We start from the raw sequence: 71,146 nt of genomic DNA, 5'->3' as shown, positions 1-71,146 counted from the left end.
CAGGTCCTCTTCAGGCAGCTAATCTCGAGACCCCAGGCTTTATCGCATCCCAGGAGGGGGTAAGCCTTCTTCGTGAGGGGGCTTACTTTCGGAGGGTGCTCCCGGTGTGGAGACCCTAATTTCGGGAGGGATCCTCCAGGAGTGGGGGGGATCCCAGGCTGCGCAGCTCGGGGGGGTGGTGGTTAGCCTCATCCCCCTGCGGATTACTCTCCTCGGGGTGCTCTTTTGTTCTTTTTCGTTTTGTAAACTTTAAGTTTCGGGCAGTTGTCTTTTGGGTGGAAGTGTCCACAGGGGTTTTAGACACTGCGATTTTATTTTTCGGTGCGGACCCCCCGGGTTTGGGTTTCAGGTTTTGCCCGGTTTTAGGGGAGTGACCTCCGCGTTCGTTTTCTGTTAAGTTTGCTTTTGTCTGGGTGTCATCGAGTGGGCAGCAGGCAAGGGGGATTTGTTAGGTGTCCCCGAGCCCCTGATTTTGGTTTCGGTTTCGGAGAGATGGGCGCAAAACTCTCCGCTGCCCAAAAAGGTGTGTATTATAGTTTTAAGTTGGTTGTGGAGCTCGCCCAGTTAAAGGTTTCGAGGGGCGAGCTCAAGGGGTTTGTGAGGTGGCTTTTCCTGCACTTTCCTCATGTGTCCCCGGAGCAGGTGTACAGCCCCAAGTTTTGGACGGTTGTACAAAACAAAATCCATAATTTGGCACTCTCAGGGGACAAACAAGTCTCCAAATTCCTCAGTTTGGCTTTGCAGCTTACAGCTGCTGTTACACAAATGAATAGGAAAGTGCAGAAACAGCCACGTCCAAGACAACCTGCCCTTTGTTCTCCCTGTCCCTCCGTCCCTTCTCCTTGTCCCCAGAAGAGAATTCTGAAGGGAGCAGCAGGACCCCAACCTGCTGGCTCAGGCTCCCCCAGGAATTCTCGACCCCCCCGCCCGGGCAGTCCTAGCCAGACTGCTCGGGGTTTCTTGGGCAGCCCTGGCCGGGATGCTCAAGAATTCCACCCTTCCCCATCTTCCCCAGTTAATAAACCTCGTGTTAGATTTAGTCTAGCTGAGACTCCCCAACCACAAAATGGCTTCCCTACCCCTTATCCCCAAGATGGAGGAGACCGCATGGCACGGTCTTCCCCATCCCCCTACCCTCCTTCCTTCAATCCCTTTCTTCCTGTCCTTGATGAGCCCAACCCCTTCCTCTCCTCAGCCCCTCCTATCCCCCAAAAGACTCCACCCATGCTCCCTCCCTCTTCCAAGACCACTCCCACAGCTCCTCCCAGCTACTCCTCCCACGGGAACGCCCACATGACATCATCGGGTTCCCAAACCACGCCCCCTGCCGGAAGACCTGCCTCCTGGGCTTCCGGTTCCCACACTCCCCCTGCTGGTTCCCACGCTCCCCCTTCCGGTTCCCACGGTCTGGGCCCGGAGGGGGCGGGGCCAGGGCCTGAGCCTGCAGGGATGCATGAGCCTTCCCCTGTTCCTTCGGTATCCCCAGTCGTTTATAAGGGCTCCCGAGGAGGGCAGCGGGTCCGAGCGATCCATCACCCGTTCCCCCAGTCCACCATCCGGGATCTGTGCAAGGCCCATCGAGATTATGGGCGGGACAGCCCCTATTTCAGGGGTTTGCTCCGTTCAGATCTCGATGCTGCTGTCGTTATTCCTGCGGACCTGAAGCAGCTGTTCTCCTGCCTGCTTGACTCAACAGAGTTCAAACTGTGGGTAGCGGCATGGAGGCAGCAACTCAGGGAGGCCTTGCCCAGTCTCCTCCGAGACCCGGAGACTGCGGTGGATGACAACGGGAACCCCCTCACTTTAGAACACCTTATGGGTGAGGGGAGATGGGCCGACCCATCGGACCAAACCTCAGATATCCCCATCAAAGCCCTCCAGATTGCCAGGGAGCATGCGGTCTCCGCATTTTTTGGAATGGTGCCAGACGGCCCGGTCGTACCCTATTACAAGATCATGCAGGGGGCCAAGGAAAGTTTCACTAAGTTTGTCGAGCGGCTCACCCGAGCAATCGAGGTGCAAGTAACGGAAGTGGCGGTAAGGGATGGGATCTTGAGGGAGATGGTGTTTGCAAATGCAAATAATATGTGTCGGAGTGCAATTTTGAGTCTCCCTCTGGACCCCCCTCCGACCCTTCCAGATATGCTCAGGGTGTGTCAGCTAAAGGTCCCCTACATGCAGGGAAACGACCGGGAAGGGAAATCAATAACACCAAGAGTTTCAGCAGTGTCTGGCACCCAAGGACCGACACGCGGACCGTATGTGCCCCAGAAGAACCGGTGTCTAATCTGCCGGGAGCCCGGGCACTGGGCGAACACCTGCCCACTGCGGGATGCCGTGGAAGCTTTGAAAAAGAAAAGGGGGGAAGGCGGGGGGAGTGGGAACAGGGGAGGGTTGGGAGATAGCTCCCGACAGTTAAACTAAGGGGGGAGCGCAGGTCCGCCCGGCGCGAAGATAGAAATAGGGCGGACCAAGCAGCGGGGGAGGGGGAAGAAACATCTAGCACCAATGATACGCTGCCTTTCACTGAGACAGGCAATAATACCGGACGTGACACACCGAATTTGACATACAGTACTGACCATGACCTTTCAAAGCCAATTTTAGTAACATCATCAAGGCATGAACCTTATCGGTTGCGGCTCACCGAAGCGCTCCATCTGAGGACGGCGGATTGGACCTTCCTTTCCATAAACACCAAAGAACAAGGAGCCTGGCCAGTCCAAGGAAAGGAGCTTGTCGTCATCGGGGACTGTAAGTACACCCCGCAAGAGGTCGAGATTCTTCCAGGGGTTCTCGTCAACAACCCCAGAGATCTCGTCCTCTGGCTGCGCTGCACCCATCCACCCACATTTATTCCTAAGGGACAGGTGATCGCACAAATCATCCCTACCCGGGGACCGAACAACACCCCGGTGGCTTGCCCTGTGCAAGCCATCACTGAAGAAAGGCCCCGAGTAGACTGTGAGTTCAGGGTGGGCGGGGAAACAATTAACATCACTGGTCTTTTAGACACCGGGGCAGATGTGACTGTTGTGCCAGCCCAGGATTGGCCGTCACATTGGGCTCTGCAGGACGTGGCTGGACACGTTCAAGGTGTCGGAGGGTTGCAATTGGCGAGACAATCCAGGAGCATAGTGCAAATTAAGGGGCCAAAAGGACAATTAGCTAACATCCGTCCTTTTGTTTTAGATTATAAGGAGCCTCTGCTTGGCAGAGATCTCATGTCACAATGGGGGGTCAAAATTGACATACCCGACCCCTCAGTGGAAATTTCCGCAGCGTCCATTGACGAGCGTCCCACCAAGAAACTTAATTGGCTGACGAACAAACCAGTTTGGGTGGAGCAATGGCCGCTTTCAAAACCTAAATTAAAAGTGCTCGAGGAGCTCGTGAAGGAGCAATTGGCCAAGGGCCACATTGTAGAAACCGACAGCCCTTGGAATTCCCCAGTTTTTGTGATTCAAAAGCCGGGGAAGGACAAGTGGCGGCTCCTTCAAGACCTCCGCCAAATTAATAATGTTATCGAAGACATGGGGTCTCTCCAACCTGGGATGCCTTCCCCGACTATGCTCCCCCAAAATTGGCAATTGGCTGTAATAGATATAAAAGATTGCTTCTTTCAAATTCCTCTGCACCCTGATGATGCCCCACGTTTTGCTTTCTCGGTTCCCACCATCAACCGGGAAGCCCCGAGGAGACGCTATCACTGGCGAGTTCTCCCGCAAGGGATGAAGAACTCACCTGTTATCTGCCAGTGGTATGTGGCCTCCTTGCTGTCCCCTGTCCGCGCAGCCGCGGGACAGGCCATCATCTACCACTACATGGATGATGTCCTGGTGTGCGCCCCGAATAATGACATGCTTTCCCATGTGCTTGGTCTGACAGTCGATGCACTGGTTGCTGCAGGGTTTGAGCTACAGGAAGAAAAGGTTCAGCGGATGCCGCCCTGGAAGTACCTCGGGCTCGAAATCGGAAGGCGGACCATTGTTCCCCAAAAATTGGCAATTCGAACAAAAGTAAGTTCCCTTGCAGATGTCCACCAGCTGTGTGGGAGTTTGAATTGGGTAAGGCCCTGGCTAGGTCTCACCACCAACGACCTAGCCCCCCTTTTTAATTTATTGAAAGGGGGAGAGGAGCTGAGTTCTCCTAGGGCGCTTACCCCTGAGGCAGAAAAGGCTTTGGAAAAGGTGCAGGACGCTATGTCCAAAAGGCAAGCTCACAGAATTGACCCAGAGCTTCCTTTCAAATTCATAATAATGGGAAAGTTGCCACACCTCCATGGGATGATCTTCCAATGGAAGAGCATCCCGAAGAAGGACCGTGAAGGGAATGATCCACTCTTGATCATAGAGTGGGTCTTCCTGAGTCATCATCGGTCCAAGAGGATGACCCGGCCACAGGAGTTGGTTGCTGAACTGATCCGGAAGGCAAGGTTCCGGATCAGAGAATTGGCCGGTTGTGACTTCGAATGTATTCACATCCCAATTGGCTTGAGATCGGGCCAAATTTCAAAAGCTATGTTGGAGCATTTGCTTCAGGAGAATGAAGCACTGCAATTCGCTCTGGACTCCTTCACTGGGCAAATTTCTATTCATCGGCCTGCCCACAAAATTTTTAATTCAGAAACTAAATTTATATTATCACTCAAAGAGGTTCGCAGTAGGAGGCCCCTCAAGGCTCTAACCGTTTTTACAGACGCGTCCGGAAGGTCCCACAAGTCAGTCCTGACTTGGAAGGACCCTCAAACTCAGCAGTGGGAGGCTGATATTGCCGAGGTGGAAGGATCACCTCAAGTCGCTGAGTTGGCCGCTGTCGTTAGGGCATTTGAGCGGTTTCCCGAACCCTTTAATCTGGTCACAGACTCCGCCTATGTGGCGGGGGTGGTATCCAGAGCAGATCAGGCGATTTTACAGGAGGTGTCCAACATAGCACTTTATGACTTGCTCTCAAAATTAGTTAGATTGGTCTCCCACCGAGAGCAACCCTATTTTGTGATGCATACGAGATCACACACCGATTTGCCAGGGTTCATCGCAGAGGGGAACAGGAAGGCTGATGCCCTTGCTGCCCCCGCTGAGATGGCCACCCTGCCAAACATCTTTATGCAGGCGAAACTCAGCCACCAGCTCTTCCACCAAAACGCGCCTGGCCTTGTTCGCCGTTTCCACCTTACGCGGGAACAGGCCAGAGCAATCGTGGCCGCGTGTCCATCCTGCTCCCAGCAGGCTGTTCCAACTTTACATGCAGGGGTTAATCCCCGAGGGCTGCGGAGCTGTGAAGTGTGGCAAACGGATGTCACACACTTCCCACAATTTGGACGACAAAAGTACGTTCATGTATCCGTGGATACCTTTTCTGGAGCCGTGTTCGCCTCTGCCCACACAGGGGAGAAGGCCGGGGATGCCATAAAACACCTCATCCACGCCTTCTCCTTCATGGGCATTCCGAGAGAACTGAAAACCGATAACGGCCCGGCGTATAAATCCAGGGAGCTTCGTAGCTTCCTGCAGCAATGGGGGGTGGAGCACAAGACCGGCATCCCCCACTCCCCCACAGGCCAAGCCATGGTTGAGAGGACCCATGGGACCATCAAGCGTGTACTACATCAGCAGCAGAAGGTCCTCAAGACAGAGTCACCATCAGTCAGGCTGGCCAGAGCTTTGTTTACCATTAATTTCCTGAATTGTTCTTACGAAGGTCTCAATCCGCCCATCGTCCGGCACTTCGGTGCCAGCTCGCTGTTTGGGGTCAAAGAACGACCGCAGGTCATGGTCAGAGATCCTGGGTCTGGAGGGACAGAAGGGCCACACGATCTAGTCACGTGGGGACGTGGGTACGCCTGCGTGTCCACCCCCACGGGACCAAAATGGATTCCAGCTAAGTGGGTGAGGCCCTATGTTCCCAAAAGCCCAGGGTCTGGCAAAATCAACAGTCCGCAAGTCACCATGGCAGCGTGGAGGCGAAAAAGGAAAACATCGAATGAGGAGAGCTGAACATCAGCTCCGGGCGGAGTCATCCCTTTCCCTGCTGTTGTCAAATTTAAGTAACATATTTGTTTAGTGTCTTTCAGTTTTTCATAACAGCAACCCGAGCCGGATTCCCCGCTCCGAGGAGGTTCCACCTAGCCCTCGGAGCCTTGGCAACGCTCAGCCTGAGTCTCCCAGTCGTCGGATGGCTGGTCCACCAACCGAACAACTACACCACCATCCGACAAGTGACCAGCCTCAAAAGGGAGACCAAGGACTGGCTGGGCGGACTGTCTTCTAATTGGGGAATATCCGGTTGGGCTTCATCTATGATAAAACTGGGTTGCTGTGTTTGTTTGTTTTATTATTTGTTATCCTTGCTTTTGGACTTTTAAAACAGATGTTGTATAATTTGGGTTCTGCCGCCTCACACTCCCCCACAGTTAACTATGTCACCATGCCATCAGAAGAGGACCATGAGGAGGAAGGACTGGAGTTGGAAGAGGTGCTGGAGGGGACCCCAGAAGACGAAGAAAGAAATCCAGATGAAGAAGAGCATGGACTGGGGTACCCAACGCAGCATCACTGACCTCCCTCCTCCGTTCCAGTCCCACTCCTCTTGAAAAAACAAAAAAGGGGGAGATGTGGTGGTGTGAGAATTGTTTTTATTAAGTTATTAAGTTATTTTTGTAAGATTTTTAAGTTATTTTTATAATGGTTTAGTTCACTGTATACCCCTGTGTTCTGCATTGGTTTTCCCTTCTGCATCGGTTGTTTTGTCTATTGTAAAACCCGACGTTTTCTGTCATTCATCCCTTCCCTGCACCTGTCGCTGTCAATCCCCACCCCCCCCCTCCTCGTGGTCGCCTGCCTGCCACTCAGAGACCCTTCCCTGGCTTCTAGAATCCTCCAGGAGGGGTGCCGAGTGATAGGCTGGGGCCCGGGAGACCCCCTCCCCTCATTTTGTGATTGGTCCCCAGTTCCATGGTTCACACCCCCAGTTAACCCCCCCGATTCCTGTGACTGGCTGACGGGTTGTCGCCACCCCCGTTTCCACCCCACTTTAAAAGCTCGTGCACGCCTGCCCCCAGGGTCTCTTCTGGGCGGTGGGCCAGAGAGTGCTGAGCCCTGTGCTGCCTCTCCCCCTGAATAAAATCCTGTTTAATTGAGCCCAGAGGAGTCCGCCTTTTGATTAGCTGCCGTGGGTTGCATACGCCATCTGCTGGCCGTCGCTGAGAGGGGAACCAAGACCCACAGGGAGGAGGTGGCTCACCCGGTTTGCCACCCCGACCTCATACGTTGCCGCGGTGCAGGAGACTGAGCTAGCCCGTGGCCGCGCTCATCAGCGCGAGGAACAGCACCGCGACAAGATCCAAAGAAAACATACTCCCGCCTTCATCCCAATTAAAAAGCAATAAAAGCTCTCTTCAGATTTTAAATATTGAAGGTAGGATATCTGCCAAGAAATCCTTTTCCTTTCTAGAGGGGCAGATGTCAAATATTGTGGGGCCACTGCATCCTCCCCTGGTGTCATCCAGCATCACTCAATTGACGACAGTCAGTCAGAGTTGTGCTGCCTTAACGCCTGGCTCCCTGTCTGCATGTGCCATTCAAATGTGCAGCTCTGTAGAGGTCATGTGCAAACACAGTATTTAGAGATAATGGCCCAAATTCATTCCAGCAGTTTCACTCAGCAGATTATATGACCTCCTGCCTTTTTGGTGTTCTTCTTAACCTTGATGGCTCCAGCAGCAGAAGAGCAGTGCTCTGTGCCGACTAGGAATAATTTGGATGATAGGAAGGAGCTGTTGTCCTCAGGCGGGTCACTAACCATTTTCTAGTGCCTGGCACAATTGAGAAGAGGAAAATCATACCTCCAGCTAAAATAGAGCAGTTCATGGAGGGGAAGAAAAAGAAAAGTGCCATTTTCCACAATGGTATATCTATGAGATTGAAACTGGCCCTTTATCTACGGAAATATGATTAGAGGTTCAGTTTTAGTTACCAGCAACTGTTTTTCCTTTCCGTCCTGTTTCTATTCTCGTATCTGGTTTAGTTTCCCTTCCTGCAGCACATATTAGGATCACCAGTGAGAATAGAAAGGATTTGCCTGAATAAAAGAGTTGGTGGACATAAGAGAAGGGGCTGGCAGAAGGCAAGAAAGGAACGATAGGAACAATCTACCCCATTTTCATGGAAGACAAAAATAAGTAAGAAATGTTTGTCTTCTTGTTCATGTGACTTCAAAATTAACTACAGATGGCTATGTAAGACAGTCTTTGAGGTAGGACTGGGTCCCACTGCAAGTGAAAACTCTCCCACTGTTTCTTTGCATCTCCTGCCTCTCTTCATGGAGGAAGAAGAAAGCAATACAGCTGCCTACAGTGGGATAAGTCAGGAGGATGGAGCAGCACAAAGAAGCAGCCAGAACTCTTCATGTTGTTGTAGAGGTGTGTACATCTGTCTGTTATTTATCCTCAGCTTTATTGGTAGCAAACTCACTGGATTCAATGGGAGAGCACTGAGTTAAAGCCAGTCTGGGAGGAAAGGCCAAACAAAAGGCCACTATTGCAGTTCTAAATTAATTCCTAACAAGAAAGAAGATCCAGTCTGATCACGTTTTCTGAGCCCCTATAGGGTTTTTTTTTCAGAGGTTGGATCATAATTTGCTGCTGCTTCTGGTGTCCTGAACTCAGTGAAGAATAAAATGCTACAATAAATCTACTTGATCTTGTATTATGTGTTGGACACAGATATTGGCAAATCAATGTATACAGTATACAGTAAGCTCCCCAATTTCTAGAATCCAAATCAAGCCTTGTTCTGTTTAGAACTGTCTTGATTACAAGTTCCTTCAGGAAAAAGGAGATGCAATTGGTTCCTTCCCTGTCCAGCCTTCTCTCTCCCGTGTTAGAAAAACCCAGCTCCTTCAGCCTCTCATATTTCACATGCCCTAGACTCCCAGCTGTCTTATCAGCTTTTCTTGGGACTCCCTACAGTTGTCAATATCTCTCATACAGGGTGGCACACAAGGGAACTTCAGCAACTTTCAGCTATGGATCCAGACGAAATGGCATCTGAATTTTGCAAAGTTTGCCCATCACTTGCTGCTTGAAGAAGTCTGCCACACTATTGTCCTCCTTGTCTTATTTTACCTTATGTTCTCCTGATAATAAAAGATTGAGGAAACCTAAAAAAAGATCTATGTGATTTTTTTCAAGCTGCCACTGGCCTCTGCACTGATAGTGTCACTATCTTGCATATCTCTAGTCCCTATGGAAGGGATGAACCCTGGTGTTGCCCTGAGATAAGCAGGAAGATTATCAGACCCATAAACTGCATGGGAGACCAGGAAGCTGTTTGGTCCAGGCATTCCACTTCCCCCAGGCTACTTCTTTCTGGAGGAAGCCATTGATCTTTGGCAGGCAGACACGGTTGGGCATTCAGTCAATCTATCACTGACAAACTAACATAAAACAGTGGCAAACAGCCTCCAGTGGTTTTGGGGAAGGGCTCCTTGGCTGGAGAAGCACAAATTCAGCATTCATTCAAACTAACTTTTAAGGAATTTTTTTATTACAGGAAACAACAATGATAATAATCTGGGGAATCTCTGTCAAGAAAGAGCCTTTGGATTATCTCAAGAAAAAGATATCTAGGCAGGGAGTCCCACTTGGTTTTGTTCATTTAACAAGATCTTACAGGTCTCTAGAAATATCTTTTCATTTTATTCTGAATGGAATTTATGGTGGTAGCTCAATGTTATATAATTCAACTTTGCATAAATTTAAATGAGCACTCCCAGGAGAGACTGAAGTTTCAGAGAAACCTGGAGATGATAGACAACAAAGTCTTTCTGATACCTTTCTCTTTCCACCCCTGGAAGCTGAGTCCAGATTGCTTTCTCTACTGTATATATATATATTTGTATTTTATCTGGTTTAGTTTTATGTGTTTGAAGCAGGGAGATTATTCCTCTGAGTAATATCAGCAAATTCCTCCTGACAGCCGTGATGTCTTGTTAATTTCCTTTCTTTATCTGTTCTTATTCATTCTTCTGGCACCTCAGTGAATTTGCCTGTCCTCCATGGTACTTGCACAAAGGCATTCAATGTCTGCAAATGACTGCAGTGTCTCCACACCTTTCCTAGATCACTTTGTCAAGCTAAGCAGCTCCAGCCTCAATCAATTTTGCAGCTCCACCACAGCCACCCCTAAAGGATTACAAGATGAGCGGGTTTAGTAGTCAACATCTTTTATTTCCTACACTTCTGGATTGCTTTTACTGAAGTTTAGTTCCATCCTTCAGAGGAAAGCACTGATCAAGTGTACTGAGCTGTGTGTGGCCATGCATTGTCCTGCTCCCACAGCTTTGGACAGACTGCACGCACAGACTTTAGGGACCTGTTTAGGTCTGAGCTGATAGGGTGAGGTTATGTGTTGTGTCTCCAGATAAACAGCACATGACTCCCATCCTTGGGAAGAGTTGCAGGACAGTGACACACATTTGTGCCTTCCCAGCCTCAGACTACTCCAGGGGCTGGAGAAAACTGTCCTACAGCCCAGGCCAAAGCTGAGGCAGCCTGGCTGAACACGTCTTCCAGACTAGCATGTAGCTCAGAATCATCTCAGCATTGTACACAGAATTTGCACACTGGAATTTATCCATCATCCCCAGCCTAAAACCCTCTGTGGCAGATCCTGGGAGGCAGCAAGGGGTCCTGGGACCACAGGCCTCCCCCACGGGATGGCTGTTGGCCCAGTCACACTGCTGTCATCCTCTGTAGGATGTAGAGGTTAGCACAGCAAGAAGGATCTCACTCAGAGTTATTCCTGGTTTGGGTAGATACTGTAAAATATCAGTACAGAACTCACTATACTATAACCTGGCTGAAACGGTATTAATTAACGTGATCTTCCCTGATCTTCCTTCTCCCCTAATAACAGGTTTGTTGCTTTATTCCATTGAACTCCTCTTAGATCTTTTGATTAGGAGAAAAAGGCTATAAATATTGTAAAGCCACGGCTGGCCAAGGAGATTTAAGGAGATTTTGCTGCCCAGCATGCATTTCTAACATCACTAAACTCATCTGAGAAGTCTCTGTTGCAGGAGCAAGGAGTTTTGGGGCTTAGCCTGATTGTATAAATATGAACACAGTAGAAGTGTGTGTCTGGTTGGACTTTCTGGGCTAGAAAGAGGCTGTGCTCTTGTGACCAGCTGAGGGGACAGTAATGCAGCCCATATGGCAGAAGATGAGGGATGCTGTAAGAATTTGAATGTTTTATGCAGTGCAATAGATTTTCCCACAGCAAGCAAGGGCAGGGGATCACTAGGATGAAGGCTGAGGAGTTCCCTCAACAGAATGAAGACATTTGCTGCTAAATTGATAGGTAAAAGTGCCCTCATATTTTTGGTGAATTTGAAACTGCATGTATGGGCAGTTTCAGCTGGTGATAGTGGTAAACAGTAATTTTATACCTCGGCGTGTTTGTCACCTTTTGTCTGAGACAGTCACAGTCTGGTCTGTGTACACAGACACACATTAACACATTGATTAATGTTCTCTGCCTATGGACTGAGTGCCTGGTGGCTCTTCCCCATCAGTTCAGAGGCCAGTAAACTGCCCATGATCTAACATCAGAAATAAAATTGTATCAGGTTCTCACTGCACATTTGCAGGAAAGAAACTGGTTACATTACACGGACCTATGGGATCAGACTCTTGGAATATGAGAAGTGTGTGGGTGAACTTGGCCAGTGAGGCAGCCAAGAAGACAATTTACTAGCCCACCCCTGAAGAACATGATGGGCCTCCAGAGGATGGAATCAGAGGCCCCTACAAATACTTAGAGAAGTTATTAACTTTTTTGGGGTATTTTGGTGTTAGAATTTTAAGCCTCATATCAATTATCCTTCAGCAAAGAGTGTTTTACTATGGAAAAACAATTACATGCATAGTGGGAGCTCTCCTGGCTCTAAACTGAGGCAGCAAGGGTGTTAAAATTTTAATGAAGACCTTTGTTTCATGCAGGGTTTCTCAGGTGTTGAGTTAAACCTCTACTAATAAAAAGCAAACAAAACCAAACACAAAGTAAAACTGTATGCCAAAACCTAAGTCCACCCTAATTTCAGAGAGAGACTGACAAAGCCAAGAGACAGTCTAAGTCAAGTTACTTTGAATCTATTTGTTTCCAGAGGAGTTTAGGAAGTATTGACTGTCCACATTACCTCAGTACTGATCAGGATCTAGCACTGTAGCACTTACAAAAATGGCTTTACAGTGTCTAGTGGAGACTTTAAACCTCTAGGCTGGTGTGCTCTGCTCACCTGATCTTGAAATTCTTGTCCAAAAATCATGTTTCTGGCCTTCCATCTTGGTCACCTTGGAGAAAAGAGGAATTTTCCCTTTGGCTCCAGGGAGCTGTCTATGACATTCCCTACACAGAAACAAATTGGAGAAATAACTCCAAGTCAAAAAAACATGGTCTAATGTGTACATTTCAGGTCTAATGTATCTATAATAAGGAGCAAAAACTGAAAAAGGTATAACTAATATACGGTGCATTTGTTTGTTTGTTTTCCTCAGTTATTTGTAAGCAGTAAGATTCACTAGTACACTTTAAAAACATTAGCTTCTTCTGATAAGAGTCTGAAGAAAAGATTCAGGACTCTGAAAGCTGGGGCACTTTTGTCATATACTCTGGGTCATTGGCTCATTGAAGTGCCAAGGGAAAGAGCAGTGATTTTAAAAGGGTAATGCAGAAATAACTCATGGAAATAAGTGCTGAACTCACTTTGCTGGGATTCAGACAGAGACATTTCCATTTCCGTTTCCTCCCTAATCCTAAATGATGATTCATGTGAAAGTGAGGCACGGGCTGATGGTGGTATTTGTCAAACAAATCTCTGCAGTCTCTGCAGCCACTGTGGGCTCAATATTTTTAAGTTTTGCCATATCCAAAGAGGATTGGGCAATTAAATTAATTACGCACCTCTGGGAAGTAATCTGTACCTTGAGGCTTTTTAGGAAGGGAAAATTCCACAGTTGCACCTGGTCAAATGGTTACACGTGAAGGAAATGACCCCTTGACCCTTTTAGGTGCTCTGAACATAAAACTTGTTTAACCCTCTCTTACCTGCAGAGCTATAAACAGTATTACTGCTCACAAACATATGCAGCCCCACCCACCCAAAAAAGGGCAGTATTTGACTGATCTTAAGCAGCAGGGTTTCTTTCTGGGTGGCGTGAGAAAGAGCTGCAGACTTATCTTGACTGTACTATACAGTTAGAGATTGCCAGCTCTGTTTGTGGGTGCAGGATTTAGCAGGACCATTGGGAAGATTCACCTTTGGGGTGAATACAATGCAAACAGTGCAGAATCAGCAATGCTACAGCCATGCTCTTTGTCAGGAGGACAGAGAGGACTGCCTTAGTACTTTTCTCCTGTATGATGTTGCTTTGCTGTCAGGGGTTTTTGTCTTTATGTGACTGAAGGCAGCAAACCAAATGGTTGTTCCATTCTGAATAATTTCATCGATGGTTTATGGCAGCACTATAACTACCACAAAGCCTTTGCATGAAAAAGCATTGTCACGCTTTGTTTATTACGAAGATTTACATTGGTAAAGGAAGGTCCCAGAGGGAGCTCAGATTTGTGTGTCACACCTTCCTTCAGGCTCCTGATTGTGTATGATATGGGAGAGGGTTGCTCTGCACTCTTCCATTATTACTTCCACTTTGATTCCATTGTATCACCTCTGAATTTGACCTGAATTATCTGTGAAGCTAAGGGTAAGAGTGGTATCATTCATAGCTTGATGTAAAAAAAAAAAAAAAAAAAAAAAAAAAATCAAGCATGCAAAAGATACCTGACAGAGACAGGTGTTCTGTCTGAAATGATGATTTGCTTTGCCTTAGATATATAATGAGTGGTTTCCCTATGTGATAGGTGATAAGAACATTGTAAGAAATCAGTCTTATACCAGCTTGTACATCAGTCTTTGAATTTGGTCTACAGGAGACTTAGGAACTCTATTTACTGTTTACTAAAAATAAAAAAAAAAAAAAAAAAAAAAAAGAAAAAAAAAGTAAAGAAAAAGCCCATATTCTCCCACCCAACCCAAACATATACCTCAGAATAAATATGAATAATGAGGTATGAAAGGGCAGCAGTCAGGAGAGAAGCTGTGAGGCTGTGTCAGCCCATCACAACCCATTCCTAAGGCTGGGCACTCACAGATCAGGGTTACAGGTCTGCAGTTTCCCATGGGATGTGCCGCGTTCTCAGGCTGCAGGGGAAGAGCTCGCCACCCTGGCAGCATCAATCCTGCCTGCTAGATCAGGGCTCTGTCACTATGCCATTATTTCCATTTCAGGGCACATTCTGTCTGCTGAGATGTCTTGTCCAGGCACAGGGGATCTTGAGCCAAAGGCAAAACTTCCCATCCAAGGGAATCTGTTCATAGAACAAATTTTTTAAAAATCAGCATCCATTCCCACTGCAAGGCTTTCCCCCTACAACCTGCAGTGACACCAGCTGCAGCACCTGAGAAGAGCACTGGATTATAGGAAGTGCATCAAAGGTGAGGGGGAGCAAAGGGGCCTTTTTTGTACATGGCAAGGCTTGCAGAGCAGATGGCACCTGCTGGGGGCTTCAGGCTTTAGCAGATAATTAGCAAATCTCCCTGGTTCTCTCTTTTAGCTGGGTATGAGATTACTGACTGAATTTGGAGTGGCCACTGTGTAATGGGCACGATGAGCAAAGCTGCAGCTGAGCACCAGGACAGTGTGGCTGGGCTGATCCTTACCAAGTACAGACTCCTCGTTGCTCTAAAGATGTGTAGCCCCTTCTTCCTTGGGCAGCCTGTTCCAATGCTTGACAACACCATCGGTGAAGAAATTGTCTCATGTGCAATCTAAACCTCCTTGGCATGACTGTAAGCCATGTCTGTCTGGGGCTGATACATCTTTGATCAAAATCAAAGAGCATTTTGCCATAGAGCATTATAAAATCGTAGATTTTTTCATACATACCTTTCAACTGCATCAGGACAGCTCAAAGAGAATGTGAGGGAAGATTGTGAATGTGGTAGTGATTGTTGTATCTCAGGTGAGAACCAGCAATTTTACCTGTCTCAGGACTGAACAATGTCAAATCATTTTACAGATCCTTCTGTGCCTTAGCACAACATTGAGTGAGAGAGACGATGGATACAACCAATTAGCCAGAGAAATCAAGAGCTATGCAAATAAATGAGCAGCTTTATGGAATGGCAACATCTTGGGCACCTTCATGGGTTTCCAGTTAGAAAAACATCTCTCCTTCATTACTAGGGTCAGCTGGGGTCACTGCCAGTCCTGCTTCAGTGATGTGCAGTGTCAGGCAGTGAACTAAATGGCTTGTCATGTAGTAGCAGAGAGGAAAGCATGGGCTTTGCACAGCCCTCATTTGTTCAGCGTTTTTATAGTCCAGTATTGCAGACTTGGAAGGGTTTGGAAGATTTGGAAGGGTTTGAGTGGTGCTTTCCCAGAATTAATTCCTCACTCAGTGGGAGGGAAGAAGATTGAACTCTGTCTTGTGTTTGCTATTATTAAACATCTCTTCCCTTTGATATGCAGTTTCAGTTCAGAGGTGAGGGGGTATCTTTTGTGTGATAACAAAAAAGAGCCCAAAAAGAGAGAAAAAGAGAAATCTGAAGACTGGCATTTTCTGCTTAAGTGAGCCCAAAGTATTTCAGCTTTCATAATCCCTTCTCTTAGTGCAAGGGGGGAAAAAAGTAGCAGCAGAATATTACATACCTGAAACCCATACCAGGTTCTGCTGTCATAAAAGCAACATTTAAAAGCAAACACTCACATTTCCACCAGGAGACACTAGCTGTAGCAGAGACAGGCAGCCAGGTTTCTTCACAGCCCCAGTTCCAGTATCATCTCATTTTGCTGACCAGGGATCTTTCCCAGCTTGGAACACAGACACACCAGCTGGCTGGACTACCACTGTGAGTGAATGCATTTGGAAATGACTGTGCTATCTCAACGCCTTACGAATACATCAAAGTGTGCTACGAGCACAGCTGGGGTTTGTCTCCCTGCCTGCTGCCAGGAGAAGTTCCAGCTTCTTCTCCTCACTCTCTTCATCCACATATTCTCAGTCCTTCCTCCACCCTTCAAAAACAAGCAAAATGGTGTATTATTAATGGTCTTTGGTTTAATAGCCATGCTATTACAGAAAATCTGAAAAGAGATAATTCCACTTGCCAATAATCTGTCCACCAATTCTTCTCTTTTAGTGTCAGATGAGCATGCAAACTACTACTATTCTGGTTAAATTCAGTTCTCAGGCAAATAAGAGGCCCTGACTAGAGCTGAGGGATAGTGCTGGCAAGCAAAATGAGAAAGGACGAGGCATTTCAATCCCAAACTTCATACTTAGCAAGTGATATCACCTTGGGCTGCTGGCTGTGTTAGGATTGGTTCAGCAGCCAGGCCTGGGGAGGAACAGGATAGCTGAGCATCGGGGGATTCTGTTCTGGACCAGGCATGGAAATTTTCAGGTCTCCTGTAAAATCTGTTAGCACTACGTTGCAGGAGATTTCCTGTAATCTGTGTGACACAGTTTGTGCTCTGCAGAATCTTTTTGTTCAAAATGCTTCCCTTGGTGGATTTCTACTGATGCAGCTGGGAAACAAACCCAGTCCATCTCACTGGTAACAAATATTATTGCAATCTCTGTTAATTCATGTTTCCTGTGTTAGTGATTTCTTTCCGACAAAGTGCTCTGAGAATTTTTTCTTGCAGCATAAAGAGACAAAAAATCACATCCCCCCCCGCCCCCCCGCCTTGGATCTGTTGCCAGTTTCTGCTGAGACAGAGTGAAGATGGAAGCAGAAGGTTTTTGTCATTCTTGGACAGTGGGTTTTTCAGTTTTGTTTTTGCTGTTGTAGGAATATTTGCTATTGTTGTAGGATACCTTTTACCCATTTGGAATTCAAGCATCCTTGTTTCCTATGCTGGTGATCCTGCTGCCTCCAGCTGCAATTCTGCAACACAAACTATTTACAGAATTAAATACTGGAACTGGGAGTCTTTAATTGCCTGCAGATGCATCTCAGCAGCATTAGACAAATGCCTAAACTATGTAAGCTGGTGCAAACTCTAAGTTGATCTTAAGTGCCTACACAGACCTCCCTGACACTAATTTTTGTCTGGTTCTAAAGTAGTGAGGATGGTTCCCTGCCCTCAGACAGCCCCAGTCTGACCAGTCACGGAGAACAATGCAGACAAGTCCTGGAATATTGGCATTGTCTTAGGAATTGGAGGGGGAAGATCTCCAGCCCCCGGCATACACAACGATTTTCACACCCATGAGGAGCCTTTGCCATCCATGACCATGGGCCATTCTGCCCCAAATCAGGTTGTCAGTTTGATTATAATCTCAGCCATTAAGGGAACTGTTCATAAATTTCCTATTCTTGTAACCGAGGCTGGCACTGATGTATAAGCCCCAGAGCTTTGAAATCAGGGCTGCCTTCAGAACACTCTGAGAGCAGATACAGAGACATCAGCACTTGATATGCTGTAGTAACATTGCTGTGGGTTGCTCAGAAACCTCGTAAAGTTCATATTTCACAATCGTTAGCCTCAGCAGTGCCCATCTGTTAAGCACTGGTAACAACTGAAGTGTTTCACAGCAGATGTTCTCTCTGAACAAGTGCCTGCACAGAGTTTGCTGATTTCCTGGATCACAACTGTTTATCCCAAATACTTCTGCAAATAATTGTCAGAGGTCAGCTCAGAGTGGATGTCCTGTTTTCTGGGTTTACACTGGTAAGAGCGGCGCAGAGCTGCACCCACTGCACTTTAGCCCTGCCCTCAAACACTGGTACAAATCAAGAAGGGAGTCAGTGGAGTGTAAAACAGATGGAAGTGAGATCAAAATAAATCCTTCCACTTTTACCTCATAACACTTCAGATCACAGATGGGAGCGCTGGGATGCAGACAAAATATGACAGGAGGTTACTTGGACATCTGGAGTCTAAACAAATGCTTCTTTATACAAAATACCATTTAGCAAAAAATGCCTAGAAAATGTACAAACTGGACCCAATCCTGGTCCCATGCAAGTTGCTGCCAACACTCTTGTTCACGTCAGCTGTTCTGCTCTGATGATATTACAAATGTCATGTCTGAGTTACATCCAATGGCAAATGGAATTTTAAAAGCTTTCCCCAGATCTTTGGTAGAATCATCTTTGCCAACAAAAACTTACCAAGGATATTTAAGGCAGGAGCCAAGTGTCCAGTATTTGGATTCTCTCTTCAAAGCCACAAATATCTGTGTGGTGCTGAAGTTGCCATGAGAGCCACTTAGAAAGAGGCTTTTGTTTCTGCTTTGTACCTTCGGAAATGTCCCGTCGGATTTAGGCTTTGACATAACTGTAAAAAGGCCATGGCAGTTTAAGGTAACACTGCTGTCCAACCATTTGTCGTTGCATCTCTTCCAGTGAGAAGAGATTTTCTGACAATTATCCAGCTGTGAAGCAGAGCTGGATGAGCACTCACCATCATCGAGCTGCAGCACCAAGCTGCTGCTCAGGGATGGCATTAGCTGATCTGTTGGCTCTGCACTGGAGTGGATGAATAGCATTGGCTGAGCTGTCTGAGACTAAAATAAAAGAGGATGTCACAGAATCAAGGCTGCTGAATGTTAGTATCTCTGCAAGTTACACTTCTGTACTTACCCAGATAAGAACAATTACACAGAGAATCAGCTTCTTTGGGAACCTGGTCTTTTCCGTTCAATTGGGAAAAGATGAGAATAGGATGGGAACAGAAGTTAGTTTGTATAAAATTTTAGGAAAAGATCTTATTTAAAAAAAAAAAAAATCTTTGGATAACACAGGAGGAATCTGGAATTCTTGACAGATGATTAGAGTGGACAAGCTCTGGGTATACCAGTGTGTGTTTATGGCTTGTATAATGAAGGACAAATAGGCAGCCCTGCCTCTATCCAACTGGAAATCTGTGTGTAATTAAGGAAGGGAGATGTGCTCCCTTCACTACCATTAAGTAGAGTTCTCCCTTATATCACTGTCATGGGCCGGGATCTGATTTAAACAACGTGCTGTAGCTAGTAACCTCAGATAAATCAGCACTTTGTGTCTTTCCAAGGTATTGTCTGTCATTGCAAGGACATTTAACAAACTGCCTGTGTGGGAATTGCTTGTTTAATCTAAAGCAGAAATACAGAAATCTTGGGGTGGGAAGGCAGGAGTGAGACCAACAGGACTCACAACAAATATGTGAAAAGCATTAAAGTAGCCAAGACCTTCAGGTGGTGGTCTGCATGCACATGTAGGGGAGAAGTCCTCTGTATGGAACGTCTGCTGTCCAGTGCAGGTGTACATGGCCAGATCACCCCAGCTGGGCTCAGTGCTTTCTGCAGGGTGAGGGGCACGCTGGCAGAGCTTCCTACAGCTCTACAGCACCGTGTGGCACCTTCCTGACCCAGCTGGAAACTGGAGCCGAACCAGAGCTACCCCAGCTTTGCCGATGGTCACACTGCTCTTTTGGGTGCTCCTGGTATTTCAGTAAGACTGTGCTGATCTTGTAGATCTTTCAGGCTTGGGTGGTTGTTTGGTCTTTTGGTGGGATTGGCTGGGGGATTATGTACTTAAAATTCACAGATGTCTTTTTCATTTTGCTGCAGATTTAGATAAAGAAATTTTATGAGATACAGATTTCAGGCAACTTTAGATGAACAGTATTCCAAGCTGGGATCTCCGTTAACTCCTGAGAAGGGCCAGGATGGGGCATCATGGGATGTTAGAAGAATTTGGTTTGCAAGGGACCTTTAAAGACCCTAGTCCAAACTCCCTGAAATAAGCAGGGACACCTTCAATTAGATCAGGTTGCTCAGAATCCCATCCAGCTTGACCCTAAATGTTTCCATCAAGGGGTGGGTCATCTGCCACTTCTCAGTAGAGTGAGAGTGTATACATGTATATGTAGAAAATTAGTGTGGACAGTTGGGATTTTTTTTTTTTTTTTTTGTCTATTGCCTCTTCAAATGTAAAGCCCTCAGCTGCGATCCAAGGGGAGTAGCTGCTTTGAGTTCAGGTGCAGCACAGGGGACACACATGCCTGCTCTGCTCCTTAGACAGCTCCTTGGTTGTTCATTCAGATTGAACTGCATCCGCATTTTGCATTTCAGCCGCTGACTATTTTAAGCAGCCAAACGTAAGTGTGCCAAAGCCAGAGAGGGTGTCACTAGAATAGACGTGTTATGTGCAGTGTGTATGTTGTTAAATGCTGTTAATTGCCTGGGCTGGGCAGCCTGCTGTTCCCTGGTAGATCTCTGCTGGGACACCAGTCTTTGCTTCCCTTCTGCAGTGGAAACATTTCTCCCTTATTTATTTTTGCGTGAGAAAACATGTTTCCATTCTGAGCCTCTAGATACCACTCGAGTGCCCCCTTGACCTCTCCTCGTGGGCCCAGCCCGTGTAAATGACCAGACGAAGGAATGTGGATGAAGGAAGTGCTATAAAATAGAAATATTGCTGGCTCGTAAATTCCCTCCAGCGCAGCAAGTTTTCAAAATAAACAGAACTACAGTCACATAGGACAGCATAACTCAGCGGTGCAAAATTCATCACTGGCTTTTGCAAAGGAGGGCAGCCTGACACCAAAATTTAACTCCTCCAAGAGTGCTGTCTGCCCTGGCAACAGACCTGCACTGCATTTCCATACAGACTTCACCCGGCTTTGTTCTCCAGGTCATTCCCCTCTTCAAAACTTGTACCAGGCTGAATCCAGGGCCGGAAGCTGAACTACAGTTCTTACACGAGTCACTGGGATTTGGTGGCCTTCATATCCTCTGGGTGGCTTTTATAAAAATTCACGAGTTTTGATGTTCCCGAGCTCCTCCTGCCTGCAGCATGAGTGTATCCATATCTGCAGTACCTGGGAGCCCAGCCCTGGGCACTGCCTGCTGCTGGATGCCAGGATTGCCGAGGTGTGCTTGGTGCTTCCTGCTGCTGCATCTGCTCAGCTGCACATCGCTCTTGCTTCTGCTCCTGTGACACCTCTGTGTCTGTTTGTGAGGCCTCGAGACCCCTTACCTCTGAAAAGAGATTTTCCAGGTGCCAGGTGATTTCCAGCTGTTTGAAGAAGCAGCTTATGCACTGCACAGATTGCTTTTAAGCGCAATATTCTGGTGTTTGCCGTGCCATGAAAAGACAGGTTTCTCCTTGGATTGGGAGCTTTTTGAAGAGAAAGGCGCTTTCTCCTAACCCACCCTGATGAGTTGTGCATGAATGGCCATCTGACAGCTTCCTAAAACCCATACCGTGTCAAGAAGTGGGGTCAAACCGAGATTCCTCAAAAGAGGATTTTAATTTTGGAACATAAGTACAAGCACATATCTCAGCTCCAGACACCAGTCCAGTCAGAAGCCTGTCTCAGGGTTCAAAGCAATGGAGTCAACACAACTGGCAAGCAGGGACAGACTTACTTTTCAACAATTTTTTGGCTTGACATTGGAGATTTTCCGAAGTTGAATTTAAGGAACTTTTGAGGAACTTGTACTGCTTCTTGAAATATATTCCATTTTGACACAGAACATACTGCCTTTCCACTGAGACCCAGTATCCTCCTTCTCTTCTCCCCTGACTCTGCTGTTCTTATCTAAAAATAATTTGGTTTGTTTATTTAGTGAAAAATTGTATGTTTCCAAGGGCACTGGGACTTTTTTCTCTTCACCAAGAGCTCAAATATCTACTGAAAAAGCTTTGATGAGAAATTTTCAATCAGATTCAATGAAAAAAGAGATGGAGGAGGAAATGATGACTTTTTTCTTTTAAAGAGCACAAGAGAGTTCCTTAAGATCTGTTGTGGGAATAAAGAAGAAAGTGACTGCCTTTGATCTGAAGGGAATCCTATAGTTTTCCTGAATTTTGCCAGCTGCTCCAATTCTGCACTTCCACTCAGACAAAACCCTGCATTATGATTGAGCCTGAAACCAACATAAACAATCGTCTGCCCTTTTACCCCTGCTGTTAGAAGATGGAGTATCAGTGGAGCTGAGAATATACTCAGTACATCTAAATGAAGTGTAACCTACCAGAGTTAGATGGCACCAGCTAGATAACCCTGTTGAAGTGGAAATAGATGAAGGATGAGACTGAAGATTGCGTGATGGAGCTGTAGCTGATAGTCGTGCTTGTGACTTCTGTGCTAACTGCACTGGACATGTAAACACCAAAAGGTTTGTCATTACCAGATCTGGAAAAATTCTCAAAAAGTCTAGCTGGACATTTTGTCTGTAAGTGAGGGAGAAGAGTTTCATTATGCCATAGGCTGTATCATGCAAGAACAAGTTACTGATAAATGGATGAAGAATAAATTGAGGTCGCAATTAAGAGAAAGTCCTAAACATTTCAAGCGGGCTTTGAAAGACTCTGTCAGCAGACTGGATTAAAGAGATGTGGAATTATTTGTGGGTTATTTGTGTGATTATGGGATCTTGACTGAGACCAGATTTCCCCCTGTATTGTATAACCTTGGAGTCCAACCTTGATGTACTATTTAACCTACACAGTTTTATCACTTTTAGAAATTAAATGTTTTCTATGAAAGTGAGAGAGAGGACCTAGTATTGGCCACATGGGAATGCTGAAAGAAGAGTCTGATACATCCCACAGAGTAAAGGACACAGACAGCAGATATTTCTAAGCCCTCCTTCCTCCTGCCCTTCCAGAATGAGCTGTCTTGGGCAGTATATCCTAAAGGTGCAGGTTCCACATGCCCAAGGACCGTGTTAGTGCTCATGCATCCCTAATGGTTGTGTGGGACCCAGTCCTCTAGCAGGTGCTTCCAGGGAAGTGAGCATGTGGGAAGAGTGGGACGAGAAAAAGGAGGGGCAGAACAGAGGCAGAGCAGGACAACGTGGAGAGAAAAGGAGGGAAAAGAAAGGGAGAAGTAGGGAGCTGGAGGAACAAAAATTAAAAAAAAAAAAAGTGGAAATGAACTAAGAGTAAATGTGTAAGGAGAGCAAAGGGAAGGATGAGAGAGTGGCAGAAATAAAAAAATGGGGAGATTAGATGGGCTGGCTGCGGAGCATGCCATAGCAACCTGCGGGCTTGCAGACAGTGGAAATTATGGAAGGTGACTTCTCTGAGTCAGGTCCTACTATAAGTACCAGGTAGCTCTTGCTCATCTGTGTGTGCCACTGCCTCACAGCAGTGTTCTACCTTGGTGCTCTGGACTGTTCTCCCTGATGAGCATAATCCTCTCTCTCAGTTCCAGCCTCACAGCCCTAGCAGAGTAAATGTTTAGGAAATTCCTATTCCTCTTGTTTGGTAGCATCTGGAGCTAGGGCTGAATAAAGCCCTTCAGGCTGGGAGGTTTTGGAAGGAAGCCCCACACTCACTGGGCCCCTTGCCAGTGAGTTAATCCTTTCTGTATTGACCCTTCTAGAAGCAGCAGTCCCAGGCCACCAAGGATCTGATAGCCTTGAACTCTCCATGCCTGGAGCTGCGCTTGCTGCTTTTTAGTGCTGATCTCTTTCCAGTAACTTTCCCCAAGGACCCAGGCAGCAAAGCAGGGGCAGTGCAGATCAGCCACATCAATCCTCATTCTCTCAGTCAGTGCCCTGGTGCAGCTGTCATTGTGTCAGTCAGGACAGAAGATGCTGTGCCATGTGCTTCAGCCACTCTTGTTTTCCAAAGGCTGGAATGCTCACACCAGCCAGCTGGACCTGGCAGCACTCATCTGCAGCGAGCAAGATTTGGTCTTCAGACACTGCTTCACCCCAAATGAAAGGACACTCTTGCAGCCATTATTCAGAGGAACACTTTGCCTTGGTTCTTCCATCCTTAAAATGGGAATAAAACACCAGGTTAGAATTGTCTGTGAGGGATTTGGATGCCTAAATATAGGCTTCTAATGCTGTTTGGATAAGCTCACACGTGCAGCATGATAGGAAGCTTGTAGACCCAAGTATTTCTGAGATGGCAGCTGGAGGCCAGCAGATACCCCACAAGACCTACAAAGAACGTTTCACAGCAATGTCTACATAGAGGTGTATTTCATACAGCCAACCCAGCTGCTCTCTTCTTCACCTGTATTGTAGACAGCTCTCGGGCAGGCTCATTCTCATGGCACATGTTAGGAGGAGTGCAGAGAAGCATCTGCCACCGGGGTTTTTCTTCCACAAATAAAAGCTAAGCCCAAGGGTTTTTATGACCTTTAAACCACTTACTCTTGCTCCTGCATCGCAGCTGCAGGCAGTCCACCTGGTCAGGGTGTTTGCTTGGGAGGAAAAAGCTACCTTCTGTGGGAGATCTGAGAAGCTTTTGTTTCCACATCAGGTCTCCTGTTTGAGAGCGCATGCAACACCTCCAAGAAATGTAAAAGGGAAAACTACAGCCCCCACGGAACCGATGAGGCTGTAAATCCAGAGAAAATCTTCTTGTGTCATTTACGAGCCAGCACATCAGATACTGGCCTCTTGTGCGGTGTCTTGGTCCAGGCGCATTCCTTCTCATTTCCTCAGTTACAAGAGAAGGGGATGTTTGCTGTGGCGTTATTCTGGGAAAAGGGATAGCAAAAAACCCCAGGATTTATGTCCTTAGATGGGCACGCTGCAGAAATTAATTTTGTTCTTCTTCATGAGAAAAACTAGTTGGCTATAATTTGCTGGCAAATTACTGGGCATAGGGAGAAATATCATTGTAACCTCACAGATGTAACGTTCTAGGACTGATCTTTCAAGCCTAAAGTCTCTCTTTTCTCTGAATTCCCTTTCTGGTGCCTGCTGTCTTAGTAGCTCTATCATTTGGGCTTTTCCAATGAGGTTATTGATAGGTTCTTTATTGCACAGGGATATTGCCATGAGCTCCTGCTGGGCAAGGAAGGGACAATATTATTCTTGTTTCCAGGTGTTCTTGACTTTATCTTCAGGGCAGACATTTATTATTCTGTAAATTCCAAGTGCAGTTTTTCAGATATTGCAGGAGCTAAAAAGGGCTGTTTATAACCAGGGTGGGGAAGAAACCTGGATTTTGTTTTTTTCAGGGAGAACAGTACAAAATTTTTCAGAAACTAGAATCTATAGCCACAGTTTTTTCTTTCTACTGAAGTTTCTGATTCCCTGCTAAAATCAAATTATGCAAGACCTGCTTGAAACTGCTGAAATCAGTGGGATGTAAGGAGCTTCACATCCTTCTTGGAGCTGAGCCCAGACTCTGGGCCATGTATCGGGAGGGCTTGCTGCAGGGAGCTTCAGCCACGCTTGCCCTCCACTCTTGAGCATCTGCTCTTGAGCATGGCTGGAGAGGGGATTCTGAGCTTTGATCTGAAATAATGTGGCTTTTGCACTGCTCTCATGCATCTTCCTCTGCATCCTTTGCATCAGTGGCTGTCAGCTGGTTGTGCTCTGTCCGTGAAATCTCTCTGCTCTGCAGCACACCAAGGTCCCACCCCAGACCTGCCCCCAAACACCACTGAGGGAGCTGCAGCAGGGCAGGATGAGGGCACCAGGCAGACCTGCATTGGGCACTTCACTGCACGTGGGGAATGTCCAGCTGTGAAGCTCTAACAGATGTTGACACCTCTGTGCTGTGTTTGCTCTGCAAAGTGGGAGCAGGGCCAAGGATCAGTCCCTCCACCTGGGATACACTGTCAGAGCTTTGTGTACACGCTAAATTAACACACACCAAAAAAAGTTATAGTAAACTGTGCTGCAGATGCTGGGGAATTGATTGTATGCATGTGTGAAGGGGGTGACCATGCCAATTTTAAACACCTACTTTATTCCCTTGCTGGAAACTGACGTTCTTAGAGCTTAGCTTAATGTGTATGTCACGTTCTTAGGGCTTAGCTTAATGGACATGTCACAAAACAAGAAGGTGGTGCAGAGGTTTAAATACATTTACATGCATTTTGAGCTAGTTCTTTTCCTGAAAATCTGAGAAATCTCTGTAGATTAGTAGAAATGCAAAACTATCTGGCAAATTTTCTTCTAAACTCCCTTGTTTAGATCTCAATGTTTTTTACAGAATGAAGCAAGTTCTGAGGAAGCAATTCCTGCAGCCATGTAGTTATGAAATACTGATTTTTCTGAGGTTAGTAATTTTGAGAAACTCCTACAAATGAGATTACAAACCCCTACACAGATGCTTTTGTCAAGTGTTTGCTGTTTGCACATTCATGTTCCAATCTGGTCAGTTAAAATCATGGCTAAACTTATTGACGTGAAATTCAGTCTGTATATACCTATATGGTCTTTTCCAGGTTGAAAATGGCATGCAAACTTCTTTTGGTGAGCTAACAAAGCCACAAAAGCTTATAAGTATAAAACCACCTACACAGCAGCAAATCTCAGTGCCTTTTTGTGAACTGAGATACAAGAGCAACATTTTTAGGACTCATGATATAGGACAATGAAATAACATGGACATTCATCATTTGGTTGTGTGGGTCAAAGTGGAAACAGAAACCATCTCCAGAGAGGAATATTGTAGAGTAGTAAATTAGCATAAATAGATTTTTTACGCTCCAGATGGGAGGATTAAAAGTAGAGACGTTAGGAAGGAAAGACTTCTGATGGTAAGTCGTACTGGACTAGGGAAAGACCTCCTGAGGGAAGAAATAGAAGCTGAATCTCCAAAAACTTTTAAGCACTGGTTGAACGCAATGGCAATAAATCTTCAATCAGAAACGACCCTGCACTGTGAGAAAAAAGGGCTATACCGACTTTACTGTACTTCTCCATGTCTTGTAACTGAATGTCTCTGATGCTCTCTGTGGATGGCTGAAGTTTTGTAAGCAGCTGGGGATCCATTAAGTTGAATGATACTGTAGGAGTACCAACTGGTCTTACTCCCTCTGTGTTTTGGTATGAATGGTGATAATCTCCTGAAACATGTATTCAGGCCCAAAATGCTGAAGCAGAAGAGGAGTAGCTATGCCACAAGACCAGAGCTACTCAAAGGAGGAGAAATGACTAGCTTATACTTCTGCTAACACGCTGGGGGAGTGGCAGGTCACGGGTCTGTCCTTCAGGGACTCACTTCTGGCTGAGTGTTTCCCTCTAAGTGAGCAAAGGTTTAGGAGCTGGCTTTGAAAACCTCAGTTATGTAGTCAGCTATTTGTTGTAAGATCCAGGAAAGCTCTGGGTAAAACACCACTCCAGCAAGTGCACAAATTATTGCATTTGCTGTGTCCCAGTCTCCACAACCCAGTTAGGCCTGGACCTGTAGGAAATGTGTTCTTGTTGTGTGAGTGACACATATCTTAAGTGATGTTAATGATTGTTTATTGCAAACGAAACATTTTTACCATCTGGCAACTTTACACAATGAATGTCAGAACAGTTCCAGCAAATGAAATATTTCCATCACCACAAACAACCCGTTTTCTGGTTCTTGCTTCAAGGTGAGAATAATACAGCTGCCCATAGCCCAGAGAACAAGTCTCTAAACTAGATTTAATTTATCTACCTCATCAGCAGGCAGATATTTTCTGAATATGCTGCCCAGGCTCTAATGCCTGGCTCTGGGTGCATAGCACACCAGCCCTTCCCTCACACATCCTTTTTTTTTTCCTTGCTCATTTTTTATCTCACCTATTACTCTGGGCTTTTATGTGATGTTGCTCTGTGGTTATTCATGTCTTTTATGTGACGTAACTCTGTGGTTCCTCTTGCCCAAAATGACTGTATTCACGGTTTTTAATTGGCTGTAAGACTTTTTCAAAGCAACACTAAAATAATGGATTTTTTTTAAAAATTACAAAAAGGCATTTATAAAAATTCCAGTTTTCAATTTTTTCCTGAATATTTGCAGAAGGGAGGAGGTTAAGAAAAAAAGGGGGGGGAAAAAGAAAACGGGAAAGAAAATGAAGGAAAAAATATAAAAAGAGGACAAATATAAAGGAAAAGAAAAGGAAAAAGAAGGCGGCTTTTAGAAGCCGAAGGCGAAGCAGAGCTGCAGTGCGAGGAGAGGCTTCCGGCGGGGTTTCTGCCAGCCGGAGCCGCTCTCCCGGCACTAGAGGGCTCCGCAGGACGCGCAACCGGCGGCGCCGCAGCCGGGGCGGTCGGGCGGGGCGCGGGGCTGCGCTCGCACCTCCCGCTCGGCTTTAATCCGGAGCCGGCGCCTCACTTCGGCGTGGACTCTCTGAAACCCTATCCCTATTTGCTTTGCATCGCAGACCTGCCTCTGAATGCGCGAAGGAGATTGTTTTAGGGGAAAAAAAAAAAAAAAAAAAAGGTCATAAAATGAGCTCCAGAAGGGCACATAGTCTTCTTGTTAAATAGTAATTCAGTTCTTAGGACCAGACTACAGCTAGACTAACAGATAGATAGATAGATAGATAGATAGATAAAATTAATTAATGGAAATTAATTAATGGAAATTAATTAATGAAAATTAATGGAACCGTGGAATGGAATGGAATGGAATGGAATGGAATGGAATGGAATGGAATGGAATGGAATGGAATGACTGCTTTGCTCCGTAGATCTGTTCTTTTTGCACCTTATTGCAAGTTGTTAATGCTGACAAAATGCTGGTCTTTGTTGAGGAAGAATGCAGCTGGAAAGTTTGTTTCAGAGTCTGAAAATCCCCAAAGTCTATAGATATTTGGGTTATGGTGTTCTGTTCATGCCTATCTTAAATTAAAAGCAAATAATAACAGAAAAAAAACAAATCCCAAGAGGCACGTGATTCATATTTGATTAGTCGAATGAAAAGCCTGCAAGAAATGAGATGGGTGTTGTAAGGACCCCTGACCATTCTGACCTGAACACTGGGCTAATTCTTTTCCCTGCAGACTCTTAAAGCCTTTCAGTTCTAATGCTCTGGTTGTCTGTGCATCACTTTCCCATGGAGAGAGTATAAAGGCAGAGCTGAGCTTGGCCCTGGCCAGACCTCCCAGGTACCTTCCCTTGCTGGGAACAGAGAACCTTTACTGCTGAGGTCCAGGTTCCTTGCAGTGGCCTGCAAGCTCAGTGAACCTGAACAGTCCAAGCGAAACCCAAGCAAAGCCACACAGTTTGAAACACTCTTGGAATAGAATCCCCTCCGTGGTGTCAGCTTGGTGCTCAGAGGGAGAGGCAGAACACAGCAAACTTGGCTCTGTTTTACCCCAAGCTTTTAGGAAACTCCTTGCAGCGAGGCCAAGAGCTATGTTCATAACAAAACTTAAACCCAAGCAAAATTTATCACGTTTTGAGTTTCTTCATGAAAGGTTAGACCAAGTTGGGATGTACTCCACTGGGATAAAAGAAGAGATGGGGTCTGCCTTTAAGGGACAATTTCTTATCCACTGAAATCACATGCAAAACTCCCAGGGAAGCAAGCTTAAACTTTTAAATACTACTACACAAGCAGCTACCACAGTTCTCTGTCATTCTAGTTAACCATCTATAAACAGTTACTCACTTGACCTCTATTTGATCTCTCCCTCTGCCCTCCAAGGAATCTTTCAGGGCCAACATACATTATGGATATCTCTGTGTACATGAATGTTGGAGACTATTTTACTACTATGAGAACAAATCTCTTGCAATTCTATCTGAAATCTGGTTGTTTGGGGAAATTGTTTTTTTTTTCTTTCTACAGACAAATCCAACAAGTGACTTCTCCTAGTTTATACTGGTCTGCTGAAAATACTTAATTACTATAAGTCCTGTTTGCCACAGGACTTTTGTAAAGGATGATTTTGGAATTCTGCCATAGCAATAAGGAGGGAAAGTAGTCTTAGCACTTGAAACAAGAAGGTCAAAGACAGGAGTCAAGAAAGATCTTCAAGCCACACTACAGTTGTCTTTTTCTAGCTGCTGCTTGAATGTGCAGCAAGATGACAAAGTCTTTTAGCTTTCACCTGATTAATAGTCTTGGAGGGGGAAACATTCTATAGGAACATTGCAAGAGTAAGACTGCTATTTAGAAAAAAGAATCCTTAAGCAAAACAAAAATGACAGTAAGATGGAACTAAGTTAAGGTCATATAGTTACTAAAGGAAGAATTTCATATGGATGCCTTGGTTTGTTTGGTTTTGGTGGGTTTTTTTGGTTTGGTTTTTTTTTTTTTTTTCTGTTTTTGGTTTTGATTTTTTTTTTAATATAATAAGGAATTTCAAAGTTAAGTTATGAAATAATATAAATAAATAAAAATATTGAAGCACTTAAAATCTCCAAGTACTCTTAATTCTGCCTGCTAAGGATAGAATGCAGTAGCTAATATAAATCTTAATATTTTAGCATCTTTCATTCCCTTCCTGTCATGGTATCTTACTATAACTAAATAAGCTGTATAAACATGCTTTAAAAAACCATAATCTTGGAAAAAAAAAAAAAAAAAAAAAAAAAAAAAAAAAAAAGAACCGCATCTAGAGATGGTACTAAACTGCTGTAGTCATTATTGTGTGGGCTAGTGTGCCCAGACAGAGAGATAAGGTCAATTTTATATCTTTATTGTGCAGTCCAACAACCTAATAAGTACAGATTTCTAAATGTAATTTTCCTTAGCTCTAGAAGCCGAGATAATATATTGTAATGTATTTTACTTGAAATTGTGAGATGCACCATTTATCTTAACTCCACTTCAATATAGATTCTGTGTGAACACTATGGCCATCCAAAAAGTGGTGTGTTTAGTTACAGATAATAAGTCCAGGAAACTTTAAAGGAAGATCTCAGTGAAATAGCATTAGTGAGAACAAGGTGAAAACAAGGTTACTATTTTCCAACCTAAGGATATTCAATTTAATTCTTGACTTACACAAAATTTTCTTAATAATAGGTTGTGCTGGCCAGAAATTACTTGTTTTACACATAATCTATGGGAATTTAAAACAGCTTCAGATAATAATGATTTCATTGCTGTGTTATGCCAGTCTAAAACTCTAAGTAACAGAAATGTTGCCATCTCCTCATTTAAGAGGAAATGTAATTTGATACAAACACACTAAAAATTTGGAATATTTTATTATTTATAAGTCTGTCTCAAGCTGTGTTGAAGTCAACAGTAGGTCTATTTAAGGTTTCTGAATTCCTCCTTTCTTTGTTAGCATTCAGATAAAAGATTGAATTTACTGGCTATTAAGGAGTTCTGGCTGCAGCTGGTTGGGGGGAGAAGAGGGAGAGGGAGATATTCAGCCATCCAGATCATCAAGGGGTGTAGGCTGGATATTTTGAGCATTCAGATAAACACTGGTCAATTCTGTGGGAGTTAACATTAAGTTGAAACGAACTTTTCAACGAATTCAACACTCGGCAAGTCATTTGACTTTCCTTTTAAATGTTCCATTCGTTCAGATCTCCCTGAGTTCCTGGTTCTAGTTTGGGGCTGGGGGCGGACGGGGGGTGGGGGCGGTAAACTACGAGACTTCCACTAAGAGGGGGTTTTCATGTTTTGTTTTGTTTTGTTACTTTATGCTGCTTAAATCTCAAGATCATAGTTGTTGCATCGTAGGCAGCAGTTTGTGCTTGACGGGAAGGAAAACCAAAAATCGTCGTTCATGAAAACGGCTCGGAGTTCATTCAGATGCGCTGGTTTGTTGCCTGGAGATCCCTTCTTCACCCGGGAGCAGGGTCCGGCCGTGAAGCCGCGGAGGCAGCCGCGGTGCGGGGCCGTGGGGCGGTGGGGGCTCCCGTCCCTCGCCGTCCCCGCTCGGCTGCGCTCCGAGCCGCCGCGTCCCCTCCGCTCGGGGACACCGCCGGGACACCGCTGCTGCTGCGGGAAATCTCCCTGCCCGGATAGCCCCGCAGCCCGCCCCGCTGTCCTCTCTGCGTGCTGGGAGCCACCTGCGGGTGCCTGGCGGGCAGGGACGGGGCGGAACACCCGCGGATCGCCCTGGGGGTCAGCACGGAGGGGCGGCCTCTCGGCCAAGCTCCCGGGGACTGTAGCGAGTACCTGGACCCCCCTTCCTTGCCCCGCCGGGATCCCCCTCCCGGGCTGGCTGGAGAGCGTCGGGGAGGCTGCGGAGGGACGGTGCCGGGTGCGGTGTCCCGGTCCTCCCGTCCCCTTCCCCTCGGGAGAGCTGATCTCCCATAGAGAGACGGCTGTGGCTGAGGCGCAGGGAGATCGAGGCATCCTCCTGCCTTGCTGCTGGTTCGCTCAGCTATCCCGAGGTGCAGAGGATGCGTTTCATCTGAGTGCTGTGACTCTTCGACTCAGCTCCGAAAATCTGTCCAGACATTTCCTAGAACCCAACTAGTTTTGACCTTCAGTTCAATACAGCATGCCTGCATGTCTCGGGATGCCGAGGGGAAGACTGCTACAAAGATTTGGTTCTGATTTCATCCTGCATTTATCAGGTCTCTTTGATTAGATCCTTGAGATGTTTCTCTCTGTGGCAATAGAAACAGCAAAGACACGCTATTGCTTTAAGTGATATTACTCCAAGTAATTGTGACTCTAAGAGTGGTGGGGGCATAAGAGTGTCTCTGCTAAGTGCAGTGTGGATGTCCTCGTGTGCCAGTGGGAGCACAGCAGCACTCCTAGCAGTGTTTGTAATTACAATGAGCTTCTCCCATCCCTGCAGAGTGTCACAGCTGTCACGGCAGCGTTAGCCAGGCTCACAGCACTGGCTACAATTATTGGTCCTTTCAGTGCATCAGGTTTGTGCACTACTGTGCTACCTCACCTAAAAGAAAGGAGGGGATCTGTGAGCAAGATCAGCCTAAACAAATTCAGTGCTCTTTGCCAAGAAGGGACTAAAAAATACAAATAACTAGATTTAGGGAGCTGGATGTGTGTCTTTGTCAGGTAGGGATCCTGTTCATCACCAAGCATCCCTGCAAGCATTTCTCCTAGACTTTAGGAACAACCTTTTCTCAGTGAAACAGCCACAGCTTAGCAAGATGCCATGTTTGGACTCCTGTGTCCAGCCTCGTGGGCTGTGGCTGAGAGAATTAGCAGTTACACAGGGTACAAAACGCCCATGCTGGCGCTTTTGGTGGCGTCATGAACCTGTCCTTTAAACATCTCCACACAAGGATTAGCTGTACCCGCAGAGGCCCAACCAAAGGTGCCTGTTTTAAATGCGGTGAGGAGTCCAAAGCCAGACAAAGCTTCGATGTTTCTTTTAAGTTTTTATTGGCAACAAGCAGGGCCCTGTGGGCTTGGGCCATGCTTAAATGAATTACACTTGACAATACTGTAATAGCTGAGGGCAAGTGACACCCCTGGGCCTCTGAGCTCTGCAGGGCCACCAGGGCTTTCAGCCGAGGTGCCAGGGAGCCCAGTGGCATCTGCAATACAAAGGAAGTGGAATGTTGGCAGCAAATGCACTACTGGGTAGATTTAGCCCAGGGAAGAGGTGGTGTTTAGGACAAAAAACGCAGAGGCAAAACATGAAGGCCTCTCTGTATGTCCTCTCTCTGCCTTTTCTCCCCTCAAACGCCCACATAAACTTCTGAGAAGACGTTTCGTATGAGGCGCTGTACGCGGTGCCAGGGCGCCAGTGTCAATCTGAATTGGCGCACACGAGAGTGAAGGGGAAGTTTTCCTCTGTTCCCGGTGTGAACACTTGAGGGATGCGTCCCCCAGCCGCTGTCCCGGTTCCAGCGGCTCCGGTTCAGGAGCCGCCGCGCCGGGGTGGCACAGTTTGGTGAGGAAACGGCTTTCTTCCCCCGGCTGGGGCGGGCTGGGGTGGCGGTGATGCCGGTCACCTCCGCAGCCCCGAGCCGCCGGTCCCGCGGGGGCTGGGGGGACAGGCGATGCGCCCGGGGAGAGGCTGCCGGGCCGGCGGAGCGAAGCGAGGAGCCCTCGCTCTTTTGGTTTCTTTCCAACCATTTTTAGCAGAGGAAGGATGTAATAACATGCCACGGGCAATAAATCACGGTCTAGCTACTCCCCCTGGCTCTCCTCCCCCCGCCCCCGGCCCCTGTATAGCGGGAGGGGCGGAGGGGCCGCCGGCAGAGCGCCGCAGCCGCCGGGACGAGCAGAGCAGCGCCTGCCAGCGTCCTGCAGCCGCCCCAGCATGGACCTCCGCGCCCTGGCGCTTCTCGCCTTCGCCCTGGCCGTCATCTCCCTGTCGGAGGGTAAGCGCGCTGCGGGGCCGCGCCGCTCGCACCGCTCCTGCCGGGAGCGAGGGTCCCGAGGAAACCCCCGCTCTGCCCCCTCTCCTCGCAGCAGCGCCGCTCCTGCCGGGAGCGAGGGTCCCGAGGAAACCCCCGCTCTGCCCCCTCTCCTCGCAGCAGCGCCGCTCCTGCCGGGAGCGAGGGTCCCGAGGAAACCCCCGCTCTGCCCCCTCTCCTCGCAGCAGCGCCGCTCCTGCCGGGAGCGAGGGTCCCGAGGAAACCCCCGCTCTGCCCCCTCTCCCCGCAGCAGCGCCGCTCCCCCGGCTCGGGCTCCGGCCGCGGCTCGGATGTGTCTGGCGAGCCGGAGCGATGGCCGCGCTGAGCTGGAAGCAGTCAGGCTCCCATTCCTCCCTCTCCTCCATCCCTCCCTGGCTTTTTTCAAAGAGCTCGCCAAAGCGGTCCTCTCTGCCAAACTCTCTCCAGATTGAAGTCGTCTGGGGGAAGACTTTCGACAGCGCTCGGTCTGCAGGGAGGTGGTTTGGCTGCAAAATATGCATACCGACTTTCCCTCTAACAAAAAACCCCGACCCTAAAAGTTACAAGAAATTAGAAACAGGCGGTTGTTCGGTTCCTCTCCTGTCCCCCGTCGTGACCTATCTTTCCTCAGTCAGGGCAGAGCTGAGCCAAAGCGGTCGCTCGGCAGGAATTTACAGTTTCGGGGGCGCAGGGAGCTGCCCTGACGGGAGGGCTGGGGGATCGCGGGCTGGCGGCGTCGGTCGCACCCGCGCTGCAGCCCCGTCCCGCAGCCCGGTGGCAGATACAGCTGCCCAGCTGACTTTGCCAGCTGTGCTCTGTGGAAGCCTCCGCGTTCGGACAGCCCCGGAGACGGCGGCAACCCGCGTTTCTTGCCTCGCCTGTCGCGGGGAGCCCTGTGCCCCGGGACAGCGGGCACCGCGCGGGGCAGCCGCGCTCCCCACGCGTGGCGGGGCGAGGGTTCTGCCCGCAACCTCTGAGCATCCTCCGGGCGCTCCTCGTGTGCCTGGCAGAGATTTGCCATCTCTTGTCCCCTCGTCGAAAGTCCTCTGGCTGAGTTTCCAAACCTCCGCTCCCGTTCTGTTCTCCCATTCTGGCGAATGAAACTTGAGTGTTCCCCAGCCAGGGAGGCAGAGGATGCCCTCCGGTGCCCTCGTTGTTTAGGCTGAGGGAGTTAAATTTCCCCGATGCCTTTCCGCGCAACAGCCCCGTCCCGCTGGGACACGGAGCCGGCGCTGCCCCGGGGAGGTGGGCAGGTGGGCTCCGGCCCCGCCGCGTCCGCCGGATCCATCGCCCGGGGCTGCGGGCTGCGAGAGCGGCAGGTAGCTAAGGCAGAGCCGGGACACCGCGGGTGGCAGTGCCAGCTCCAGCCCCTGGCTGCCGGCGTCACCGGCTCCCGGGGGGGCTGGGGCCGCCGGTGCCTGGCACCTGGGCGGGTTTCCCTCGTCCCTGCAGGCGAGTGCAGCCCTGGAGGCGCGGGAGGAAGGGACCGGGCTCAGGGGCTCTCATCCCCCTTAGCGCCCGCTGGGATGCCGGCAGAGCTGCTGCAGCTCTGCTCGCCCCAGCGCGGCTGCTCTCCTTTGCTGGCACAGCCTGTCCTGTGTCGGGATAAGGTGTGGGGACCTGGCTACCCAGAGAAGGAGACGGCTCACAAGGGCCGGAGAGAAACCAGCGTAAGGGAAGTGACCCCACCGTCCTGCGGTGCTAAGAGTGGAGGGTTTTGCCTGCTTTGTGTGTCATGTAGTGGCTCTGACCCTGATCCAGATGAGGGCTCGCAGGACTGCCTTGTGCAGGGGGCAGGTGAGCTCTGAATTCTTAGTTACCTGGTAAAGCCTGTGTCTGTCAATCCCAGCCTCACTTTCCAGGGAAATGGAGCTGTTCTACACTTTAAAAAGTTATCAACCATCTCCTGATAATGACAAATGCACCCTAGGCTAAACAGAAGTAAAATTATGCTTCCATCAAATGTTTTGTTTGTTCATGTCCAGCCTGCTTGCCTGGATATAGCTTCCCTGTCTTCAAGCATCCAGAGCTTCCTAGTCCACCCAATAAGTTACTGATAAGTTTGCAACAGAACTGGCAACTCCCTTCTTCCCTCACTGTCCAGTTCCATTGTGGGTAAAGAGAAGCAGATCCCTGTGGGATGGCATAGGTATTGTCCATCACTGACAGGTGGTCTCTCTGTGAGAGCATTTTGTGTGTGCTTTGTCTCTAGAGAGAATTTGTCAGCAAAAGTAGGGGTTCAGAGCCAACAAAACCCAGCCTGAGTTAGAAAACAATAAATCTATTTATTATTAAAATAATTCCGAAACACGAAACTCCCAGACCCCTTCAAACCCTTGTAGTTGAGGCCAAAAGAGTTGTTCTCTTTCTGTCTAAGTAAAATTAGGCTGAAGGAATGACATTGAGATGTCAAAGTAGCATCTGGCTGTTCTGTAACTTTTGACTCTATTCATCCATTTTAACCAAATGTGCCAGACAGATAAAAGTCTCGGAAGCTTCATGTGCCATCAGTTATATGTGTTTTCATGCAATAAAGCAATTAACAGATTTTACTAATTTGCTGTACTGAGAGAAAGGCTTCAGCTTGTGCTCAGCATTTGATAGATGCCAGAGAACTCGCAGTACAAATTGGTAGATTAATTAATCAGCTTAGCTCTAATGCACATGCAACAATAGGTTTCAAATCTTGAAAGGAGATAAGGAAAGTGTTTGTCAGCCTCAGAGTAAGACCAGAAATGTTCCCTTCCTAAATTATGGCCTCCAAACAGCTCCTTCCCTCCTACTTTTGGAAGATAGGGTTCATGTGTTGGAAGATGCCGCATGCACCAGTTTCCCCTGGTTTTCAGCCTTGTTGATAGCACTTTGAGACAAGGGGCAGCGGCAGGATTTACTGATTCCCTGTTGGTCACTCAGAGAGCTGACCCAGAGGGTCCCTGGTGCTCAGTGCTTGCTCCTGGTCACTGAGAAGGGCACACAGATATACCAAAGGGATCCTTGTGTTGGAGGGGATTTGCCATTCCACTTCACACTGGGGTGACAGAAGACTGAATACTGGGGCTTCCCCTCTCCCTCGCTGTGTTAGTTGCCTTTTCTTGGGCAAGAAACAAGTTCTGGACTTGCAGACATGTTTAGTCATGGTTAAACTTTCTCTGTTCCTGATTTCAAATGGTATGGGATTGAAAATCCCACTTCGAGGCTGAGAGAGGACAGGATTGCATTATCAAATCGTGGATCTGAACAGTTCATCTCTTGCATGTTGTTTAAGTTAAAGCTGGCTTAAACTTGGTTGGGACAAGCTTGCAGAGACACTATCACTGCAGCTGTGCTGAGAGTTGTTGTGTAACTGTATTCAGTTTCAGCCTCTCTTTCCAATACAAATTCACAGATGTCGAGCTATGAGGCACAGATTTGCACTGGGAAATCCTAGTGCCTTCCTCACTCCTTTCCACATTAGCACTAGCCAGTCTAATCCATTTTTTGAGGCTCACTCTGTAGCCCTCCTTCCTCCCCCCGCCTCCAGATTATTAACTCATAGGTGGAACCACTGTTTGGAGTGCCAGAAAAGGGAAAGAAAAGTCTTTTTTTCAATTTATAGTCCAGATTTTGGCGTGAATCAGGAGAAGCTCTGCTCCCACTGATTAATTCCTCTCCTGTGGGATCTGATTCTGCCTCATCTCTCGGTAGAGGCACTGGGGAAAAAAGAGGGTTCTCTCCTCAGGACAGGCAAATTTCACCCTGCTGTCTCTGGTTATGTGCTAGAGGCAGGCATCTATAAATGTGCAATATATGTAGATCTGCTGCATTTGTAAACCTGTCTCTTTTCTCACCTTCCTAGACAGCTGTTTAGGAATTCCAAGCCCTTCCCTGCTCTTTATCTCCCCATTTGCCTTTAAAGGGAACTGGGTTTGGATGCTGCAAGTATTCCTGTGTGGCTAAACAAACAGGATGGCAGATTGCCATATGGGATCTCAAGCCCTGTCAGATACAGATCTGACCATCTACAACATGAGCCAGATTTTAAGGGTTAGGTGTATGAATTTAATTCCCCCCAGAGGCTGAAAACAGCTCCACGGGGAAATTATTTAAAATCTTATGCATCTCTTAGACTTCCAGCCAAAGCTTCTGTGTTTGTATTTTATTGTACATGGAGCTTCAAAATTTACACTCCGAGTGAGGACCTTGCTTATGTGCACTTGATTGCCAGTAATTAAGTTGTCCCATAGATAAATCGAGTTTCAGAGGCTGTGGTGGGCGCCGAGCTGCTCTTCTCAGTCCTGGCATATTTTAAGCCTGGGGGGTTAAACTTCATTCTGTCCCTAGTGATGCCAGTGACAGAACTCTCATCCAGTCTGGTGGCCCCTCAATAGTGTATTGAGGACGTCCCGGCTGATAACTGTCTCCTCGATTGCCTTACTTAGCCGCAGGCTGGAAATTCAAAAGACTCCCAGTGTCTTATGTGAGACCGCTGGGATCCCGCGTCTCTGATCCGCACCTCCTTGCGCGGGTACCTCTATTGGGAGCCGGGGCTGGCTGCGGTGGGGAAAGGTCAGCTGGGCCCTGGGAACGCCTGCAAAACCCCAGCTTTTCTGTAGCCTCTAAGTCCCCTGTGAAAAGCCTGCACCTGAGCCGAGCCGTTTTGATCTGAACTCCCTGGAATTCATCGCTTTCTTCTGGCTACCTTCTAATTTGGCCTCGGGTCAAAATCGTTTGAGTAGAACAACACCGCGGACAAGTGCCCCCTCTTTTGGCCTTTATCTTGTCTAATTACCAGGAGCATCCCTGCACAATGGAGCGGCTCCTTATTCTAATCTCTTCGATTTTACTTATCTCTATTTTCCCTGCCTCTTCTTTTGTCTTCCAAAATCCCACGCACCCTTATTGAGAGGCTGGGCACTGAGCTGAAGGGATTGTGCTCTGACCTGTAGGCAAGCGCTCTCCCTAAGCTACAGCTTTTCTGCGGGTTTTTTTTTTTTGTTTTCACCTGCATAATATTTGGAGGGCGTTTCTTTCTCTGAGCCCCGATCGGTGTGTCTGTGCTGCTGAGCGGGAGCAGGAGGTAACGTGTCCTTTCCCTCCCTTTGTCCCGCAGAGAAACCCGTCAGCCTGACTTACCGATGTCCCTGTCGATTCTACGAGAGCAACGTGGCAAGAGCCAATATTAAGCACATCAAAATCCTCTCCACACCCAACTGCTCACTTCAGATTGTGTAAGTCTCCTGCTCTCTTCAGCTGGGTGCAAACCTCGGGTGGCAAAAAGGAGGCTCGCAGAGCTGGTGCCTGATCTGGTGGTCGAATTTCAGTCTTGCCTCACGCCATTGACACTCAATTCATCTTTTCACCCCCTGTGTCAGAGACAGCTGGACCCTGCTGGACCCCACCTGAAGGAGCCCAGCCGGTTGTTTGTTCCCAGCTGTGTTCTCTGATTTCCCTATTACCGTGTGATCCCGTGTCCTGTTCCCCCGTGGGTTTGTGAGCAGGAATGTCAGACAGGCTGTCCATTGCCTTGGATGTGGAGCTTCACACCTTGGGGCAAAATCTCCATAGCAGTCTGAGCCTTCAAACAGCTCTCTTCTCCATGGAGTGGAGCTAAACAAGCAAAAGGAATTCCTGTATTTCATGTATCCTCCACAGGACGTACAGACCCTAGAAATGTGATGGCCTAATCTAGGGATGCTTGTCGAGCAGGGACCAACTCAGTAAATTGCTGCAGAACAGAAAGATGGCTTCCCAATGAAAAATAATTTAATTTTGCTGGAAAAGCTACCCTCACTTTCAGGAAACACTGGAATTTTGTTTGTCTTTGTAGATTTGTGTGTGTATGTTTTAGGAAGGTCTTTTTCATTCACTTCTTCATGGGTGACCCCCTCCCAAAATTCAAAACTTTCTGGGGGAAAAAAAAAAAAAACAACCCCAAACCCCAGCATTCATCTTTTCATTGCAAGGGAACTTTACTACTCTCAACTTCTGTTTATTAGAGGGTGTCAGGGTCTAGATTTGCGTTCTGTGCAGTGATCCCATAACTGGTTCTGTCTTTGACCCATATGTGGAGTGAAAGACAGACTCAAATGGTGTAAAAATCAATTTTTATCATCCCAAAAATTTTTGCACTCAGAAAACCGATGTAGTTTCATGAGATTGCCCAGGAATGTATGTGAGTGTGTATCCATTCTTTATTAGTATGAGGTTTTTTCTGTTTTAAGCTGCTCTGTGCATATCATACACATTTTATCATGGGCTTCTGCCTTAGGATTTGGGGGAGGACAGTGAGAAAAATGTAAGCCTCAGCTGAGAAATTATTTCCTTTCAGAAAAATGGCAAAACCAGCTGTGACTAACTCCAATCTCTACCTACAAACAATTTTGGCGGCAAGCACGCAATAAATAGTGCATGGATTTGTGCTCTGGGACTGTCAGTGATGTCATAAGAATCCCAGTGCTAAGGCTTTTTAGGGGATTTGGAATTTTCTGGAGTAGTTTCAAGAAAATGACAGTATTTAAGACAGGTTAGAGTATATATTTATCTCTTAATTAACACAGAATTATAGTAATTAGAGATAAATAAGGGCATGAAATGCAGAAACAGAGACATCTCACATTCTTGCCGATTCCTAACACAAATACGTTTGTCAGTGGTACACAGAACATACGAACCTGTAGTTCACCCTCGTTTTGTTACACTTAAGATATCCCTCCAAATACCTTTGAAACATGACTTCAAACTAGGTCTTTATCAAAACAGGAGATAAAATCAACCAAAACTAACACATTAATTTCTCATCTTGATTCATTTTAAGCATTAAACAATGAGGGTGTAAATAAATTTAAAGCTGCCATTTTCAGGAATAAGGAATCTAAGTGAAGCATACAGTTGCTAGAAGATATTTTGTGGGCTTTGTTGTTCGTTTTTGATTTTTTTCCCCCAAGTATATTTTCCTTTTTAGTTAAGGGGAGTTGTACTTGAACAAAAAGCCTAAGAGCAGGCTTTTGCCTTTCATTCTATTTGAAATCAGCTCCACAAAACCTCCTCTGTCAATGTCTACTTCTACAAAGTCCGAACTAAATTCCTTGCTTTTCAGTACAGGGAAATGAGCATTTTTAGCAACTAGGCACCTAAACCAGTCCAGGTTAAACACTCCATACAATTTCCTATGTCTCTTCCTTGCACAAAGAGCAGGGCCTGACAGGCTCAGAAATGAATGCCAGAAGAAATCAGTGTCTCAGTATTAGGTGAGAGGTAATATTGGGTGAGAGGAATTGTGTTGAACGTGGCTGGAGACTGGTTCCGTGTGCTTTTGCTTCTGTACCCTGTGAGGTCAGCTCAAGAATTCCCAGGCATTGCTAACATCAGCAAATCCATTCTTACACTCTGTTGGTATCACTTAACTGGAAATGCTCCAGCTTGGCACTGCTGTAAGGGAAATATGAATTAGACCCATTCATCTTTTTACTGGCGCAGGGGTTGCAAGACGGATCCTCGATGTGTTTATGTTACAACTGTGTTGTTTCATAACTTCAGACCAAGCAGCCTTTTTGACCTGTTATTTCTTACACCATCATTTTATATTCTGCAGATTTCATTTTATAAAGGGAGGAACATTATGGCTTCCATCCAGCAAATGTTTAAACAAATACTGAACTTATTCGTATGGACGCTTCCATAAAATTGCTGTTCTCTGCACTTTCCCAAGGCAGGCAGGCTGTTGAGAGGGAAATTTTGGAGCAGCTGGGGCAGAGGCAGGATGCTGCAGGGAATGTGGGAGATAACAGCTCTTGAGAGGTCCTGAGATCCCTGGAGGGTGAGACCGGTTGATGAAAAGCTGTTTGTCCTTTTTCTGAATGGAAGATTAAGATAGCCCAAATGTCAAATTCACAGGGAATTCAAATTAGCTAAAAAATTTGCTGCGGGAAGTGCAGCTTGGACATCCAGGAGAAACCCCTCAGGAGGTTTCTGCCCTTGTTTCCAATGCTAAGTGAATACATGAGGGGAAACTTGCCTCTGGCACTATGGCACTTTCAGTTGTCTTCCTCCCTTCAACCTGTTGGTTCAGTCTTGTATAAAACAAAAAGCTAGCAAGTGACCACACCCTTTCTTTCAGAACATCCAAGAGGTGTCTGTCCTCAAAACATGTGAAACCAGTTTTGGGTTGAATCTAAAAACTGCTCTTAATCAATTCCTTGCAAAAATTACCTATATTTACCAGTATTTCCAAATGAATTGTTTCTGTTTTGGGCAGAACAGTCCAGGTATGAATTGGAAGTCTTAGATTCAAATTCTGTGTCTGTTGCACTCTCACACGATTCCCGGAACAGACCACAAGAGCCTTTCAAAGGAGACAGATGGCTTCCAAACCAGGGATATTTATAAGAGGTGACTCAAGGATGGGAGAAATAACCCATCCTCTTCATGGGTTAACCAAGAGCAGCACTGGCACCCCAGGAAAATGAGGCAGAGGGGTGGGGGGGTGGGTGTGGGATGAGGAGCTTTGCACACCAGACTCACTCTGACTTTTCTCCTTTGGCAGTGCAAGGCTCAAGAGCAACAGCAAGCAAGTGTGCATTGATCCCAAGTTAAAGTGGATCCAGGAATATCTGGAGAAAGCTTTAAACAAGTAAGGCAAGAGACAAATGGACTTAACATCCTGAGCTAACATCCTGAGTTATTAAAGGGTAGAACATTAGGGGCTGGCTTTTACCATGTGGACAAAGTACGTGTGCAATCAGATATTGTTTCAAAGAAGGGTTTGGAGTTGATCTAATTTGTGTTAAAACAACAGTTTCTAATATATCCTAGATGTTAAACTAAGAAATTTGCCAGGGTTTGAGGCAAAAATTATGCTAATGAGTATGTTCTGGGGTCCCAAACTCATCCTCTTAAAAAAAAAAAGCTGTTCTCCCAAGGAAAATTCTTCCTTTATGCCCTTTCCTCCCCAACCAAACTACAATTACTTCAGAATCTATATAATTCTGGTGTCTTTGGAGCCCCTTCTCCATGTTACACTGGGTGTCTGCTTGCACAGGCAGCCGAGGCCTATGGATTCTTGGTGCTAAAAGTTGTTTCTCTGCTGCCCAGTGTGGAATGCTGTTAATGTTGGCCAAGGCACAAAGAATTACCATGGAAAAGCCCTTCCCACAATTCCAGGGGAAAACCAGTCATACTTGGCAAATTTGGACTTTTTAAATCCATTTTTATTCCCCTTGACAATGGTTGATCACGTCCACGTTGAGGTGGACTCAGCCCACCTCTGTTCAATTTTATGCCGAAAAGAGCAGCACCGAGCACATTTTTGTGCTGAACTGCAGGGGAGGGCTCCAGCCTTCCAGCATTGAAAGATGGTACATTCCAAATGAGGGTACAAAGCATTCCCTTGCTCGCCCAGAGCCCTGGGCTGCGCTTGATCCAGCAGCATCACTTTGGCCAGCTAGCCTACCTGTGCACTCAGGATCCCTGCCATCCCATTCCCACCCCACAGTAACTGCGCTGTAACCCTGCTGAACCTTGTCCCCCCTGCATCTGTAGGGTGAAGGCAGGGCTGGAATCCAGTCATTTGCAAAAACAATGTATTATTGGGGAAGGTACAGCCCCAGGGCAGATGCAAAGCACAGGTACCTGAATGCTCTCCACTGTTTGCTTTGTAAATGCATCTGCCAAATAAGGGGCAGAGCTAAAAGAAGCAGAGCTAAAAGAAGAGAAAAAAAAAAAAAAAAAAGTCCCCCTGTGTTTTTACAATAAGCAAGGGGGAAAATGCCACCAGAAGTAGAGAGATTCCTCCATGTGTCCCTTTTGGGGACTGTACTGGGGCCAAGAGTGAGGGGGAAGAAGGAAGGAAACCAGCTAACAAAGTCGATGTGATTCCAGCCCTGACAGCTCCTCCCATCTCATCTGATGCTCAGTGCCTTCTTTGCTGCCAGCACTCAGCCCTTTTGTCCTTTGGACAAATTTTCTGCAGAGGTAATCCAGGTTAATGCTGCCAGAATGGCTTTGGGTTTAGACACAAAGGAACCTAAGAGCAGGATGTGGCCCATGCTGAATATCCTAGGGACCTGAGCTACTTGGTTTTACAGACTGGGAAAATGCTCAAGCTCCTGCTTAAGTTTCTGTTTGCTATCGTTCCCAACCTGAAACTTAGGAGGCATTTTACAAATCTGCAAGGTTGGGCAAATACGATTATGTGCCTGTCTGACTTAGGGGAGCGACTCAGCTGTAACATGTTCTGCTCTCACTACCACTAGTGAAGATCTGAGATCAGCTCTGCTGAAACCAGTGAGTCTGCCTGATCTCCAGCCAGATTCTGGGTTTTGTCTACCAAATGCAGAAACAATTCTGCCAATTTGGTGGATTCATCCTGGCTTACATTGAGTAACAAGAGATAATTTTGTCCCAGCTCTGTGAAATAAGATGACAAAGAGCATATATCTCCATCACCTAGACCTGTAATCACGGCATTGTGTTCATTTTCCAACTCATAATGCTAGCACCAGTGGCATTTTCATGCTCCACAGACAATCAGGGCTCTCTGCAGCATTTTCACAAGGCATGGTTTTGATATATTTTAGTGCGCAGCTTTGACTTCTTCAATGAAATGTACTTTGGAATATATTTATAACGCATCAAACAATTCATATATTTGAATTGGAGCCATATGAATGTTGGTAGTTTCAAACACCGATATCCCTCTAAACTACTAACAGCTTGTAAAATGAATCTATATAGATCTATAAATGTTAATGTAGCTATCAGTTTCAATCAGCCATATATTATATTTTTTCACTTGTACCGAAATTGTATGAAATGTGACATTACCCTATATGCACTAGCAATAAAATGGCTAATTGTTTCATGTTATGAAAACCCAATTGTACATGGGAATTTATTTTTCTGGAATAAAATCAATACGTTTTGTAGAAAGGGCTCTTGTAATTGCTTAAGTAGAATCCAAACTGTGAAGGCATCTTAATCTATACCAGTACTTCAATCTGAGAATATCTTCAGTGTCATAACCTGCAACTAAGGGCAAGGAAAAGGTCTTAAGATAGTAGTCCAATACAGTTAATATGAAATCAGAAATGGTTTTTACTAAGGAATTATTTTGCTCACTAATTCTGCTTATCATTTATTATTGCTTTATATTCATCACATCTCCATGTAATATACACATGAGACATCAGTAAGACACATTCAGGCTGTCAGGAATCCAGATTCCTTAACTGGCTTTAAAAATCATTGTGCTGCTGCTGTGGCCAACATCATTCAACGTTCATCCATTTTACAGACATGGGGCAAATCAGTCCTTTCTTGAAATAGCTAACAAATCCTTGATCACTTCTGTACAACCCCAGTCATCATTTACGGTACATTGACTCCCTTTTCCTCCTTCCTTTGTACAAGGATATGCAAAATCAGGCCTTTACAGAGTTAACAGAGCCCATCTTGTCCACTGTCATGTTAATATAGTCCCACTTCAGAACTTCCCTTGCTTCAAGATGCAGGAGTCCATTAAACTCAGTGGCTACTGCAGACACACTGGAGATACTTGATGGATCTGGAGAAGATAAAGCCATGGGAAAAATCTTTCCATTAAGCCAGCTGGGAGAAAGGAAAAGAAACTCTGGATGTGTAGGGGCTGGCTGTGTTAGCAGCCAAGCCCTGCTGCTGCCTTCCAAATCCTGGTGTGGCGGCTCTTCCCAATTTCTAACTTAATTTGTAAGTTATGGTTGAAATACAAGATGCCAGAACAACCTCCCAGTATTCCACCAAGCGTGTGCTGGGTCAAGGCCCCACATGAATTATTTTTCCAGCCTTGCTGTAAGGCACCAAATGCCCCCAAATCCCCTCAGAGTCGCCACTGGCTCTGGCTGATGTCAGCAGGAATACTGGGTGGGAAGCCAGAAATCCAGCTCCCCTCTGCTTCCACTGTACCTCAGGGAGATCTTTTTGGATGGCGAGGCTCCTGGCTGAGAAGTTCTGGAAGGCATTTGGGGAGGCTTTGGCATTTTGGGTAAAAGGGTTGTTCTGGCCGCAGAGCGTGCAAATGTTCTTCCACCAGGACGCTTTTACTCGCCTGGCATTTCTCTCAGGCAGAGGTTATACCAAAGGGGATGTTACATTTGCACCCTGCCAGCAAGGTATGAAGGGACCATAGGGTAAATGTGAATGAGGCCTTTGTATATGGATAATTTATGGCAGTCTTTTTTGTATTTTTCTTTTAATTTAGACCACGTCATCGCACTCATAAAAAAAAGCAACAGAAGAAACGGGGCCCACTCTGCCCTTCCCGTGCAACACCACTAAAGTCTCCAGGGAGAAAGAATGGTAGGAGGCATTAGTTTCTGAGCTGGGACACCTCAGGTTGAAGTCCCTGCTCTTCCAATGACCATGTTATGGGACCTTGGGCAAATACATTAGCCTATCCAGACCTCCATTTCCCCCCATATTTGATGGGGATAACATCTCTCCCCTTCCAGTAAAGGAGTATTACACAGACAAAACTCTCTCAAAAAAAGGGGGAAAGCTTAGCTACAACAGATGTGAGATGTTTGTCCCATTTTACAAATTGGAAAATAGACACACAAAGAGACCAAAATAAGCCTGAAGCAAAGTCAGAAACAAGGTAAAAGTTTGGGAGCCCTGTTTATTTTAGCTCCAATATCAAACTGACAGAGTTAAATAATAACAGCTGTGAATTTGCCACTGGTGTTTTTTAATGAGAAATGCAGCACTGCGTGGTGACAACATGATGTGATGCATGGGTGACTGGTTGATGCCCTTCCTATGGGAGATGCTAGGCAAGTCCCAGAGAATGGTGTTATATATGCCAATGCTCTGGATGTCCCAGGTTTTTTTTTTTCCTCACAAGGGTGGTTTGTCCTGCCTTTCTGCACCAGAAGAAATAGGGTTACTGCTGTGGGATATTGGAAAAGATATCTTCAGAGGAAAAAATTTCCTCATGGTCTAGTCATTGTCATTGTGCTTAGATGAGTTTTCTGAGACTACCTTTACAGGAGTCACAGTCTCTAGCTGTGGTCACAGAGCCTTAGTCGTCCAGCAGGCATTGGAAGGGGTGTTTGACAAGATGTGCTGAGACATCAGTTTTTGAATACCTGGTGATTACCCTCTGACACTGGTAACTCAGTCTTAGTGACCTCATCTAGACTGCAAAAGGCCGATCAGCGTGGAGCAGGAATAGGGGTCGCTTCAGACAAACCCTGGAGGCCACCAGCACAAACTGGCCCCTTGTTCTGAGCGAACCATTCACACGAGACACCTGCACTTTGTCGTGACGCCTAACCCACGCTCTCCTGGGTACCATGCTCACACTGGGCACGGGAGACTCCCTTTGTCTGCGCCCCACCTGAGCTCCCTACCTCAGCCGTCCAGGCCTCACAGGCTGACAGAGCCGTGCCTGCCCTGCCTGTCACCTCACCTTCCCTGGGCAGCTGGCCACCACAAGCTCCGGTGTGGTCCCCAGCTGCTCACACCGGGTGAGGCCCCAGGGCAGGGGGTGGCTCCTGGCTGGCAGAACACTGCCTGCCTCTGCTCTCCAGCCACCCCACGGTGAAAGGCGAACAGGAGCAGAGCATGGGCTGCCCTCTACACTCCTCCATCCTCACAGAGACCTGGCACTCCCTGGAGCTGCAGTCCCCGGTCTCCATCAGAGTTGTGGGATAGGAGTGGATAGAGGAGGCGTTCCCAGTGCCACTTGCTCCGCTACTGGGGCTGCTCACAAACGATTAATCTCTCCTTTCCCTGCTGTATTTTTTGCCGAGTTTCTTTGCCCACCGATAATTCTCTGCTCTGGCTTTCGAGTCCAGAATAAGCTTTCTAGCCAGCCTTCTACCTGTATGAGTTCTGAACACCTTACTAACTGTGATGAGCACAACCTGCCCCAAATAACAACCGTTGCTGGGTTTGCCCTGCTGGGTCCCAGTAGCTCCTTGTGGAGAACTTCTCCCAAAATGTTCGGCAATTACTGGTTGGAGGGGCTGCCTTTGGGTTAGTCCAGACACAGATTTGCTGTTTGACTAGGCCTGATAGCAAAGCTTTTGCAACTGAAATAAACCTTAATAGTGTTTCACTTTCTTCTTCATCAACAGGAGGTTCAAGATGTAAGAGGCAAGCATTGTAAGCCGTCTACAGGATTTCTTACTGTAGGACCCAGGGAGCAGATAACCAGTATTAGGGAATGAATACATTTCACTGCTAACATGCAGCACAAAACAACGCTTCATGCATTTCCAAAGGTCTTTTTTCTTGGTTATTTTTGGTGGGTTTTTTTTGTTTTGTTTTGTTTTTTTCCTTGCGCAAATTGGCTTGCTTTCACAGTGCTATTTTTATATAGTAAGATGTAACTATTTGAGAAAAATATGAATTTATACAGGTTGGTTTATTACCTAGCACTGAGGGCAGATACCAATTTAAACTAACCCTGTTATTATATAATATTTTATTTCCTTTGTTGTGTAGAGGTCCTGCTTTATTTAACTTTCTTTGGTTCATGCAAGTCTCCTGGAGTTTTAAACCTAGAAGGACATGAACTGTACAGTGCAATGATGTTGTGTACGTAGTGGTGGAACTCCTTGCCTCCAGAAGTCAGAGGCCAAGAACATAGGAAAGCTCAAAAGCATCAGACTGATGACAGTGGACAACATTACGCTGAATGGCATTTACAGATATTTTGAGTGAGTGATTAAACTCAGGGCTACAGGGCTAAAGCCCTTCTCTGAAGATCAGAAACCTTGCTGACAGCTGTGAGCAGCTGGATCAATGCACATCTGGTATTGCAAGGTGGTAATACTTGGTTTGTAGTAGTTGTGTGCATTAGGAGCCACAACACAGTTCTGATGTCATCTGGCATTTCCTATGTTCTTGTGTTTCTGATGATAAAATTAGCAAAAAAAGGAATGGGTTATTAAAGCTCTAACCACACGATCATGTTGCAAGTTGCTGGAGGAGCCAGATATGCTACCAGGGATCTCCTCCCACCCATCCACAGGAGGTGGCTTCAGCTTGCCTCTCTGGCTTTGCACTGAAGTAGGCTGAGATTCATTCACCCTTCACCAAGGGCACTCACCTACTGAACAGTCATACCTGCCTTCGGGCAGTCAAAGCCCTGGTGGCTCTGGAGATACCCAGAAGAGGATATCTGATCACATCTTGGAGAAAAGCGATGCCTGGAGCAAGAGAGGGTCTGTGCAGTTTGTGGAAGGAGAGGTGTGGAAATGAAGGCCAGCAACCACAGTTCACCGGCCACCATGGGTTTGCTGGTGAAGAGGATAGCCTCTGGAATTCCCTTTGCAAAGCCAGCCTGGGACAGGCACCACTCCTTGCATCAATCCCCTCTCTAAGCCAGAAGTTTCTCTCTCCTTATTCCTTCCTGTATACACAATATCTGCTATATGGTATGCAGCACTGCAATAATCATGTCATGCTGTGCACTGAGATCTGGGGGAAGCACATTTGTGCAGCACAATGCTTGTGTTTGTATGTATCTGTGTTTGTATTGTAAACAAAAAAATGTTGTAAGATTGTCTTTTTTGAGCTGGTTGATTCAAAAGAAATCTTCTCTCTTCCCTGCAGCCTGTGTCAGGAATACTGAGAGGGGTGTTTCACACTCCTTTTTGTGGTAGGCATCTTTAGTGCCAAAGAGGCACTTTGGCTATCCAGGGACTACATTATTTCCATGTGGATTCAGGTAAAAAGTCTTGTCTTTTCCTTTCTGCAAAACAGGGCTATTGCAGAGAGGCCTTCAGCTGGGAACACCTCACCTCATTTGCTTTAAAGCAGAAACAAACTGCTGTGCCTAAAATGTTTGTGTTTGTGATTTTGACATTCCTTCTCTTGTTATCATTACCAGCCTGGTGCTTTAATTATATTGCGTCTCTGATTTGAAAGGTCTGGTACCACTGTACTTGATGAGAATTAGAGTTTTGATTTAATATTAGTAGGATCAGATCCTCTCCTGGAAGAGGAAAGAAAGAAAGAAATTTTATGAGAAAACCAGAGTTTCTTCTATGTTCCCTGGACTGTATTTGATATCATAGGTTCCATTCCCTGTCCCACACCTGCACCTGCATTTGCCGGTGGCTTGCCAGAGGTGAACATGTGAGTGTCCAAGCCAGGGATGACTGCAGAAAGAGTCACCCAGGAAAGTGCGCTCTTCATACATTACTACCTAAGGGTATCCTGGGGTCTGATTGATTCCCATTGCAGTAAATTGAGAAATAAATAATCCTCTGATTCTGATTCAGCAGCATGCCTTGCTCATGATGATAGGGGTCATGACTGTTTAGTTTCCAGGGGAAGCATTGGCATTCTGGAGAAAAGGTGTGCAGCCTTGTCAGTGCTCTGCTCTAGTCCTCATTACCAGGGAGTGCACCCGGGGTCAGGGTCAGCACCAGCAGGGACAGGTGTTGGGAACATGCCGAGCCCACATCACAGCCTGGGCAAACACTGCTTCGACAGGAGCACTGAGAGGGGCGGTGCTGGAGCACCCCACCCAAACGCAGGGACACGGCTCTGGGTGGTAGAGCCAGGTAGTGCAGGTACTGCAGGAAAGGGGTCTCCTGCCAGGTAGTGCAGGTACTGCAGGAAAGGGGTCTCCTGTCAGCCTTCTCCTCTAGGGGCTGTAGGGGTGGACTGTGCTAAAGCAGTGGCATTTGCTCCTGGGAGAAATGTATGAGTGTGCAGCAGGAGGAAAGTGTGCTCCATCCAAGGAAGCGGACCATTGACAGCCAGGTGTTTGTCTGGGTGCTTTGGGGGCTGTCTGCCACAACCCCCACAGAGACTGGGCCCTGACACCCCTGTGCTGGTGATGCTTCACTTCTCATGTATCTGAGACGACTCAGGGCATGGGGCTGCTCTCGGGGGCCAGCACCGTGACCTTCCCTCACCTCGGTAAGGTTGAGCACAGCATGAACGCAAAGGTGACACAGACCTGGCCAGAGACTTAAATGAGAACCTTTTAAAAGCTTTCTCTTGCTTTGGACCAAAATTCAACCTTGAGTGGGAATCTTTGCTGTTAGCCTGACATTTATTTGCGTGATGCACAGGGGAGAGCGGCCATGCCCTTTGCGCGAGAGGGATCAATCACCGGGATGCCTCAGGACAGCACGCGTTAGTCCCATTCCAGAGCAGGCTGAGAAGCAGCACTGGCAGCATCTGACTTGGGGAGAGCACTTGGTTTTCCCTTCTGCCTGTTGACCAAAGACAGAGTCAGGGAAAGGAAGTGTGAGGAGATGGGAGTGAGGTAGGGACCACGTGTGAAGAGGAGGGAAAAGAGTAACACTGATCCGTGCTGAAAAAGCAGCTTCCATGAATGTGAAATCATCATGTGGGTATTTTCAACGTGCAGCTGTCAAATCCCAATTTTAAGAGTAGATGGTATTTATTGCTGTGTCAATTTTTTATTTATACTAGCTTTATACTTTTATGTATGAATATCTTATCTGAATTCTGCCTGAGGAAGAATGAAATGAAGGGTGACTTTGATGTGTTTTTGATGAAGGTGTTTGAGCAAAGGTGACTGTTTATTTTGCAATGAAAGCTTTTTTCAAAGTTAAATGTAGAGATTTTGTTGAAAATGCAGTTCCTGTAGAAGATTTTGTTGCCATTTTTCCTTTATTAAGGTCTGGAAGGTCCCTTTCTCTGGCAACTTTTTTTGAGTGATGTGATTTATAGCAGTCCAGCTTTTTTATGAACTCATCACCTAAAATTTGATTACTTTTTCTTTATCAACATCCCACCAAGATAATCCTTGTCTGAAAATGTGAAACTTTGGTTGCCACAGAGAAGAAAACATGTATCATGATAAAAGGGCTGCATGAACCTCCCATCTTCCATTCCTTAAGAACTCTGTGTTGTCAGAATGTGGTAAATACTGTACTTTATATTTTTATTAAGTAAAAAGAAGTATCTTCCCAAATAATGTGAAAAGGGTTTTGTATTTGTGTTCCTGTAAGGCAGTTTTTATGGAGGAGTTATATTATGCTTTTGAAATTACTCCTTTCATAGAAAATTTTGAAAATAAACACTTTTATATTGTTGTAATTTCTCACATAAATGTGTATGCACTTAAAATTTTCTTAATAAAAATGTATGTCTGAATAAAGTTATTGCTTGTTTCTATTTTTTTTCTCCTCACAAATGAACAGCTACAATCTCCACTCACAAAAAATCATTCAGATGTTGTTTGTGTCCAGTTTCAAGGATATTCCATACAGCCCCATGACCAGATTCTCTGCAGGGAACATGAGGTAAAGGGCCCATGGGTCTGGCAGGGAGCAGCAGTTTAGCAGATTGAAATGTGCAGTTTTCAAAAGGAAACCCTTTACCATTTGTTCCCAAAACAGAAACACAAAGTTTCTTTTTTTTTCCCTTGCTTTTTTTTTTTTTTTTTTTTTTTTTTTTTTTCTCCAAACTTGTCTCCTGCAGCAGTTTGACTTCAATGGAACTGGGAGCTGGGAGCTGGTTTTTTTTGTTCCAGCATCATCATCTGTGCTGAAGAAGGGATGAAGATTTCTCTGAAAAGCCTGAGGTGTAACGGGATCCATTTGACATAAGACCAGATGTGAACGACCCTGTCCTTTGGGCTGTTTTTCCCAGGGCACAGCAGGGTCAACATTCAGTTTGGAGATGAAAAAAAAAAATAAAAATTAGAGGTTTGTTGAACTGACCTGAGAACCTGCAGGTATAATCCTAGCTTGGATGGTGTTGTAGGGAAGTGCTGTGGGCTTCAAAACCACGAGCTGAAAACTGGTCTTTGGTCAGCGCATCTCTCCATCTGCAGGTTCTCGTGGCAAGGGGAAACTGTTTCCTGAGGTCACCCTGCCCCTCCACAGTGCCCTGTCCAACATGCCAGTCCTCTGTGCACACACTGCAGCACGGGTGAATCCCAGCACCGCGTACAGCTCTGGCTGCACCAAAGGCCAGGGGGAGGTTAATGTAACCGTGAAACAGTGCTTGAGCTTTCTCGAGCTTCCTGCTTAATACATATTTCTTGGCCAAATCGATGCAAGGCAAAAGGCATGCAAAAAAGGGAAAAAGGAAACTCAGATGACTGATGACCCCTTTGCAAATCCATCAATTATTTACTAAGAGATTTATGAAAAACTGGCAGGTAATTGTGAGTGCAGATGGTCAGTGAAAGATTCCCAGGCCTCTGCGAAAGGCATTAGAATTAACTAGCTACAAAATTACACATTAATATTAAGCATAGGCCCCATATTCTGGGGGGCACTTTGCTGTACCTTTCATCAGGTCTTTTCTCTCAAATGTGAAAGTTTTAGTTCTTTCTTCCTCAGCGACGCATCATGGCAACATGTCTGTGAACCGCCTAGGAACTGGAGGTGAGCCCACCTTATTAGCACATCTGTCTCTCTTCACAGGCAGCTTTCCAGTATTAGCAAGCTGAAGGAAATCAGCTGCATTCATGGCCTCAGCCATCCTGACACTAATTATGGGCTGGATTGATTAGATCCTGGCGTGGTGTAGGTCAGAGGACAGCAGGGTGTGCCTCTGCTTCCTAGGAGCGCTGAGGGTGTTACCACTGAGGATGTTACCTTTGATGCTACATGATAAGGGTCACTCCTATCTTCTAGTGAGCATTTCCCTGTTTTATAAAGATACTTGCTCTCAATTTATCCCGAGTCTTTCAGACAAAACAAATATGTAGCATTGTGACTAGCAAAGGCAAAATGGAAAAAAAAAAAAAAAAAATCAAAAAAACCCCCAAACCCCCAAGGTCTAGAAGCTGAAGCCAGAGAAATTCAAACTGAGAACAGATTTTTAAATGTGGAATTGATTAGCCTTTGGAACACATTCCCCAAGAGAGGGGGAAGGAAAGCTGTGATCCTTCCTATGCCTTCCTAGCAGGGCTGAAGGCCGTTGTGGGTTAGCCATACAGACCTTGCTGGGCTCTCGGGGGACACGGGGTGAAGATCTCTTGCCTCTGTTACCAGTAGGGTCAGACACGATGAGCTGAAGATCACCTGGCCTCAGAAATCTGTGTGCACAAAGCCCCAGTTCCAGGGGAGCATTCCTCAGCCTGTGTTATTAATAACACCTGCACACCATCAGCCATCCCATCTCCTTGGACCAAGGCTGAGGATGATTCCAGCTGTTACACAGGAGACAGATTTGGGGTAAGAGGCTTCTTCTTTCTGGTCGTGAAGGTTGCCCTCCAGCTGCAGGGGCATGGCACTGAGAAAAGTCTGCAGCCCTGTCCTGGGTCCATGCACCCCCCAACTTTGGGAGAAGTTTGCTCATATAGGTGCTCTCTGGATCACATTGGTGATCTTTTTTTGTAGGATTTCCTTGAGTTTCTGTCTTTGTCCTTTTTGCCTATCCTTATTTGTCCTTTGTTCTCTCCTCTGGCTCTTTTGTGGACCTTCTCTTTCCTCTCTTTCTCAGCTGAAGGGAAAAACCTTGGTGATTTAAAGCCATTCTCAGCACCTCCCTCCTGCTTTCTCGTCATTGTTGGTGCTCCCTGGCTAGGGCCAGCCATCTGTTTCTAGTCTCTGCAAGAGGTGGAAGGACATTTCTGTTCTGTCCTTTGCAGTCACTGTATCAGAGCAGGATCTAGGGTCCTTTTGGAGAGGAGCTGCATGTCTGCTGCTGCGGAGCTGTTTGTTTTTTATGCTCTTGGGCTCTTTCCCAGCTGTGAAGTCCAACCTGTCTTCCCTGCCTGCACCAGCAACATCCTTTGGCTCATCAGCACGTCCTCGGCTCAGATGACTCCCAGCTCCTCCTTCTACAGCCAGCCATTCCTCACAGTAGCTGCCAAGGGAAAACGGTGACCTGCGGTTGCTGCCTTCCCCCTGCCAGCACACAGGGAGCCAAGCCCGGACACACCGGCTTTGTGCGCTGGCAGAACCAACGTGCTGCTTCAGGCTTTCAGCAGACCCAGCTCAGACCACCATGGCTGGAACAGAAGGTGAAGTCTAGCCCAGTCTGCCGGGAGGTGGAAGAGCACAACCTAAGAACAGAAGGACGGAGGTTTAAAATGCTGCTGTAGCTCACAGAAATCTCCAAAATGTGTGTGATTCTTCCACCCCAAAGATCCACAATCAATTCCAGCTGCCTAGCGTGCTGTGTGATTTATTGCCGTGCCTGCAAGATTTTGGCTGTGGTGAAACATGTTTGTACGTTGCCCATAAAGCAGCAAATCTGAAGAAAGGACTTTCTGGATGTGGTTCAGAGTGTAACAAAACCCAGATCACCAAGTCCTTCCATGCAGTACCACAGCAATGCCAACAGCCAATACAAGTTTAATTTCTAGCACACTCTATCTATTTTGCCTCTGAGCACCAGAGAGAGAGACTTAAAACACTGCAGACTATTCTATTCCTACAGAAGGGTGGACTACTTAAGGAAGCAAATGCCAAGCCCCATTACATAGGCTAGTGCATCTTTTCTAAATTAAAGCCTTTCCACAGGGCAGAGCACTAGTAAAATAGTTCTGCACAAAGTATGTGGAAAAGGAGAAAAAAGAGAGGAAATATGTCTCTCTTTCAAAATATAAATACGCTGAATGCAAATAGGAATCCAGCTGTCTGTGCCAGATCTATAGCCACAAAAGCAGCTGGGCGACTACCATTCATGCTAAGTGTGCATATTCAAAATTAAGGTCCTCATAGTAACTTCCAGTGCTTTCTGCAGCCTGGTTGTTCCAACGATTCTCCTGCTGGCATTATCGCCTGTTAAGCGGTCTACCCCAGCCCAGTTACTGAGGCACTGGTACCGTCCTCCCCACCCCGAGACCTCCGGAGCAGACATCTGGTCTTGCTAAGATTGGGGGAGGGAGATTCCAGGACATTTCCAGAATGTGTGTGTTGTACATAAGCCTGCAAACTCCTACCCTTGCATGTCATGTCCCAGTCTGCTTTTCTTTCAGTCTGTCATTATTTTAATTCAGACAAGGTCCCATTATGCAGGAGTTGCACAAATAGCAAAGGATAAAGACAGTCCCTACCTGATAGATTTCATGGTCGAAGATCTGCTCTGCCAGGCTCTTAATCAAGCACACATTTTGCAAGGAGTGCAAGGCTCTAGCTCTTCGTTGGGTGCTGGAGAGGCATCACACCAGACATGGGATGTCTTGTCAAGCAAGTAAAGAACTATAGAACATCTAATTTCACATTCACCGCTCTCAACGTATTCAAGATTTGGTTAACAGAAAGTTTTTCAGTTCCTTGGAGGGGTAGAGTATTGTAGAAAGATAATGGAGAAGTGACAAGGAGAAACAAAGCTTCCCAGTCATTCAGTTACTGAATAAATCCTGGAGAGGGATGCTCTGCAGGCAGGAGATGAGGAGGTCTGAGCTGTGCAGCTCACTCCACACAGTCCCCACGTGCCTTGCTCCCATGTGTATCACTGCTTTGGGCATCCAGCCATCCAGGCTCCTCCCCTCCTCTCCCTTCTCTTGTCCTCCCTCCTTCCTCATTTCTAACTACTTTAAGAGTTCTCTTTCCTGCTGCCATGTTATTTGTTGCTGACTTTGGACGTTCTTTATGGCCTTTCATCAGTCTTCCCATGGCTCACACACTCTGCATTGGTTTGGCCTGCTCTGCCTTTTGTCTGTGCAAAAACAAAAGCTTTATCTGTTGCCCAGAGACCATGGTGACTTCAGGGCTTTCCCAGTGCCAGCACCTAATTGCAAACAAATGGAAGTCCTCGGCTACATGTCCAGCAATACTGGGTCTTGGGTGGGAGGGCCTGATTCTGCTTGCTCTGCACTGTGGGGCTGGTGAAAGGCCCATGATTTACAGCAGTGTATCTCACATTGCCATCAGGCCCTCAGCAATCTAGCTGGCTTGGGAGAGAAGGCATAAAAGCCACACTCGCTCGTGACATGGATATCTCTCGTGTCTGGTTTTCCTTAATGTCAATGCATAAAGGGGAGTTGACTGCAATGAACAACCTGTATATTCCTCAGAAAATCCTCACTGAGCCCAGAAGTAAACGGTGCAACATTTCCGCTCCATTTCTGCCTCTCTTTGAAACCCTCAAAGGGATCATCCCCCCGTGGTGATGACTGCCAGAGAGAGGCATGTGGAGCAGGGCACTGGGCTGGAAGCGTGTGGCTCCCATGCTGAGCGCAGGCAAGTGCTGCCCAGTGCCCAGAGCTACTCCAAAACTAGAGTTTCATCCAGAAGAAAGAGGGAGATATTCCCAATACTCTCACATTTGTTAGTATTCCAAAGCAGGACAGAAAAAGTCTGAATATCCTGTTGGCTAGTGGAATGGACAGTCTGGAAAGGATTCTCTCAGGAAATGACAAAGTAATTTGTTCTGCTCAAATTGACAGAGTTGGCTTTGCCTACAAGTCACGGTGACTGATAGGAGTTGGAGTTCCAGCAATCCACCCAACCCTGGCTTCTCCAGGCTAACCTGCATCTCCTATACTGCGCTTCTTCATGGCCCATCCATGACTTATTGGGACATGTCAGCCAGAGGTGTTTCAAGGGGTTTATAATTTCTCCACAGCACCAAGCTCATAAAAGATACTGAAAGCATGAAGCAGAGTCTGGGAGTAGGTAAATTTAATCTGATATCTTTCTATTATGATTTGATGCCCGGTAGATAGTACACAAATTTCTGCAAACTTTCCCTGAAAAACTTCAACTTCATGAAAATTATTTTTAACTGCATGGATGCTCTAGCAGAAAAATCTCAATCACTTCTAAATTTTCTGAAAAGTTATCAATTATCTGCTGTTTATTGATTTGTTTGCACTTTTCAGCATATTGACTTAGCTGGGGAATCCTTCTCTGGTACTGATCAGCAGATAAACAATGCCAAATCTTGCTAGCATTATTTCTTTCTCTTACTCTCAAATGCCTGCTTTCCCTTGGAGAGCTTCCCAACTTTCATGTGAAGTACATATTTCACATGAACAAATCACTCCTGGTGCTTGTCCCACTCCTCCACCTGTGCCCCACAGCACCTGCACGGGCTTTTTCTGGGGGTCTGCACAGGCTCATCCCAAGCAGCAATCCCACCACCCCGCTGGAGGGCAGGTAGCAGACAGAGGAGGAAGGATTATTCTTGCCTGCTGTCTCGCAAACAGATCTGGATACAATTTTTTTCTTGTCAGGCTGATTTTCTTGGAATCCAAACATTCAATGGGAACGTGGCCATGTTGGTTAAACTTCAGTGGGAAAGTCCAAGTGCTCTGAGGTAACTTTCTCATTTTCTCTCAATAGTTCTCAGTTGTTTCATTTTCATAATATTGAAACCTGTAGTTCTGATGAGGTAGAATGTCTTGTTTTGACTTCACTATTTCAAATATGATCTAATAATATAATAGAGCAATGCAACATCAAAAGTAGATGTTTTTATCTTTTAGAAATTAAATGTATTCCCAAATCAAATAATTTTTGTGGAAATAGTCTTCCTGCAAGAAGTTATGATGACTGACTTCCCCTGAGTCAATTAGTAATGGAAACAAATGGCAAAACATCAGCAGTACTCAGGAAAAATTATTTTTCTTTTTGATCACTTCTAGCAGCCATGGTTTGGGAGGGAGGAACTTCAGAGGAACAGAAGACCAGTTTTTCCCTGCAGCCAAAGCAAAGCTCTGAGGGTTCCCTGCAGTGCTGCTGGAATCTGTCCCTAGCAGCAGGGAGCCTTGGTGGTTAGAAGGCTAAAGCATGAGAGTGCCCCAAAACGATGCTGTGCCTGAAAACCATGGAAAGCTATGTGTGCAGCAGCCAACCTGGATGAGTCTTTCACGTACATTTCCCTTCAGGGGCTGTTCTGCGATGGGTTTGAATTAGGCTCAAGTTATGAATCTATAAAAGTGGTATTTTTTGTCATTATGCCTGTTTTATATTAAACTTCTACAGTTTTTTTTACCCTTGCCTCCCCTTCCCCCCTCCAGTTCCCCCCTTTCTCTCTTTGTGTCTATCTCTCACCATTTTGGCAGTTGTGCACTGCCTTGACAACATCAGAAGAAAAAGGTAGGAGAGTCAGGAAAATAGGGGAAGGATGAGATGTTCTTCTACCATCACAATATGTGGGGTCTCAGTGGTGAGCGAACTGAAAGAGTGGAGAGATATTAATCAGAGGAAAAAGGCTAAACCTAAGATCACAAGTCTTGTCCATCTTAGATACAAGGAAGAACATCTACAGGCAAAAAATAGTGGAAATGTCTTCTGATTTCCTGTGGGGAAGGAGCCCATGTTCAGATGTGCCAAGTACATCTGTGACCTCTAGTCCTTATTGGTCTGTAAAGTCAGGACCAAGACACCACAGGAGCAGGTTCTGTGCAGGATGGGCATGCTGGTCACCCGTGGGTGGGGTTTTTCCCCATTTCATTACAAGCTGAAGAAATAGTTTTAATGCAATTTGCTGTATCTGTGAAATTTGCTGTATCTGTGAAACTGCTTTGCAAGCACTATATCTGTATAAGAAATGGATCTAATTCTTGGGATTTTCTGACGCAGAGAGTTTATCTCTACCACAACTGTATGTGTTTTCTCGTCTTACACACCAGGCTGTATAAAAGCAAAATCAGATCCAAGTGCCTGCTAGTCTTTTTGTCCATCTAGAAAAAAAGGCTTAGAAAAAAAGATTTAAATAGTTTCAGGTATGTGGATTTAATGACATGGAGAACAAAGCCTCTGGACTTATTTTGGATTATGCTCTATAACCAAGACTAGAACTTTGCCAAGTATTCTCCCCCTGGACTTTTCATCACTTTGTTTTACTTGTTACTTCAGACCTGTGGATCCTAACTCTTTGAACACTTGCCTTAATTAAATTAGATTATTAGTAGCTTTCATCCTCCAGTCCCAGTTGCTCAGACTTTGGCAAATGTCCTTCCACTGAGGAGCAACCTTTGTGACCTGCAGGGTAAAATGCAGAGAAGGCTGATGAGACCAAGGCCACACTAATTCACCACGATGAGTAACTAAACAAACCATTGAAAATGAAAGGTTCGCTGTTTCTCAAGCACAGAGATGTGCCTGATCTCCAGGGTGGATGGGTGTCATCACCCTTCTCCACAGCACTGGGAACACTGCTCAGCACTGAATCATTCTCAGCAGATTGTGCAGCAAAATGTCCCAGAGCATGGATGATTCTGAGGGGGGAGGTTGTGTGGCTTTGGTGTTTGTTTTTTCTGCTGTTTTGTTTGTTTTGGTTCTTTATTTATTTATAAGGGAGAGTTTTGCTATAGAAAAGAGGCATTTCTAGGTAGGTGTTGGTGGATTGCAGTTAGGGAAGACTTTCACTTCAGAGAGGATGGGATTTGCTTAGGTGGATGCCACAAACCAGCTGGGATGTGTAATTTCCTTTCACCCTACTTCTTTCAGGGCCTGAATCTTCAGCAGACTGCCAGATCAGGTCCTAAATGTCTCTCTGCATTGTTTTATCACTTCTAATTAACCTTAGCTGCTGTGCTCACACGAGTTTCTAGGGAAGATGGGATCTGCTTTTCTAGTACATTGTGTAAACTTGTATAAGCAAATCACTTCTAAAGAATTGTCTGAGGAAGTAATTTAGGAAAACTCCTACAGAAATGAGGTGCTGGGTGACTCCTTCAGTGACCAGCACTCCACAGTGCTGCAGGGCAGTGGGAGCCTGTGCTCCCTCTTCTCCTGGAGGCTGTCCCAGAAGCAGGGGGGAGCATCCAGGGTGGTCTGGCAAAGGTTTCTTCCAATTCTTCACAGTTCTGCAGGCATAAATCACCAAAGGCCCCTTTGGTAGAGTCCAAACCACTCTGCTTCAGACAGGTCCGTTTGCATCCACGCTCCAAGTGACATCTCCCGTGGCAGATTTACCCATCAGCTCCTTCTGGACCTCCCCTGCCATCGGGAGGTGATGCTTGCAAACCTGGGATGGTGCAGGAGAGACATCAGCTCAGATGTCTGGAAGGCAAGGTGAACTGATCAGACTCCTTGCTTTGCTGAGTCACCACACAGATATTAAGCTCTTAAAATCTCCTTTATGGATTCCCAGTGGGCTGGAACTCCATCTCTCATTCCCTTTGAAGAACTACCCAAATGCTCGTGTTATAAAGAGGCTGTTAAGTATGATATGAGACAGGAGCTAATGCAGCATAGACCATCAGCTGGGGACAGCCCATTTCCTATTCACTGAAATCCAGGGGAAATTTACTATGGCTTCTCTTTTTTTCCCCCCCCCAAGCAGAAGAAAATGAACAACATTGCAACAGCATGCCTGGTTGTTCTGAAATTTATTTGTATGCAATGTCACCTGCCTGTAAGTGCTGCCATGCCAGAAAAGGTGCAGACACAAACCAGTGGGCAAATGAAGAGCAGGGGATTGGGTCCTGGGAGCAGAAATGGAAACCAGCCCTTCTCTTTGCTTTCACAAGTGCAAACATCCCTCTGAACTGAACTCTGCAGAGCAAAGGACACAGCAGCCCAAGGACAGCAGCGTTGTAGATATGAAATAAAGACTTGCATCCAACTTCCAGGTGCTGTGGTTGTCCCTGGTCATGCCCAGGTCTCTGTTCCCGTTTCAGCACAGAGCCAGATGTCTCGGTTTCTTGCAACAAGCATCTCCCTCCAGACAACCCAACTGGGATGAAGACACACCCAGAACTCTCCTTCTATCTCTCCTTCTGCCTAGCCACAGCCCATGCAGCAGTGAGACCACCGCAGCCCTGGCAGGGGCAGAGCAGGGGCAGTGGTCAGCAGCTGCTGCACCACGAGTGGGAGATGATGAGGTGGGGCAGGGAGAGCAAGGAGCTGAGCAGGCTGTGAGTAGCACAGGAACTGATGTTTCATTTGGCGTGTTGGTTTTCTAGTCACCCTGTAGCTTCAGTTCAGTTTGTTCTTGACTCAGCCAGCCACAACATTAAGGAAATGAACCAAACAGAGAAGCAATTCTGAGTTTATTGCTCTAAAATTTGCATACATATATATGTATGCATATATACATATATATATAAATTTTATCAGGGCCACTGCACAATTCAACACTCACTGCCCACTCAATTGTAAAGAAACAGGAAGCTACGATTATGCTGAACACTTTCCTAAGTGAAATGTTTTTATAAAATTCTTAGGTGTATTGATACATACATAAATGTGCTTGTATATGTACATTTGTGCGTATATATGACATATAATCCATTTTACATGTGTATAAAAGATGTGTGTAAAAGGCAGCCAGCAACGTAACAGGACAATAAAATCACACCCCGGGTGTTCCAGCTCGAAACATAGGGAATTTTATTAAATATGTTATTGAGCTTGGCATGTAAATCACCCCTTACCCAGCATTATCCATAATATTAGCCAAGAAACAGCACAAATTTGAGAAAGTTTAGTCCCTGTAAGGGACATGTGAGAAGTAGATGAGCCCTTCCAGAGGGAGCATAGAGGACAGTGCAAACACCCAGGCAGAGCTATGCTAGAGGTCTGCTGGAAATAAAAGGGTTTTCTCATTGCAAAATTGAAGCTGTGTGAAGACCTAAGCCTTTTGAGGAAACAGATTGATTTTGGCAGCGTCTTCCCCTTGGGAAAAGTGAAGTGAAATGGCTTGCTTGAAATCATCAGTCGAATCTCATTCATTCCAGTCATTCAGTGCCTCACATAGTTTTCTTTCTTGAGAGACATTGCATCAAGGCTGTGGCCAGAAATTACACTGCAAACTGGGATGGGGAGGCTACCACCTGGGACAAGATTCAGTGCAGCAGGACTGGGGAACTGTGAAAAACCAGCGTGTTTTGCTGTGGAACAGGCAGAGAGCATCATGTCAGCCAACAGCAAACAGCTCCCCATTGCTGAAAAGGGCTCCATAATTGATTTCTCACTGTCCATCAATGTTTTTCCTCACAGTAATGCATGAAACTGTTGAAAATACCAGAGCTGACTGGGGGAGACTGCATTTCTCAGTTAGACTCTAGCTGATAAGGCATTTGAAGAATTGTGTTGTCCGCATTTTTTAAAGAGCTCGCTTAGCTTAGAAGTAAACAGATGCTGTAGGGGGCCATTATTTTACAAACCCATATGCACAACTGCTAGCAAATGGACTAATTATGCCCTGAGATAGTTTACATGTGTATAAGGAGCAAGCATCATCTACTAGCAGAACCCTGTGTGGGCAGAGAACTACTGAATTATTGCAATATTTTGGCTAAGCTGCACTCAGCTGTTGTTTCTCAGGTTATTCTAATCATCCTCATGAATTTCACCCAGAAGAATTTGAAATTGAAATTAGTTTCAGGCACAACCTAGTACAGCCAGGCTGAAGAGATGTTCTCAGACTATATTCGATTTCCAGTTCTGGTCTGGCCTGCACATGTGCTAAACAGCAATCCTTCTCAGCTTTACCTACCATTCCTTTACCCTTCCTCCATTACAGGTTTGACAAAATTGCTGTAAAAGTCCTTAATGTCCCCAGCATTGCCTTTCCATTTTGGACTGCAGACTGGCACGCAGAGACAGGAGGAGAGGAGCTGTCGAGAGAGTTGTAGCATGTGACACACACTTGCAAACCCGCTCTTGTACAGATGCTGCAGTTGGGCTGGGGCACGGTGTGCGACTGCCAGGGCTCTGCTGTGTCACTGTCTGTAGTTTCTTCTCCTCTGGGGTAAGTATGTGCTGGCAACAGCATCTGGCCCTCAGTGCTGCAGGGCGTCAGATGTCCTTTTTATAATGAACACTACTAAAGCACAGGGGATTGAAATTATCTACACGCTTGGCTGAATCCAAGTTTTTGATAAAAAACAAAAAAAGAAATTAAAAAAAAAGAAAAGGCAAATTTCAAAAGTACTTCAGCATTTCAGGTTCCCATTTTAAAATTAAAATACTTTCCTTTTTCCTTCTAAAGGAGCCTCGTCTAAAATGTAATTGAAACAGTAAGATAATTTGGGAAAAAAACAAGTGGTTCTGTGATGATTATCTTTTTTCAGTTCAGTCCAAATCAATTAGCTCATCCCTTCCCTAAGTTTCCTAAATCAGCTGCCAAAACCTCAGCCTCTTTCCAGTTACTTTCCATCCATACTCTCAGTCAATACCCCGTTCCTGTTCTCACCCCTTACCGTTTACTGAGACTGGATCACTTTGCTCCTCCTGTCAGCTATGTGTCCCTTCACCAGCAGCCTCCTCAGCTTCCTCCAGTGACTGTTTCTGAAGATGAAGTCTTTTTAGTATCTCTGCTCTAATCTGGATGTCAAGCCGGACAGAGTGTCCTCAGGAATGGCCGTTCACAGGAGATCCTTTCACTCGTGAGTAGGATGATGGCCATGTCCTCAGCTGCTGTAGCCTGGAATAGCCCCAGTACCTTCACGTGGGTCTGGGGTGTTTTACATGCCTCTGAAGAGGGGGTTCATCCAGAAAGAACACAAGATACTCTACAGGGGGAGAGGTGAGCATTGCCTTGCCTGTGGCTGACGTGCAGCCAGCTTTGTTCTGTCTATCACTTTTATTAGACTTGCTGTCCTCACAGACAAACCTCTTACAAGCCTTCTATTTGGGTAATCTGCTCTTCATCACCCTGCGTATTTCAAGCCACATATTTACACGGCTGAGACTATGTGAGAAATTAGATCCACATCACCCCACATCTGCACTCCCACTCTGGAAAGTATTTCACTGCTGGGCTGTCAGGAATCATTACAAACCGGAGGAGCAAATACCCTCATATGAATGCCTTCGACTCGCCTCCAGGACCAGAGATGATGTATGAGCTGTGATAGGCTCTCTGCTTCCCCTGATGCTCAGAAACACAACTCCTCTCTGGAAGGAGGATGCTTATTGCTTAAACACATCTGCACTCCAGGATCAGAGAGTGATAAAGCCCCGAGCCTCCCGTCGCTGTGAGGAGCTCCGTGGCCTGTGCCACCCAAAGCACCCTGACGGAGGAATAGCCGGTGCTCCCGCTGAGGGGGGAGCAGACGCCTGTGAGACACTGCAGCAGCAAGTCTGGCCTGGCCTGGTGGATGGCCCCTTGCTTGCGGAGTGACCCTGCGGGCTGGGGGACAGGGCTCACTGCCACCTGCTGTGCTCTGGCTGCTCAGTTTATAGGGCACGGCGTGACGCTGTCCCCTGGCACTGCCAGCTCACACCACGGCCACTGCTGCCCATCAGGACACCTCCCAGGGCCTCCCTGCAGGCCTGCTCCTTACCTCCGGGGTAAAACATGCATGACAGCATGTGCTCACCTCACAAAGGTATTTGGAGGATAAATACCCTAATGCAAGAATGCTAATGCCTCTGAGTGCTTCAAACAGATGCCACTTCTGTTGAGAGCCAGCTAAGCAAGGCATGAAGATGATGTGTGTGGCTTTTAAAATGCACAAAACCAGTCCTTAATTTTTTGCTTTTGTTCTTCCAGGTAATTTTTATGGGTAAAATCCACCTCAACAAATTTTTCTTCTGATTGCGTTTAAAAAAGAAGCCAATGGAAAAGGGTAAATAGCAGCGAGAGGAGACCCTGCTTGATTAGTCCTCAGTGTCCACTTCTTCAACATGAGGAAATCATGGAACTTTCAAAGTAAGTAGTATTTTTAATAGAACATGAATAACTACTTTCTTGGGGGAAGGGCCAAAACCACAAAAGCAAGAAATAAACATCCATCAAAATGCTTCATCAGAAGATGAGCGCTAGTCACAAGAACCCCTCAGGGATCCCAGGGCTGCAGTGGCTGCACGGTCTCCTCAGCCTTGGTGGCCTGGGTGGCTCCCTGGCGGGTCCTGTGGTGGGACAGCTCTGGCTGGGTGGCTGCACAGGCATCCAAGCAGGAGCTCTTCCCCCTGCGGAGCCGCAGAGCCCAGCACACCTCTGCCCCGACCCCTCCCTCCTCCTCACCTGACAAGGAAAGGAAAGGAAAGGAAAGGAAAGGAAAGGAAAGGAAAGGAAAGGAAAGGATAGGAAAGGATAGGAAAGGAAAGGAAAGGAAAGGAAAGGAAAGGAAAGGAAAGGAAAGGAAAGGAAAGGAAAGGAAAGGAAAGGAAAGGAAAGGAAAGGAAAGGAAAGGAAAGGAAAGGAAAGGAAAGGAAAGGAAAGGAAAAGGATAAGGAAAGGAAAAGGAAAGGAAAGGAAAGGAAAGGAAAGGAAGGAAAGGAAAGGAAAGGAAAGGAAAGGAAAGGAAAGGAAAGGAAAGGAAAGGAAAGGAAAGGAAAGGAAAGGAAAAGGAAAGGAAGGAAAGGAAAGGAAAGGAAAGGAAAGGAAAGGAAAGGAAAGGAAAGGAAAGGAAAGGAAAGGAAAGGAAAGGGGGGCTTAGGAATGACCCGGGAGGGGTTCCTGTGTTGTGACTCTTGGTTTCCCTCATTTTCTGTCACTGCCCTTTTCAGGGTTTCCGTGGTTCATGTCACCTCATGGGTGACACAATGTCACATTCAGAATTAATGAGGCCAGCGAGGCCAGGAGAATGTCATTAGACCAAATGCAAATGAGGTGCTCAGAGCCGGCCCAGACCTTTGCCCCAACACCAAATGAATTCAAGGCTAAAACTTGGAGCAAATAGCCCAGGGCACGACCCAGTTATGGTTCACACTAAATCCGGACCTTGAACTTGGGAAAACCTTGTTATTTTTTACTTTTAATTTCATGCACTACTTATTTTCTGTCTGAATGCCAGATATGAAAGAAGAAAGGCAGAAATCCTGCAAAGGAGGTCATTCTTCAGCTCCCACCAGTCAGACCAGAGCGGAAAGCAGCTAAAAAGTCTAGATGTATTTGAAAAATTTCCAGCATTCATTTGCAGAGTCTCCAAATTTGGATCAATTCCCAGTGATCATCCAATCTGCTGGGTCTTTCATGCAAATTGGTCTCAGCAAGGTCTACTCCATCACAGAAAAAGACACCCTGTCTCCTAGGGCTGAAACAAAAGAGAATGGAAATAAATATTCATAGAGAACCTGTGCACATGGTCTTTATGTAGCTTATTGCCTCTGAAATGAATTCAGAGTGACCATAGCCTCCAGCCAGTCCACAGGTTCTTGTATTGGGTAGGTGGGCAGAAGGCACATTTAACCTTTATTCTGAAATGGAGCAAAAGCCAAAATAAATAAGCAAAAGAGAAGAAATATTGAAAAACAAAGATGAAAGGGGAAGACAGTCCAATGCAGTTTTTCTAGACGTGAAAGTTCCTGGTGAAAGACTTCGGCCAAAAGCTTCACTTTCAAAATGTCTGTTTAAAAAACAAAAATTGCCATACCTTCTGTGACTTTTTACTTACTATAAAAGCATCAGAGCCAAGCTTACTTTTCATTTCTGGTTGGTGATGTCCTTTGATTTCTTTCTTTTCTTCTTCTTAGGCAGGCTGAATACTTTCTGTGAGGAAATCCTTGTCTTCCCAGTATAATTTCTTTCCTTCTCCACCTAGAGAGGCCCATTGCTGACCCAGAGAGAAGCATATGCTCCCAGAGCATAGGGACTTCAGCATCCTCACTGAAACTAAACTGCAAAATTCAGAATTAAAATGAGGTTCAGATTTCAGCTCTGCTGTTTGGAAGCTGGGCTGACTTATTAAAAGTGTACGAAATGAAGACTGGGCCATAGGTCTCCCAGCTGGCAGATACCAGGCTGTAATAGCTTTGCCTAGCACTGCCCTCCATAAAGAAATCCTGTGTCCAGAGACCTGTTAAGTGAATAACTCACTGCACAAGGAAGCAGGTTCTCTCTGTAAGCTCTGCATAAAGCTTGCATCTGCACATATCTTTCTTTTTCTTGCGTCAGTTTTATTCCTGATGGCTTATTGCCAGTGCAGGGTTTGCTGGTGAAATTCACATGGGAGTAGTTTTGAAAGCCTAAAAATCAATCATGAATTTAAGCTTCCCCCATGGCCCCACTCTTTCTGTAGGAATAACACCCCTTCATCACTCTCCCTTCTCCTCAGTTTGCATTACTCCGGTAAGTTATTTATCAATAAAAATTCCACAGCCAACACATAATTGGATTTCTATAAGAGCTTTCAAAACTGAGCTGCATTGAGTTGCAAGAGGCAGACAATTAACTTGACAGAGGAGTTAGCACTTCAGTCTTGCATCTGTTTTCATTGCCTGCTTCTTTCAGAGCAGTCATTTTCTCATTTTATTCTGGTTGTGGAAGGAGCAGGTGAAAACAAGCCAGCTTCTTTAGCAGCCAGCTCTGGTGGTTGGCTGATACTCACTGGAGGACCAGTCAAGTAAAATGCTGGAAAAGTCTTCTGGCAATGGGTTTCAAACTGGTGATTAATGGGAAGGGGTTCAGGTAAGATAAGAACACATAAGAGGCTGCAGACTTATTTAAGGGTACACCTCATCTGGAAAAGCCAGTATCACAGGTGAGATGGGAAGCACAAATAGTTTGGGCTTTACCCCCAGCAATAACACTTGTCTGGATCAGAGTGACTTCCTCCTGATGAATGGTGTGAAACACAAACTCAGAGCACTGCATCCTCCATCTGCCACAGACTTTCCCACAGCTTAGGACAGACATCCAAACTGTTCAAACCAACTAGGCAGAGAAACCAGCTCGGTAAAGCAGCATATGAGTCCTTTCCAGCTTGCTTTCTGCTCCTTTCCTCTGCTTCGTTTTTTCAAGCCTTTGTATTAGAGGGATGGAGGAGGCTACACTCTTCCCTGAGGCAGGTAAGTGATGCAGATGCAGATGCAGATGCAGATGCAGATGCAGATAGATGGCACCAGGAGTCTGACTGCTCTCCCCTCCCTCACAGTCCCTCTCACAATGTTGTCATGCCTCCCACAGGGCTGTGCATAGCCCAAGGGCAGGGGTTACCAAGCAGATGGATTTTTAGCTGTAAGAAGCACAGGGAATCCAGACTGGTGCACGGCTGGTGAAAGGCAGGGTGTCACCAGTGTCACTGGCAGCACTTCTCATCAGCATTGCAGCTGGCAGTGCAACCAGACATTCATGTCACCATTGCACAGTGTCCAGCAGAATGCCAAGGTCCTGCACTGCTAAGCTGTGCAATGAACTTCCTGACTTCATTACATGTTAGCAAGAGGGCAGAAGCAAAGCTGGGAGTTACTTCGTGCCCCTGGTAAATCCCTCTGGGCTCACAAGGTGATCTCTGCCTTTACCCACAAGAGCAGTTCTCTCACCCAAGGCAGTTCCTGCCCTGCTGGGGCTGGACTCCAGTCCAGAGAAGCCCCAGCAATGTCTCCATTCTCTTGCAGTTTGTTTCACCTCCATCCCACCGCGGCTGTCAGCTGCTCCCTTCTCCAACACCTTTTCCAAAAGTTGTTCTTTGTCAATCCGGGAGTGAAGGTAACAGAAGTCCTCCTTCGCTAAGGGCCCTCCTTACATCCTCCAGGCGTTTGCTTCCCTCTGCCTGTCAGGTGCCGTGCTCCCAGATCTCTTCTCCATCTTGCACAAAGCAAGCCCATTCACAAAGCCCTGACAAGGACTGGGTCTGAGTTTGATTTCCCAGCTGGCGCACAAAGGAGTGGATTGCCTTTGCGGGGCTATTTCTGATGAAACAGGCAAAGTTGCAAATTAGATTTGTACAGCTCCAAACAGCTCTGAAATGAGGCTCAGGACTGAATCGGGCTTAAAACTTGGTTTGATTCCTACTGTGAAAAGGAGCCAGAGCTAAGCACCATGAGCACCTTTGGAGCTGGGCTGTCCTGAATCCTTTAGATGAAACGCAGGCTGTATTTTTCAGCTTTCCCATCTGAGATCTTAGAGCTGCAATCCAGCAGAGCTTGAGGTGGAGGGTCTGCAAGCCCCTGTCTGGGCCTGGGCCACCCACCTCCGTGTCCTGCTAGCAGTGACCAAGGGGAAGGACAGTTCTGTTGCAGGAAACATAATTGCTTTACAATTTGCTTCCTGTTTGGACAAAACCAGCAGACCAAATTACTAAACCGTTTTAAAGAGAAAGAATTGAATTAGGGATATGGAAACAAGATTTTTGAGGCATTCTCAACAAAGATTAAAAACGAAAAAAACCAAAACTGATGAGAGCAGCTTTTTCCATCTCAAATGAATGTTTTGAAACAAAATAACTTTATTTTTCTCCAAAGCTCAAGTGGAGGCAAGTTTTCTTTTTGCTTCATTTCATCTCCCTGGAATATTGAAAAACATCTGTCACGATGGGCAGGTCTCTTTTTCCTTCCCACAGATACTACTCTCACTTGAAACCACATCTTCTGATAGAAAAACTTCCCAGGCAGAAAAGCATTCTTTGTGAGAGTGGGCACGGAGCCGTCTGACAATGAGCTGTAACTCAGCACAGCACCTCCATCCGTGGAGAACTTCTCCGGCCATTCGGGGTCCCTCCGAACACAGCCTTGTGAAGGGGGCATAAAGGCCCCCTGCTCCCACCAGCCCCGGCAGATGGAAATAATCTGCGCTGTTTGCGGATCCTTTTACAACCTGGGGAAATCAAGCAGGTGGTGACACAGTTGCCTTTACCCAGACTTGAAAGCGCCCGTGGTCCCCACGGGTCCCAGGGGCAGCTCTCCCCTCCGGCGGAGGCAGACAAAGGTAACACTGAATGGGTGGGAGATACAAACATTTTCTGCAGCCCCCTCCTCTCCTCTCCTCTCCTCCCCCGGGCTCCTGCTCCGCCGGGAAGGAGCCGGGTGCCCGCAGCAGGGAAACCCCAGCCCGTCCTCCGGGACCGGGAACAGCCTCCGCTGGCTTTTCACCGCCCAGGGCTAGGGCACAAATGCCGCTCGCCGTCTCTAACCTCGTCTCTTTTTTGCCTGATTTCAGCACGGCAATTTGCAGTCTAGTATTGTTATTTTTCTTACCGTAAAATTCTGCTTTGGATATAAGGCTATTCCTTCCTCCCTTGCAAATGATTTTATTTTCCTTATTCATTTATTTCTGGCCAGGTCAGAGGGCAAGGGTTAAGTTATGCAGTGATTTTCAAGTGAGGCCACTCAGCTTTGGCAGGGTCTGTGCTCCCCATCCCTGATCCCTGTGTTTGATGAGGTTCAGGTCAGGGACGACTCGTGCGGAGAGGATGTATAGATGAAGTGATCTGGGACCTGCTTATTCCTTTACTAAATGACCAGAAAAAGATTTCAGAGGTCCCTCATCTCTGCCTTGTCTTTGCTTCTGAAATATCCCTTGAGATCTGGAGGGAGAAGTTAATTATGTTTCATAAAAATACCGCTTGGCTGTGTCAAAAAAATACTGTAGTCTTTTTCTTCTCTTCCCTTTTTCAAGAAGATTCATGGAGGATGAAA

At 46.4% G+C, this 71,146-nt stretch overlaps 1 protein-coding gene across 3 annotated transcripts; it reads left to right on the top strand.

Annotated features, from left to right (window-relative positions):
- The first annotated feature begins 33,898 nt into the window (after positions 1–33,898).
- CXCL12 (C-X-C motif chemokine ligand 12) lies at positions 33,899–52,129 on the top strand. Of its 3 annotated transcripts, XM_040071059.1 has the most exons (5): positions 33,902–34,019; positions 39,124–39,241; positions 42,556–42,642; positions 46,246–46,343; positions 48,125–52,129. In XM_040071059.1, the coding sequence occupies exons 1-5, from the start codon at positions 33,959–33,961 to the stop codon at positions 48,154–48,156; spliced, it is 396 nt and encodes a 131-aa protein (XP_039926993.1). In that variant the 5' UTR covers positions 33,902–33,958; the 3' UTR covers positions 48,157–52,129. The 3 variants fall into 3 exon arrangements, with proteins under 3 accessions (XP_058277500.1, XP_039926993.1, XP_039926994.1); XM_040071060.1 differs by lacking the exon at positions 46,246–46,343; XM_058421517.1 differs by lacking the exons at positions 46,246–46,343; positions 48,125–52,129 and having other exon boundaries at positions 33,899–34,019; positions 42,556–44,935.
- Positions 52,130–71,146: the final 19,017 nt, after the last annotated feature.

The sequence above is a fragment of the Hirundo rustica genome, chromosome 8 (genome assembly GCF_015227805.2).
Source record: "Hirundo rustica isolate bHirRus1 chromosome 8, bHirRus1.pri.v3, whole genome shotgun sequence".
Taxonomy (NCBI): domain Eukaryota; kingdom Metazoa; phylum Chordata; class Aves; order Passeriformes; family Hirundinidae; genus Hirundo; species Hirundo rustica.
This window is presented reverse-complemented; position numbering and strand designations above follow the sequence as displayed.

Excerpts from the sequence above, each read along its gene's own strand:
- CXCL12 (XM_040071059.1), top strand. The coding sequence starts at position 33,959 with ATGGACCTCCGCGCCCTGGCGCTTCTCGCCTTCGCCCTGGCCGTCATC. Across the intron at positions 39,242-42,555 it reads AACTGCTCACTTCAGATTGT|TGCAAGGCTCAAGAGCAACA; the intron begins GTAAGTCTCCTG and ends CTCCTTTGGCAG. Across the intron at positions 46,344-48,124 it reads GTCTCCAGGGAGAAAGAATG|GAGGTTCAAGATGTAAGAGG; the intron begins GTAGGAGGCATT and ends CTTCATCAACAG.